Genomic DNA, 72,089 nt, shown 5'->3' on the forward strand with positions numbered 1-72,089 from the left:
AATTTCGTTCTTATAAGTTTCTAGCCAAATGGACTTACCTTGAATTAATTCCTTTGATAGCCCATTTGAGCCTATTTTCCCCTTTCTTTGTTTTGAAGGGTAATTGTTCTGAAAATAAAAGTCTCTTGACATTTTGTGACTTGAAATCCTTGTTTTTCCTTTACATGTCATGATAGTTTTGAAAGCTCAATTTGAAAGTGATAAGTTTACCTTTGTGAGAATTTGAGCCATCCATCATCATAATCTTTTGGTGTGTTTTGCCCCATTGATTGCTTGCACAATAGCCTTGGCTTGATTCTTGTTGATGTTTCCTAATTCACATGCATATTTGGAAATGATTTAGGCAATTTCGTTCTTATAAGCTTCTAGCCAAATGGACTTACCTTGAATTAATTCCTTTGATAGCCCCTTTGAGCCTATTTTCCCCTTTCTTTGTTTTGAAGCTCATTACAAGCCTTAAGTGAAAAACCATGATATCACCTTACCCTTAAGGAATTTTGGAGCTTTGGAATTGTTTTAGGAATAAGTTGGGAATAAGTGTGGAGGGGTATGTTTCATTGGAAGATATGATTTTTGGCCATGCTTGATGTATATATATATTGCCTAGTTCTTTCTTTAATCTTCAATTTTATACTGTTCAATCAAAAAATAAAAAATAAATCAAAATAAAAAAAATCAGTTGCTGCAAATTCTGCAATTTCGTACCCTTCAAAAAAAAAGAAGAAGAAAAGAAGTGAAGTTGAATAAATAAGGTCTTGATATGAGAACTTGATTTGAGAGCCTTGGTTGATTTTGTTGATATTAGAGGGTTTGGGTTTAGTACTTGTGCTTAATTTCCACTTATTTCCCATTGCTCCTCTATTCCTTTGGGATTTAGCTACTTATTCCATATTTTTCTTCCCTACCTTGTCCTTGGCCCCATTACAACCTTTAAAGACCTTTTGATCCTCATATGCATGTGTTGTCAAGTTGTTTGTCAATTTTAGAATTTTGCCAAGTCTATGTGGTGTTTGTTTTCATGGGTGCTTCGAGAGTAAACAGTAGCCTAGACACTTGAGAGATAGAGTGTATATCTTGTGAGGCTTAATCATTTTTCATTATTGAGTTGATTAACTATTTTGCCATGATTTGGTTGCTTGGATGATTTTCACGAATGTCTTAACTCTTTGGATCTCTTAATGTTAGATGTTACCCATTCCTTTCATTCCTTGATGTTCATTGAGAAATATGTAAATGTTTTTGTTTGTCTCTCTTTGATATCCTTGGATTTTGTTCTTTATTTCATTTTGCCCAAGAGTGCAAAAGGCTAAGTATGGGGGGTTTTGATGTGCCATTTTTTTCTCCTATTTCTTAACCCTTTTTGCACCATTTTAAATACTGATTAGTCTTAATTGTCAAATTTATGACGCAGTTTTATTATTTGGGCCCATTCAGCTAATTTGATGTTTTTAATCTAATTTCAGGAATTAATGAAACATTGGGCTTGAATCTAGAATTGGGCTTGGGCTTGAATCCAGAATTGGGCTTGGACTTGAAGAGGGCAGACTAATTTATTCTACAAAATTAGATCTTATCTTATCTTATCTAGATATTATTTAGACTTGATCTCATCTAGATATTATTTCATCTAGATCTTCTCTTATCTTATCTAGATTTGATTTGATTTTACTTATGGGCTTGGATTTAAAACAGATTTGTAAGCTTTGGGGCTGAAAAACTATATAACAGCACCAAGGTTCTAGTTTAGCTCTCTCTCTCTCTCTCCTTTCTCTCTTCTATTTTTTGTTTTTAGTTTTAGTCTCTCTTCTCTTTCTCTTTTATTTTTGTTTTTTATAATTCCAGTTCAGACTTTTAGTTTTATCAATAAAATTTCATTCTCTATTTGATTAATGTAAGGCTAAGTCCGCAGCGTTGTTTTCTCTTGAGGATCAAGCACAGTTCTCTTTGAGCTTCTATTATTACTGTTAAATTCTGTTCAATTTTTCCTCTTCACTAATTACTCTGAATTTGTTGCTAATAATTCATGCATGCTTAGTGCTTGATTAATTGTCTTTGCGCTTAATTTATGTTCATGCTTAATGATCGTTTATGAGTAATTGGTGTGTGTGATGCTTAATCACATAATGAATGCTTTATGTTAAATTTCGCTTAGTAATTTAATTTAGGGTTGGATTAAGTGGTTGAACTGATAAAGGATAAATTCTCGCAACCTAGGATAAGAGACTTGCTTGTGAATCAAGGGGAAGCAACGTATTTTAATTCTGATAATTTCTAATTCAATTTTACTCGCTGTTTAATTTACAAAAGCAAACAACCCCCCCCCCCCCCCCAATTTGTTACTATTTCCTACTATCTGTTATGAACATTTGATGTATCATTGCTCGTTGGGAAACGACCTAGGATCACTTCCTAGTTACTACATTTTAATATTTATTTGATTCAGGTACGGCCTCGATCACGTTTCCCTTGAATGTTCATTTAAAAGCTAAACATTGACATCCTACCCTTCATTTCGGTTACAAGGAAAACTATTTTGGCATAAGCATATTGTTTCTCTAAAATATGGTGCTCTCGTGAATGATTTATTTTTTTCCTTGCTAAAGCATGTTCGCCTTTTAGGTGAAAGAACCCGGTGGACCATTCGGTCCTAAATTCAGATCTTATTCGGAGTCCCATGAATTGATTGCCTAGCGCTGTTCGTGCATCCTCCATCATTGAGTCCGGAGCCCCATGAATTGATTGCCTAGCATTGTTCATGCATCCTCCACCATCAAGTTTGGAGCCTCATGAATTGATTTCCTAGCGTTGTTCATGCATCCTCCACCATCAAGTCTGGAGCCTCATGAATTGATTGCATAGCGTTGTTCATGCATCTTCCACCATCAAGTTCGGAGCCCTACGAATTGATTGTTCGTGCATCCTCCATCATTGAGTCCGGAGTCCCATGAATTGATTGCCTAGCGCTGTTCATGCATCCTCCATTATCAAGTACGGAGCCCCCGGTGAGGGGAAAATACAATTTTTGTTATTTTCCCAATCGGTTCCTTCACCAAAAAAATGTGTATATGTGTATATTATGTTATTTTTTGTTTTGTGTTGTTCAGAGAAAAAGAAGGAGAAACGGGAGTCAATTATTTCAAATCGTTTTGGTTGGAACTATTGTAATTAAGATCAATTAAATCCCCATGATGGGAAAAGGATGGCCTTTGGGAATCATCATAGATTAATTACGGAAGAGGCTAAGACGGACGAAATCAGTGTCTTATCTTTACTTTTCTCCTATCTCCGATAAAAGGTAAGTAAAGAGGGGCAATTGTCATACCCTAATTTCGTTCGGGGACCATCTATTTGGTGGGATGCGACCTTCGCATGACCGCTTCGAGGAACTTGACACCCATCATTAGACAATTCGTGAAGTTCCGCGACATGTCAAGAGTCGAAAGGAAGCATTATTGCGCAATCCATAAAGTTCTGTAACATTCCAGAAGTCAAAGAGGGGATGGTTGCGTAATCTGTAAAGTTGTGACATTACGGAAAGAAAACAAGTATCGTTACGTAATCCGTAAAGTTTCATAACGTTACGGAAAAAGAATCAGCAAAAAAGGCAAAGGGGGTGTATTTAGTAAAATGGGGGATGCAAATAGCAATTTTCAAATCTGGGCCCTTCTAGAGGATTCTGGGCATTTTCTTGCTTAAGGTGAAAGAAACCTAGCTCGCCTGGGCGAGCTGGGCGGCAACCACCTCCCCCGTTTTGTTAAAAAATGGCTTCCGGGACTTCCGTAATGCTTCCGTAAAATTCCCATAACCCTAAATAAGCATATTTAACTTAATATGGGTGAGAAGGAAGAGAAAAAAGAAGAAAGTCAAGTCCTATATGCTTCCGTAAGGCTTCCTTAACTTTTCCATAAATTACAAAAGAAGGGGGTGAACTTATCAAAATGGGGGGTGCAAATAACAATTTTCAAAATTTTGAATTTGAACCTTCCATAGTATTTTCGAAGCAGGTTTGCTTCTGGAGGAAGCAACCCAGCTCGCCTGGGCGAGCTGGGCGGCAACCTCCTCCCCCTTTTTCCTATAAATAGGCGAAAGGGGGATGTTCTAAGGATCCCGGATCCCCCTAGCTATGCATTTCAACTGTTTTGGGTGAAAAAAATTGTTTCCGTGAAGAAAATCCAAGCCGAGGTGCTTCCGTAACGCTTCCGAGATGTTTTCATGAGTGAATCCGTGAAGGTTTTCCATCGTTCTTCACCGTTCTTCATTCGTTCTTCGTTCGTTCTTCGTTCTTCAATGGGTAAGTTTTCGAATCCGAGACTTTCAATTCATTTCTTATTTTTTAGCTTTCATCTTCATTTCGTTCATTTTCGGTTTTATTTTCTTCCATTTTTAACGAGCTTTAACCGATCGTTTAAGCCGTTATCTCACCTAATAAATGATAAAATGAATTTCAACCGATCATTTGCGTTGTAATCTCGTTTAATCACTGTTAAAACAAAATCTAACCGATCGTTTACGTTGTAACCTCGGTTAAACATAAAAAAATAATAATAATAATAAAATAATTAAAATATCTTAAAAAAAATAATAATCAAAATATCTTTGAATAAAATAATCAAAAAAAATCAATCGGACGTTTTTCTTTGGAAGTTTCCTTGAATGAATTGACTAATAACCAAAGTGAAACTAAGGTTAAAATCAACTCACAAATCAAGCTTTGTCCATAAAAATCACTTAAAAACCGTTTTAAGGTCCAACGCCTTAAACGGTCCTCTTTGCTTTTATCGATTAACATGGACCGTTCAAAAGCATAAAATCAACATGTAACTTTACCGCTTTTGCGAGAACTACGTAGGTCTGATTTCCTCTTCGATGGAGGATACGTAGGAGCAAAAGCCCCGCTTTTGTCGACCTCGTGAGATGGTTAGAGGTCCAACGCCTTAGCTTTTCTCACCAAGTAAAATATATCATTTTAAGGTCCAACGCCTTAAATGACCACCTTCCAAGTAAAAAGAATCACTTGATTCGCCCCTTTTGAAAGAACTACGTAGGTTTGATTTTCTCTTCGATAGAGGATACGTAGGAGCAAAAACCCTACTTTTGTCGACCTCAAAAATAAAAAGAGACAAAAAGTTTAGGATACATGATTTCACACAACTCTAAATCTAAGGTTGTTGTCTTTTGTGACAAACGTAAGAGGTGTTAATACCTTTCCTTTGATTTTTCTAACGTTTCCCTTTTAATAAACGTTGGTGACGACTCCGCGCATTTTTCTCCCAAGGAAGACGCACCCGTGAACCTTGCGTCACCCTCTCGCCAAAGGGTAGGTTGCGATACTTGGTTACTCATGTTAGAACCTAGAAGGCTGGAAGTTTTAAAAAAATAATATTAAAAAAAGACAAGTTAAAACTACGTTGGGTTTCATTTAGAATTAAGATTTACATATATTACCTAAGAATTCCATTAACAACTTTTATTTCATTGCCTTGTTAACTTTTTTAAAGCAATATCTGAAAAACAAATGCCAAACCAAGTCAAAATAAACGAAAAATAGAATGTGTAGTTTTTTCCTGTGTTGCCAGCCAACCAAAAGTTCTTGGCCAATTGCTTACAATCAAAATCTCATCTCATCTAATAATAAACAAAGGGAGAGAGAATTTTGGAATCACATTGGCAAACGCCAGTTTCCTCACATAGGAAAAGCCACAATTTAAATGGTAGTCCTCACTTCTGCAGATGCGCTGACTATGTTCGCCACTTTGTGTAAGAGACATGAGATGCATGATGCTATTGAATGTGACTTGGAAACTGCATTCCAGGGGCTGTTTGCGGTGGCACCATAGCAGATGGCGTGTAAGGATTGTTATGCATCTGCAGCATAGACTGAGATGGAGCTGTCCCCCATCCAGCCTGAGATTGAGGCATCAGAGTCTGCTCAGTAACTGATGCGTATTGAGCTCCATTGTACTGTTGAGGAGGAGGACCCGTCATGGGAACTGGATGTTGCCCTAAAATTGAGGGCTGAGCATTCACTACAGGTGGTGGTACATTAGGAATAGTATAGTCTCTACTTCTATCATTATTCACCTGTAATCACACAAATCCCAAAACATTTGAACCTCCAAACACATAACAGAAGTGCATTTCTTTAAAAGTTAAATAACAATAAATGGACTCATACTAGCTGACAGCTTGGAAAAAGATTTCATAATATTCAATAACAATTGAATAGGGAATTCCCCTCGCCTGCCAAGCATAATGAACAGAAAATATGAATTTATTATTTGGGACAGGATACTTGACATTAATGCATTCAAGAAATTCCACAACAAATAATAATAAGGGAAATCGGGAAAGATCCAGTGGAAGTCTTTTCAGCATATATTGACACAGCTACATGCTTACTTCAACCTGAAAACCATAGGTCCAAAACTAGAATCTCATGGTCAGTAAACTGTATATCCCAAAACAAATAGGTCTAGATATGCTTGTATAACGGATGGACCATTATTTGATCATAGTTGCACAAGATTTGTTCACTTTACCTTTCTGGTTTTCATCATTACACTGAACTCTTACAAACATTACTCATGACATGAATCCTCATTTATACATTGTAGATCGGTTACCTTTATACTAAGATCAGAATGACGCGAATACGAGATGTGAAGCTTGCAAAAACCTCCATCATATATGCAGTGTCCTTCCAAGGCTTCCTTGGCCACAACAGCTGTTTGGATATCTGTAATCCAAAGAGTACATCAAGATCCCAAACATATATTATAAAATAAAACATAAGTTCAAACTATACCAAAGAAAACATAAATAATAAGTTCAAACTACACCAAACAAAACATAAATAATAAGTTTACACAATTACAAAACACAAGTTCTTAAAATGATAACATTTAAATAACTAAAAAAGGACTAATGACACTTAAATAATCCATAAAATAACTTAAATAAATAAAATGCAGTACATTACATGAATGTTTTGGGTTAAACTTTTTAACCAGCAAACTGAAACTTAAACTCATGAGTATACTGAGTCTACTCCGAGTCTACCAAAAAGCAAGTTTGTTAACAAGTTAACTCGGAATGTGCCTGTGAGTTTACAAGTTACTAACTCACTAGTTTGATAACCATGATTCCTTGTATAATTTTGTGTTTGAACTTTCCAACAAGAAATTTATAGCTCTACCCTGCTGAGGAGATTATGAGAAGTATCCATAACCTTTAGGATGTGTCTTTGGACAACTTTTTTGCAGAAGAGAAGATAGTGAGAAGAATAAGGTGAAGCTAGAGTCATCTTTCTTACAAATTTCAATCCAAAATAAATCATCTCAACAATGGACCGCTGCTGTTATCAAGTAACATTAGATTTTATTCATAATGGGCAGAAACTCTAAGGAAAAAAATGCAAATAACCAAACAAGGGAATTCATCAGAGTATATATACCAAAGCACACAGTAACATTTTGCCCCTCATCAATTTGTAGATCATAAAAACCAGATTTTCACAGAACCATGCAACACAGAAGCACATTTGATTCAAATACTTTCCCAAATATAATGTTCAAAGCGTAGAAATATAAAGAATATTGACAGCCACACCAGTTTGCACAACCCTAATAATTATCAACTGTAAAAACATAGTATAAACATATATATCAAAACAAAGATGGTAAAGCTTTTCAGAGAACCTAACCTGGATATTGAATCAGAGCCTGTAAACCACCATTCTTGTCAAACATTGCAATCTTTTGGACAGGTCCAAAGGCAGAGAAAACCTGCCACAGAAAGCAGAGTGAAGACAGTATATATTATCAGATAAACTGTACTGTTAGTCAGTAATGTCAGAAATAAGCAACTACCACTTAAAGTACCATGTGTAAGACATCCAAGGTTACAGCATACTGCATGTTCTCAATAGATGCAAGAAGAACATTACTCTCGGCCTCCAGCCTCTTTCCATCCAAACCCACCATGGGCTGCAAAAGTTATAAATAAGTTAACAACACATTCCTCATTGTTGGAATAACTAGGGATAACAAATAAAGAAAAGATTGCTCAATATTATTAGCCACTTGATCACAATGTACAGATAGGTATATATGGTGTCCTGCTGCTTCAATGACAGCTGCCACTAGCTTAACTACTTACTAACTAACCAAGGTTACAGTTGAGTAACTGCACCTTTTACAATATACTCTAATAACCACCCCCCCCCACCCCCACCCCCCTCCTCTCAAACTGTGGTTCAAGCACATTGAGTTTGCTCCTTAAGTCGAAAAACCGAGTGGGAGAGAGCGGTTTAGTCAAGCCATCCACCCATTGATCAAGGGCAGGAACATGTTGCACCAGCAGCTGTTTAGCTAGAACTTTTTCCTTTACAAAGAATATATCAATCTCCATATGATTGTTCTTGAATGAAGAACTGGGTTGTGGGCTAGAGCAACAGCACTTAGGTTGTCACAGAATACTATTGGAGTGGTAAAAGGAACAAAAAGCTCGGACAACAGCGTCTGAATCCACTGAATCTCAGCAGTTAGGCTTCATTCTGCTTCTGTACTTGATCAGGCCACAGCTTGCTGTTTGCGAGACCACCAAGATATCAAATTTGGACCAAATAGAAGGCTTCTCCAGACGTTGATCTGTGGTCATTGGGATCAGATGCCCAGTCAGCATCACAGAGATAGGAATACCTGAAACAGTAGGTTTTAGATGAAACCCATGATGTAAGGATCCCTTAAGATATCTGAGAATCCTCTTAACAGCCACCCAATGAGAGTCATGAGGATTTTCCATGAACTGACATACTTTGTTTACTGCAAAGCTAAGTTCAGGTCTTGTAATAGTAGTGAACTGCAGAACTCCTACTACTGATTGATACATAGTAGGGTCCGAAAACAGATCTGAACCAATCTTGGTTAACTTGCAACTAGATGTCATAGGAGAGGAAATGATCTGAGCTTCAGTCATTTTTGTTCTTTGCAGTAGGTCGCTAATATACTTGCTGAGTGAGTAGAACAGAATTATTTGGCATGTATTTGACTTCAACTCCTAAACAATAGTCCAGTTAGCCAAGATGTTAGAAAGAAAAGCTAAAACTAAGCTTTGAGGTAAGTTGCTGAACCCGTTGAGTAGAGCTGCCAGTTATTATGATATCATCTACATACACTAGATAAATGGTGTGAGAATGAGTTTTGTACACAGAGGGATGGATCACACTTGCATGCAGTGAACCAAGCTATAGAAGGGTAGTTTGCAGTCTGTCAAACCACTGTCTTGGAGTCTGTTTAAAGCCCATAAAGAGCCTTGTTGAGTTTGCAGACCAGAGAGGTATCTTTGTATTCAAAACCTGGAGGTTGTAGCATGTAGACTCTCTTCAAGATACCCATTCAGAAAGGCATTATTTACATCCAGTTGGGAAAGGTCCCACTGATTTGTTAATGCTAGAGTGATTGAGTCGGATTGTAACAGGTTTGACTACTGAAGAAAAGGTTTCATTAAAATCAAACCCTGCAACTTGATGAAATCCTTTAGCTACCAGCCTTGCTTTGTATCTGTTAAGAGTCCCATCAGCATTTTCTTTTACTCTGAAAACCCATTTGCAGCCAACAGCTTGCCTGTTTTGTAGTATGGGTACTAAATCCCATGTGTGATTCCTCATCAAGGCTGCATACTCTTGTTGCAAAGCTGAATGCCATTTAGGATCAAACAGTGCTTGGTTCACACTTTTTGGTTCACAATCAGTTACAGAGGGATGGATTCTGTTTTGAGGAATACCAGATTTAGATCTGGTTTGCATAAAATGAATGTTAGGGCAATCAGGAGGGGGGTCTGAGTTAGATTCGGGGGTAGGCTGAGGAATAGAACCAAAAGTTGTTGCAGGTTCAGGAAAAGTACCACACTCAGCAGGAACAGTAACAGAAGTATGCAGAGAAGCAGATGGCATGTGCCAAAATTGGAGACTGAGATGCCAAAGGGGAATGAGGAACAGCTGAGGTGAATCATTGGAAGTGTAAGAACTGGAGGTAGTGACCTGTGGAGATAAAGTTTGTGAAACCTGTATAGGTGACACAATGGGTATTGAGGCAAAATGGAGAGAGGAAATGGAGGGGAAGTGTTGAGTTTAGGTGAGAGCAAGAACAATTCAGTGTAGAGAAACTTAAATTCATTAAAGACCACATCGATAAAAAGTCTGCCAGTTGGCGAAAGACATTTGTAACCTTTATGTGAGGTTGAGTAGCCTAAGAATAGGCATTCATGAGACCTGAATTCTAGTTTATGTTTATTGTATGGTCGGAGAAAACAGTAGCAGGAACAACCAAAGGTTTTAAAAAAACTGTAATCTGGTGGTTGCTTGAACAAAACAGTATATAGGACACCAATAGTAAGAGAAGCAGTAGGTAATCTATTGATAAGAGATACTGCAGTGGTAAAGGAAAAATCCCAAAACTAAGAGGTAGAGATGCATGATTAAGTAGAGTGAGACCAAGCTCAACTACATGTTTATGCTTCCTTTCCACCACACCATTTTGGTGATGAGTGTGTGGGAAAATAAGTCTATGAGAAATTACATTATTGGCTAAAAATGAGGTTAATGACCTGAACTCACCCACCACCAAACAGTTTGCAAACTTTTGATTTTAGAGTATTAGTGTATAAGTTTTACTTCATGATTAGTTAGGACAGCTGTTAGTAAAGCTGTCAATTCTGTTATTCTGTTAGTGCAGTAACTAAGGTTAGTTAACTGCCTTAGTTAGGTTAATTGTAACCACAGCTGCTTTCTCTATAAATAGAGAAACAAAAAACCCTGGTCTGTAAGCTAAATAAAGCTTTGTATGGCTTTAAACAGGCCCCAAGACAGTGGTTTGATAGATTAAAAGGGACTCTTATACAACTTGGGTTTGCAGCCAGCAAGTGTGACCCTTCTTTGTTTGTTTACAAAGATATATCATCTACATTCTTGTTTATGAAGATAATATTATTATTACTGGTACTTCCAATGTTCTGGTTCAGCAACTCACCACCAAGCTTCATTCCAATTTTTCTCTTAAACAATTGGGGAAACTTGACTATTTTCTTGGTTTAGAAATCAAGTCTGTGGCTGACAGGTCTATTCTACTGACTCAAACCAAATATATCAGAGATTTGCTTCAGAAAACCAAAATGGCAGAAGCACGATCTATTTTTTCCCCTATGACTGCTAATTGCAAGTAACCAAAGTTGGCTCGGATTTCTTTAATGACCCAACTCTCTACAGATCAGTTGTTGGTGCTCTCCAATACACAACCATTACTAGGCCTGAGTTGAGCTATGCTGTGAACAAGGTCTGTCAGTTTATGGCTAATCCTATGGACTCTCACTGGACAGCTGTTAAATGCATTCTAAGGTACCTAAAAGGTTCATCATGGTCTGCATCTCAAGGCTGCTCCTTCCTCTCAGCCTTTCACTATTAAATCCTTGTGTGATGCTGATTGGGCCTCAGATCCAGATGATAGGAGATCTACCTCTGGTGCAGTGGTTTATTTTGGTCCCAATTTGGTCTCTTGGTGGTCCAAGAAACAACAAATTGTGGCTAGGTCTTCTACTGAAGCTGAATACAGGAGCTTGGCTCAAGCTACTGCTGAAGTTACATGGATTCAAACTCTTTTAACAGAATTGTCTGTTCCTTTTCACACGCCAGAGATTTACTGTGACAACCAAAGTGCAGTGGCTATCACTCATAATCCAGTTCTTCATTCCTGGACTAAGCACATGGAGATTGACATCTCTTTGTCAGGGAGAAAGTCTTAGCTAAGGAGCTCAAAGTGTATCATATTCCTGCTATAGATCAATGGGCTGGTGCCCTCACTAAGCCTCTCTCACCCACTCGAATGCAGTTGAATCTCTTTCTGATTCTCAACCCCATTGAGTTTGAGGGGGAGTATCAGTGTATAAGTAAGTTTTACTTCATGATTAGTTAGGACAGCTGTTAGTACAGTGGTCAATTCTGTTATTCTGTTAGTGCAGTAACTAAGGTTAGTTAACTGCCTTAGTTAGGTTAATTTTAACCACAGTTCGTAGTTGTTAAGCTTTCGCACAAGTCTGTTTGTGAAAGTATTCATGAATTTTCTCCCAAACATGATAGGAGTGGACGCTTCCAAGAATACGAGACAAGATCAATAAAGGAAGCGTTGATTGAAGCCACGTTAATAGGATTTGATCTTGTTGCTCCCAAACGGAATACTCAGGGTTTCATTTCCTGCTTCACAATCAGCCTTCCTGAGGAATTTTGCCAGAATTCAAGGATTCGCGACAAATCTCTGATGACGATGACATTTGATCACCTGTTCAACTTGTTGCCTCCATAACAGAATATTTGAATCATCAAGTTTTTTTCTGAAATCGGATGAAAAAAGGGAGGGAGAGGAAGAGGTGCGAACAGGCACAGAAGAAGAATTAGTTTCAGCCATCGTTGATTGCTACGAAGCTCTAAATTGTCATTGTGCTCTAGATACCATATTAGAATAACTAGGGATAAGAAATGAAGAAAAGATTGCTTAATATTATTAGCCACTTGATCAGAATGTACAGATAGGTATATATACATATAGTGTCCTGCTGTTTCAATGACAGTTGGCACTAGCTTAACTATTTACTAACTAAGCTAACTAACCAAGGTTGCAGTTGAGCAACTGCACCTTTTACAATATGCTCTAATACTCATTGAGGAAGTCAGCATGAATGGCAACCCCTTGGTAGTAGGCACATCTCACTGATGTGTATGAGGTGCATATCAAGTTACAATAAGCAATTAGGAGGGTTCCATTTGCACATTTAAATGGGTCATAACTCGCATGAGAGAAAACAGAGAAATGTTAACTGTCAAAACATTACCTGTCCACTTCCCTCCATGGCAGATTGAGCAACAGGGAGGTAAGGATTAGTGTAGTCTCTGGAAAAAGTTAAAAAAAAAAAAGAGTTACAATAATTGAAAACAATAAATAATGTGATGATAACCATAAAAATAAAGGCTAAGAAACTATATGAACACCAATACCCATGATAATGAATAAATTAAATACCACCAGGGAAAAGAGTGAACATAGGTAAGAGAAATACAGATTATATAAAAATATGGTTCCATGTATGCCTAAGAAACCAGAGTCCAGAGGAATCAGGAAACCTGCTTCTGTGACTTTGAAACTTGACACTTAAGTCTGAATGTCCAGAATATGTGATCTTAAGGCTACATGGTCCCATATGTTCAGGAAGCAGGTACCTAATACCAAGGGAGCAAAAGTCAAAGATCAATTATAATTAACAAACAACAGTTACGCAATAATAATGCATAATGTATATAACTATATCAGCAGAGCCAATGAATGTGCTAATAACTACTCATTAGTAGAAAAAACTTGAACTTAACACATTTATTCTTATGATTGGTCCAGTTGGAATGTTATATAACTAACCGTATTTTACACATTCAATGATGCATACAGTTACAAGTTCAAAAACAGCATATAAACTACATAATAAATAAACCAAAGTGAGAGTGTGAATATACAAGTTACAACAGTCTATAGTTGACCAATCTGAGGATATGCACCACATCTACAGCCATATGTCCATCACAGTTGAACTAAATATCATGTCAGACAAATAATACAACTGTCACCTAGGTATGCTTCTTCCATCCAAAGCATCCTTTGCAGAAGTAGCAGTTTCTGCATCTGAGAATTGCACCAATGCCTGCAATATATAGTATAAGCTTGTGTCCATTGGATGAAAAGAAAAAGTCAAAATAGATAAGGGTGACCAATCACCAAACCTGGAATCCTGCTGTCTTCTCAAAAGTAGTAATCTTATGCACAAACCCAAAGGCTGAAAAGACCTACATAAGTGTACAATAACTTTCAGAATGATATTTAACAACATGAATCTTACTAATTGAACAGGAAATGAACAATGTCTGGTGTCATCTATGGTATAATGTAGAGAACAGGGAGCATTAACAAATATACAATTTCAAAGATAATTCAGTATACAAAAAATTGGAAGCAGGCTTAAAGGGGGGTAAAAGGAGATAGTTTAACTGAGTGAATTCAATTAGATAATTTTCCTTAACTGAATAACTGCTAAAATATATAACTGAAATAAATAACATTAATATTTAAGATTTTGAAGGTAATGGTTTTATTTTCTTTCCCACTTGTATTCAAACATAAGCTCTGAAAACTCAGCATATGATTGCCATGTTCAGAAGGGGATTAACCTACTTCAAATAAGACCCCAAAAGGTATACAACACAACCAAACAATAGTGATACACTAAATAAAAAAACTTTAAAAAGCAGAGACAAAATCTAAATCCAAACACAGTACAAGCAAAATGCCAACACAGATATGAAACATAGATGCACAAATGAAAAAAGAATTGCAACATCCTAAACTACAACCATGGTAAGAGTCAAGGGCAGAATAGGAAGAAAGAGGCAGCGTTAAGGGAAGGAGAAAGGAGACAAACACAATGTGCTCTTTCTCCCATAGCACTAAGCTAGATTGCTGCCATCAAAGATATTGCCTTGACATTGGCCTGCTGATTCATTTACATACATGTCAACAATTTTTCCATAGCCTGACAAAGAAAAACCTAATAACAAAACTAAACAACCAGCATCCACACATGATGACAATTTCAGCATATATAGCTAAGGCACACATGCAATCACTTACCAAGTGTAAGACATCAATGCTGACAAGGCGTGCATCTTCACCCTCAATTGTAACTAACAGTACATTTCCAGCAACATCTGCTGCAGTTTTGTTATTCACTATTTCTTGCCTATTGGAATATTGTAGATACACAGTTTTCCCTCGTACTTGAGCAGGCTCCGACGATGAGGCATAATACGATATCATTGCAATCGCCTGATTTAAATCTGCCTGCAGGTTACAGTATATGATTTATAATGAATAATTAATAGTTCAATACCCCTATACCAGTAGCTTCATATGAAAGGAAAAACTCGGAATAAAAAGAACCCATTAACTCACAAATTCAATAAAAGCTTGATTACGATTAGCTCCAACGTTGCACTTTGTGTTCACAACTTTCCCAAATGGCTTCCCAAGCTCAATTAGTTCCTCCTCTGTACACTCCCACGGCAAATTTCTCAAATGAAGAACCTTTGACGGTGGCTGCGTGTAACGGAACTGTTGCTGACTAGACACCGATGCCATTTCAGATAATAATGCTAAACCTGTTGAACGGAATCACCAAATACGCAGTCCCTTGGACTTCAATATGACAATCAGGTGTTCCATCATATAAGCATAAGTATTCTGCATAATTTATCTTTTTATCTAAAATGTTTTCAACTGGAGACACTCAGTTCCTACTAATTCAGACACCATGCTTTATATAAACTTTCAATTCCACCAGCATCCCATCAAGAAATTAATAGTATCAGCATTCAAGAACATAATTGAGTGCATATTTATCTCAAAAATCAAGTCCCCTAACCAAATTTTTATTTTAGTAAAATTCGTTCCTATATAGACTAATTTATACTCCATTTTGTCACAATAGAAAAGGGATAATAATGTAAAGATAGTAATATAAATTTTTCGCAGGCCTAATCGAAATATTTGACGGAGATCCGATAAGTGAAATCTGAATGCTGTTTCAAGTTCAATTTATCAAAATATGAGCCATTTAAATTCCATTCAACGAAGACTTAGAAGAACGCGTGAAAAAGGGGAAAAAAAGAGAACGACAATTAGGGAAATGGTGTAAATTACCTGAGAGTGGTAAAAGACTCTGATTCTTGAAATGTTTGCCAAACTAGGGTTCCCAAACAAGCGCTGTTATGTTTCCTCCGCAGGAGCTTCAGATAACCCAACCCAAAGATGTACGACGAGGCTCAGTCTCAACATTTATGTTTATTTTTGTTTAAATATTATTTGTTTATTAAAAAAAGCTTAAAAATTAATTTTGATTCTATTTTTAATTAACAATTTTAGTTCTCTGTTAACGAAAAAAAATAGAGATTTTCAGTGACGTGACTTATGAGGGGATTTGACCGATAAATTTTTTAACATTAATTAATTTTGAGTTGATACATATTATTTTAGGTCCCATTTAGAGTGATTGTGAGTTTGTGGTTTATGATTTTAAAATGTTATTTTAAAACTAGAACGTTATAGGTAAAAGTTGTTGTGAGTTTTGATTTTTAGTACATTTTAAAACTGTTTTTTATCATAAGCACAAAAAAAATTAGGTTTTAGATTTTTGGAGTTGGTTTTATCTTTTCTCTCTCATTGGTGTTTTTATTACTCTTTCTCTTATATGTTGTTGCTCTTTATCCTCATCGATTCAATGAGCCTTCGTCACCTGTGTCATTGTCATCGTGTGTCGACGATCAGTCTCAAAGCTCTGCTGCCACTCTAGCGATTCCTTCATCGGCATCGACGTCCATAGTGGTGGTCTCCCAGAGGTGGCAGTGTCGCTAGTTCGATGGTGAATCGGCAGGACTTTTTCTCGTCGGAAGAGGAGTTTCAGGTGCAGCTAGCCCTAGCTATCAACGCTTCCAATTCGGAGTTCCACGAGGATCCTGAGAAGGATCGGATCCACGCGGTGACGCTGCTCAGCTTGGGAGGCCATCGAATCGATTCAACGAGGAACAGGGATGATGTGGGGGAGGTTCCATCGAGGCAGTATTGGGTAAGGTCTTGCACTCTTACTCAATTGTCAATATTCACTTCTTGCAATGTTGATCTTTGAGGCGATACTATGAATTGCTATTGATTTGTACTTGTAGCGAATTCAATTGTGTTTGGAACTTTAATTTGTTCTTTTAGTGAATGCATTTGTGTATTGAAACTTAGATTTGGGAAGTTGAGGATGATTCATCACAAAAAATAGAATTTTTTGATAAGAATCTAAAGTTTCTCACAAGAACTAAGACACTCTCTTAACAAAGTGTGTAAGAAGTCTATTTATAACTCATAATAACCTTAAATTAAGCCTAAGGCCCAATAACTAATCTAATAATTAAAAGACTTAAAAATAACAATAAAACGGTAGCAGTCCAATACAAGTCCAAAAATAGGCCCAAAATACAAGGTTTAGTTTTTAATAATTTCAAAACTAGAAACAGAAAACCACCCCGAACGGGGCCTTAGGGTCTATTCAAGGTGGTTGAGAGTTTCTAATTCTCGATTTTCCCGAACAGAGCCTTAGGGACTATCCATAATTTTTAGGGACTATCCATAATTTTAAAAATTGAATCGATGATTGACCTCTAGTCAAAGAATTGAGTCATTGGATAAATGGTCAAATCAATGAGTCACTAATTGACCTACATGACCCAATCTTTATTTAAAAAAATAAAACTTTATACCCAACCTTAATTAATTTGCATAGCCCAACATGTTTCCTCCCTTAGGCATGACTCAACCCGGGTTAGGGGGTCAACAATTTAACCACAAACTTGGTCGAGTTGTACCAAGTTTAATGCATGGTCAATCTGATAGTCAACTCGACCTAACCAGACCTCTGGGTCATGGTCGAACCAGTCTGACCGATGGGGTCAATCCGAGTTTTAAAACACAATCATCACCATTTCACTACTATTATCATCACTATTCCACCACCATTGTCACTATCATCGTTACCATCATTCTACCCCCACCATCATCATCATCGTCATCGACACCACCACAATCACAGTTGTCACTCCCACCCATTTACCTCTACCATCGTCATTATTTCATACTAGAGATAAGATAAAATGTTTGACTTATTTTATACAATTTGTAACATCTTTTTAAGAACTAAAAACAAAGAATAAATCAAAACTCAAAATTGATTTTGATTTTTAAAAATTTCAAAACTAAAAACGAGAAACCACTTCAAATAGGGCCTTAGATTTTAAAACTGTGAAATTAACATGTTCCTTTAAATTATATAATTTTTTATATTTTCATTTATTATTTATTATATATAAATAAATAAAATGAATCTTTAATGATTTAGTAACATATTATATGAATTATATTAGAATTGAGTAAAATGATTAATTATATTTTTAATTGAATAGATGTTGTATTAAAAATATTATGTCTGTTAAAATTTATTTTAAACTTATATGTATATAAATAAAATTATTAGCTTTCAAAATATTTAATAGTATATTAAATATAATTACATTAAAACTGAGAAAGATGATTAATTACACCTTTCATTGATAAGCCTAAAAATCTGTTAAGCCGATTGAAATTTACTATGATTTGTTATTTTTCTAAGTAATAATAGTGATCTAATACTTATATTAAATGAATAAATGAAAAAAAATATAACAAACATAAACTAGTGTGATTTTTATTTATTAAATATAGTTGTTAATTAGTTTGGAATGATAGTTTTAAACATTTTAAACAAATGATTAATATTTATAATTTTAAAATTATATCTGTTAAAAAATCATTTTAAAATTATTAGTATTATAAGGATTATTAGATGTTTTAAATTTTATATTTTAAGCATTATAAGAATTATTTATTATTAAAAATTGTCTTTTGTGTGTTAATAATTTTTTTGTATGTAACTAATTATTACATGCTATTTTTCATAAGTTCGTAAATATTCTTCTCATTCTAAGTAAAAAAAAAAAAAAGATGACGCTATTTTTATAATTAATCTCACTTATTTTTTACAGAAATAATTAATCTCATTGTTATTACTATTTCTGTAAAATATGATTTTTGTTTTTATCTTTATAATTTCATATCATAAAAATAATAAATATCCATTAGGCATAAAAAATAATAAATATTCGTTAAGTATTATATTTATAATCGTGAATATTATTATTTTTATGCCTAATGGATATATATTATTTTTATGATTTGAAATTATATAGATAAAAAATTATGTCTTATAATGAAGTGTTGTAAAAGATTTATTATTACTATTAAGTTTCAAACGCATAAAATAAGAAATTATAATGTTAAACTTTGAAAGAAGAACATAATCTCACTAAATGAAAAAGTTACACGTGGCTTATATATTCTTAGTCTAGGCTAAAAATATGTTTCTCTTTTCTATATATAAATATAAAATATATTATTATTTATTTCAAATTTATTTTAATTTTTTAATTGATTGTGTAAAAAAATATAATAACAATAAAAATTAAAAAAATTAATAACTTTGTTCCTCTACAAGTTCTTAAGTATAACCTCCAAAATCAAAATCAAGAAAATATTTAATGTGAAAATGTAATGAATTTTAAATTCAACTCAAGAGTTCAAAGAAAGAGAAAACTCAAAGAGAAAACTAAAAAAATTTAAAAGAAACAATAAAAACTAAAAGAAATAAAAATGACAACTCAAAATATAAGGCCAAAGAATGAGAAGACACAAGAGTAAGAAATGACACAAAATAAGAATACAAAATGTTAAAAAATAATGTATTCAAGAGAGATAAAATGGAATAAAGGTATATGAAAAGTAAAAAAATTTGGTAATGGTGTAGAATGACTTAATATAGGCATGTTTTTTTTTAACTTTTTTTTTCACTTTTGCTATTTTTTTTCTTTCTTTACTATTTTTTTCAGTCCTTCTAATTGCTAATAAATCCTCAACTTTAAAATATTTGTAAAAACACTCAAACTTACTCAAATCAATTTTTTATGGATCAAACAAAAGGATTTTTCCAAAGCTCTCAAGAATGCATAGCGCAGAATTCCAACACCAGATGACTCAAACTAGACACACGAATAAAAGTAATTGTCGCACAAAATGAATAAAAACACAAACAAAGCTAACAAATGAAGTTAAAAAGGATTTCACAAATCAATAATAAAGGAGATGTAGCATCAAATTAGTGGCAATAGCAATTAAAGGAACAAAGTGACACACCAAACAATTAATCAAGTGGCAGACATGGATTGGCACACAAACTCAAGAAGTTTTGTCTTTTTACATGCCCAACTCTTTGAGTGACATTTGTATTGATTGTTGCATCTTAGTCTCTATCTTTCCATATGTACATCATGCATAATCATGTAGAGGTAGGAAGATTGTTTATAGAGTTAGTAACTTCTTCAGTGCATAGAACTCTCTATTTTAATCGATTACCAAGCTATTCATAATTGATTACACAAGTCGTTTGGAGCTTGCAGAGTGATCTTTGTGAATGTATGAATCCAGGTTTTTGATGATGCCAAAGTATAATCAAACAAGATTGCTTCAAGAAACATTCAAGGTTAAGCAAACAGAGATTGCTTCAAGATTCAATCAAGACCAAGAAAACAAAGATAAAAAAGAAAGCTAAGTCTTAGTCTATCTTAGTTAAAAGAGTCTCTTAGTGATTTCTAAGGTTTGGCCTCACAACATAATTTTTAAATAGATTATAAAAAGGTTTTAGAATATTTTTAACATTTTCTAAAAAAGACATTTTTTCACTGGTAATCGATTACCAAAAGTAAAATTATTTTAAAAAGCTTTTTCAGAAAGTTTAAAATTTGAAATTTGAAAATTGAAAATTGAAAATTGAAATTTAAAATTTAAAATTTGAAAATTTGAAAATTTCAGAAAAGCTTTTTGAAAAGACATATCTCTTCAAACCATTTTGAAAAGGCACAATGGGCCTATATATATGAGTGTCTGACTTTGAAAAGTAAGAGAAATATTTTTCTAAGAGAACTTAATTGTCAAATGCTCTCTAAATAACTCTTGGCCAAACACTTGCAAATCTATTGAGAATTCTTCTAGGAATTTCATTTTGTATCATCTACTCTAAATGAAAGAAATCTTTCTATTCATCTCATAAACTCAATTATAATCAAGAGACTGTTTGTCTCTTGGATTGTGAGAATCTTGAACACAAGGGTGAGGGATCCCAAGGTGTGTTCAATGTTTGTAAAGGATTTACAAAGATAGTGGAAAATCTCAAGTGGGTTGCTTGAGGACTGGACGTAGGCACGGGAAGCGGCCGAACCAGTATAAATTGAGTTTGCATTTCCTTCTTCCTTTATCTTAGTCATTTTACTGTAGTTTACTTTGTCTTGCGCATTTAAAAGAACATTGTTAAATTGATTGCTTCTTCTTCTTTTGCATTTTGAGCCTATCATATATCATTTAAAAGGAGGTTAAAATTTGTTAGTGGGGAATTTTGTAAGACTTAATTCACCCCCCAACTGAAGTTATTAAAACCACTTGTCCAACAATCTTCATTTTGGTTTAATCGATTACCAGTTATCCATAATCGATTACACAGTTCAGTTGAGACCATGTCTAGTTTTTCATGAGTCTCTACTTTAATTGATTACCAGGTGATCGTAATCGATTACTTTGTTCTTGAAAGTGTTACCAGAAGTGATCAAGAACACTTTAATCAATTAAATCAAGAATCTAATTGATTACATTGTTCTTGAAAGCTTTCTAAGTTTGGGAAGAATACTTCAATCGATTAAAATAATAATCCAATCGATTACTTATTCGAAATAATCAATTACATTGGCTATTTAATCGATTGCAGATGGTTATAACTATTTTCTCTATAAATAATCACCTTGTGTTCTAACTTTTAAGAGATCATAATAAGTGCTTAGAATAAGTTTGTGCAACCCACACTTTCTAGTCTTCGTTTTCTGAAGCATTCATGGTAAAAGTGAGTTGTTAACATCTTGTAAGATCAAGAAGATATATATTCAATCAAGCATAGGTTCTTGCATATGAATGACCAGGTTGTGTCTCTCCTTGACTCAGTCTTTCATGTGTTTTACATGTTGTTAGCATATGCATGAAGTTTTGAAGGCATGCTAGAATATGGTTTTCTAGTTGGGGCTCAAGGTAAGTGTCTTTTAGGCTTTTATTCACAAAGGACCCTAGGGTTGGGTACCTTAGTCTCTTTTTCTAGGTAGGAATTGAGATTGATTGTGATTGCTTGTAAGAATTCAAAGTGCATAGTGGAAATATAATTCAAATTGAATTAGATAGCTGGAGTAGTTTCTCTAGAGATAAAGAGTGAAGCAGTATAAAAATGGATGTACTTTTTCTCTTGATCTTATCTCTCTCTCATTGTATTCTTAATCAATTTGCTGAGTTTAAAGAAAATTTCTTTTTGAAAAAAACTTTAACAAAAAGATTTGGTGTACGGGTGATTGATTAGATATTGGCTTTAACAAAAGTTTGAGATAAGATCCTCGAAAGCGAAAGTTTTTCAAAACTTTATTTTTAAGTTTGATTTGATTTCAAAACCAATTCACCCCCCTCTTGGTCAACCACTTAGTCCATCATCTTTATTCCTCAAGTTGAATTAAGTGGTTGACCAATTTGGGCTTTGATTCTTCTATATGTGAATTTGCTTCAATCAAAGTTGTCATCATTTGGTTTAAGGCTTCTTTTGCTGTCCTGGCACGTGCCTTGTCATGGGTCCACCAAGTCCTTGTACTACTTCAGTGTCAATGTTCCTTGTTTGATCCTCATCAGGATATCTACTTTGATCCGTAAAACACAATTGCCTTTCCAGCTTTTGAACAACTCTTCTTTTGGCAATCTTGCTTCTGATTGCAGAATCTATGTCATGGAGAAGCTTCCACTATCGGCACACATGTTCTATGCTTTTGAATATGTTTTTTCTTAATAAGAACACTCAAAACAACAAATAGTATCTTAGTTCAATCACTTTGATTTTGCTTCATAATGGTTTGTCATCATTAAAACATTCAGTTCCTGGAGGGACTTTGTTTCAACAAGTGCACATCCACATTTTATCCTCAATGGGTTGAAATTTCAATTTTATAATAGTTGTTGATTTGATGTAATTAGATTTAGTAAACTTAAATGATTTAATGAATAATTAAATAACTCATAGTAATGTTATTGATTACTACATAATTTTGATATTAAGTAATTAAATGCTTTTTATCATTTCATTTTGATAATCAAATATTAATTTTGATAATTTTTTTTATTAAGTAGTAACATGCCAACCATGTTTTAGTATACAATTTTGATTGTTTATTTTTCATTCATACCAGTAAGGGTAGACATATCAAATATTCTTACTCATGCCTTCTCTTTAGGCTATGTATGTGTCTCATATTCTTCATCATTTGCTTCATATGGTTCAAACCAAACAAAAAATGTTAGTTGTTTTTTTATTATATAATTTTGAAGGTTCATTTTTCATTCATGCAAATCATCGACAATCCACATGTACAACCTATACAGGTAGGCATGCCTATTAGCCTTACTCATGCCATCGCTCCAAGTTATGTATGTGTCCCAAATTCTCCATCTTTTGCTTCATCTGGTTCGACCCTCCTTGATGTTGACTTTGACCTAGTGATCAAGTCTTATGATTCACCTTCTCTGAGGAATGTGTCATACCCTAATTTCATATGGGGACAATTGTTTGTCAACATGCGAATTTTTGCCAGTAACGTTGAGCTGCTTAAAGCCAATTGTCGCACGATCCGTAAGATTTCATGACATTTCGGAAGGAAATGAGCAAAAAAACTCAAAATGGGGGTGAAAAGATCAATTTATGGGGTGTTCTTCAGCACTGGGCCCATCTAGGCCCATCAGGAAGCTTCAACATGAAGCAACCAGCTCGCCTGGGCGAGCATTTTGTTTATGCACTAAGCCACCAGCTCGCCTGGGCGAGCTTGGTGGCAAGCTCCTCCTCCATTTTTCCTATAAAATGGCATTAGAGGCTGAGGGGAAGGGGTTCAACACCTTTGGCAATCAGATTTCACTTAAAATTAGTGAGGAGAAGAAGAAAGAAGGTGAAAATCAAGGCCGAGGTGCTTCCGTAATGCTTCTATGACGTTTCCGTGATAAATTCCATGAACGTTCTTTGCCGTTCTTTGTCGTTTGTCGATCTTCAACTGGTTAGTTTTTGATTTTCGAAGCTTTGAATTCATTCTTGCTTTGTATGTTTTCATCTTCATCTCGTCTACTTTCGGTATTCTTTTTCTTTGTTTGAAGTAAGTTTTGACCGATCGTTCATGCCATAATCTCGTTTAATCACCGATAAAATAAAATTCAACCAATCGTTTGTGTTGTAATCTCACTTAATCACCGTTTAAATGAATTTCAACCGATCGTTTGTGTTGTAATCTCACTTAACCACTATTTAAATAAGTTTTGACCGATCATTTGTGTCGTAAACTCTTTTCATCAATGCAAAATAAGTTTTAACTGGTCATTAACGCCGCAAGTTATTTTAGGGATTGAAGATTAATGAGCCAAAACCAAATAAAACCAACTCATAAACTTCTTCATTTCATCAAAAAAATCAAGAGATCTTTTAAAGGTCCAACGCCTTAACGATTTTTGCCTTTCAAACTTAAGAAGATCGTTTCAAGGTCCAACGCCTAAACGACTCTTTCTCCTCTTTTCAAAAATCAAGAGATCGTTTCAAGGTCCAACGCCTTAACGATTCTCTCCTTTCAAAAATCAAAAGATCGTTTAGAGGTCCAACTCCTTAAACGACATTTACTCGGTTAAAATCAATCTTTCAAAAAAGATAAAAAAAAAAAATTTAACCAACATTCAGTTCTTAAAGAACTACGTAGGTCAGATTTCCTCATCGCAATTGAGGAATATGTAGGAGCGAGGGAAATACCCTTGTCGACCCCAAAAAAGTAAAAAGACATAAAAATCATAAAAAGGGAAAATAAAGATAAAAGGGAAAATAAATAAAATTGAAGTCATGATTCGCACACTCGATTAGAGGCTGTTGTCCTTTGTGACGGACGCATGGGGTGATAATACCTTTCCCGTGCTTAAACAACTCTCGAACCCTCATTTTCAAAATACGCAGACCTTCAACCTTTTCCATTTTGGTTTTTTTGACGTTTTCCTTGAATAAACGTTGGCGGCGACTCTGCGCATTTTCCTTCAATGGAAGATGCACCCTTGGCCCATCCAAGAGGCCCTTTTCGCGCCCCCGCCGGAAGGTAGGTTGCGACAGTTGATGACTTCACTGGGGACTATTAGAGAGTTAGCCCGTTCAATTAGTGTGCAATGCTTTCATCATGACTTCTTCTTTATTTATTTTCCCTTACACCTTTTATCGTTTGTTTGTCCATATGTGTATATAATCTTTGCTATGTTGTTGTGTTTGGTTTGTGTTTGTATATGGATTACATTCATAGTTAGAAATACTTTTTCTACACACACATGACACCTAAACCTCACACACACATTGAGATATTAGGCCCTATACCCGGGTCTATGTAAGCCATAAGGAGTGGAGGTCGATCTGTGGTCATGCTGAGTCTCCGACTCGCTTGATGATAGTGAAGCCTTATCTAGAGTTTTCCTCTTTTAGTGATGCATTGTCGCTGATAGTCCTTATCGCCATAATGTATTACTTAAGAGGATGATATCTCTAGAAGCCAGTAAGGTTACATGAAACCACCCTTTGGAATTATCACTAGAAGTGGACTTTTGGATCATTTCCATTAGGTTCCTCAATTAGGGGGCACATAGAAAACTTACTCTGGCATATTCCTTGATTATGTCATGCATCTCTTCATGGCGTTGTAATGGGCATATCACTCCTACATCATATTCACACATTGCATTTGCATAAATCACCGCATTATCATGCATATTCATTTAACATGCTTTTTGTTCTATGAACTGCATGCCTTTTATTTTCATGTTCACTCATGCATGGTCCTTGCATTTTCCTCTGCAAAAAAAAGGGGAAAAAAACAAAAAAGAACAAAAGAAAGTCACAATTGTCATACCCTAATTTCGTCCGGGGATCTTTGCTTGATGACATGCGACCTTTCTTTGGTCCTTGTGAGGTGCTTGGCACCCATCATTAGGCAATTTGTGAAATTCCAGGACATGCCGAAAAACCAAAAAAAATATATTGATGCACAATCCGTAAGTTTCCGTGACACACCGGAAATCAAATGGAAGCATCGTTGCATAATTAGTGAGGTTCCGTAACATTCCGTAAGTCAAAAAGGGGATGATTATGTAATCCGCAAGGTTCCGTAACATTACGGAAAGAAAACAAGTATCGTTACGAAATTCGTAAGTTTCCGTAACTTTACGAAAAAAGAATCACCAAAAAAAGCAGAGGGGGTGTGCTTAGTAAAAATAGGGGTGCAAATAGCACCCAGGCCCACTTGGGCCCTCCAGAATATTCCTCCAGAAGGCTGTTGCTTCTGGAGGAAGCAACCTGGCTCGCCTGGGCGAGCTGGGCGGCAAGCATCTCCCCTATTTTGCTATAAATAGGGGAGGAAGTGAAGAAGAAAAGCGTTCAGCCCCTTAGGCACTTCTCTCTCTTTCGAATTTGCTTGGAAAAATTGTTTCCGTGAAGAAAATCTAAGCCGAGGCGCTTCCGAAACGTTTCCGTAACATTTTCCGTGAAGAATTTCGCAAAGGTTTCAACCGTTCTTCGACGTTCTTCATTCGTTCTTCATCGTTCTTCGATCTTCAACGGGTAAGTATCTCGAACCAAGCTTTTCGATTCATTCTATGTACCCATGGTGGTCCACATTGTGTTTTGTGTATTTTTATTCTCATTTCATTTACTTTTTATACCCCCTTTTGACGTGCTTAAGCCATTTTACTTAAGTCATTTCTCGCTTAACTTAAAAATAAAATAAATTTCCACCGAACGTTTGAATTGTATGATCCGTAAACTTTGGTTAAGATAAATTCCGACCGTTCGGTCGTGCCGTAACCACGTTGGAAATCAAAAAAAGGGATAAAATAGTAATATAATAACAAAAATATACCTTTTAGTAAAATAAAGCGGAAAATCAACCGGACATTTTCTCTTTGAGATTTCTCATTCTTAATCGAATTGACTAATAACTAAGGTGAAACTAAGGCTAAAATCAACTCGCCTAGTCAAGCTCGTCCACAAAAATAGGTTTTTGAAGTTTGTCATTTCAATTTCTTACTAAGTAAAATGGATCGTTTTTAAGGTCCAACGCCTTAAAATGATCACCTCTTAAGTAAAAAAGGAATCACTTGATAAAAAAAGAACTACGTAGGTCTGATTTCCTCATCACAAATTGAGGAATACGTAGGAGCAAAGGGAAACACCCTTGTCGACCACAAAAAAGGAAAAATATAAAAAGGGTATAAAGGATATAAGGACATAAAAGGGAACATAAAAACCAAAGTCACGTTTGCACATTCGATTAAAGGCTGCCGTCCCTTGGGATGGACGTATGGGGTGCTAATACCTTCCCCGTGCGTAAATACAACTCCCGAACCTTTCACTTAAAAGTTCGTAGATCGCGTCTTTTCCGGTTTTTCCGACGTTTTCCTCAAATAAACGTTGGTGGCGACTCCGCGCGTATTCCTTTCGTGGAACACGCATCCCGCGAGTCACGCGTCGACCTCCCGCCGAAGGGTAGGTTGCAACAGTTGGCGACTCCACTGGGGACTGTTTTTAGAGAGTTAGGCCATTTAAATCTTGTGCAATGTTTTACCGTGACTTATCCCTTTGTTGGTTTCCCTTCATTATGTTCTTGTGTATATAAACTCTTTGTTGCTTTTAGTGCGTTATAAAATGTATGCATGAGGTAAATATTTATTCATTTGATGCACACAAACACCAAACTATTTGCACACACTGTGAGTGAAAAAGGGCCCTATACCCGGGTTCATGGGAACATAAGGAGTGGAGGTGAATCTGTGATCATGCTAGGTCTCCGACTTGCTTGATTATAGTGAACCCTCATCTAGAGCTTTTCTCTTTGAAAACTTATTGTTGCTAGTAGTCCCTACTGCTGCAATATGTTCTTCGAAGAGAATGATACCTCTAGAAACCATCAAAAGAGATATGACTACCTTGGGGGTTATCACTAAATGCCTAGTTAGTTCTCTCCCTTATAGGTCCCTTAAATAGGGGCACGGAGCAAACACGCTGCGTGCCGTTTTTCACACTGCCATGCATAAGTATCATATACCCTTTTGCTTATGTTCAGTGAATATTGTCATACTATGTACATTCCCGTATTGCGTCTTTTGCATATGCATCGCATATGGGTTCTGTCTTGATCCCCTCTGTAAACAAACCAACGGAGGGTCCGTATCGCCTTCTTAAAAACGTATGTAGGGGCACTTTGCTACCCCTAGACGTTGTATCTAAGAAGGAGACAATTCCTCGGGCCCCCGCATTCCTAGATTGCATCTGTGTCATATGCATTCCATCATGCATTCATCCATCCCACCCATGAGATATCGGAGTTTTGATTTGCACCAGCTTTTGTCTCACTTTAGTAAGCATGGGAACAAATCAAATCGGCAAGAGGTTCTACCAAGTCAAGGTTAAAAGCCTAGATACCACCAGCATCAAGGAATTAGGGCGGTTGATGGAACCTCTCCAAATGCAAGCCTTCCGCAAGATTTACGGAAAGATCTTAGAGTTGACCATAGCAGAGGTGTCCATAGAAGCCATTGCATCACTCACCCAATACTACGACCAGCCTTTGAGGTGCTTCACATTCGGAGACTTCCAATTAGTACCAACCAGTGAAGAATTTGAGGAAATTCTAGGATGTCCTCTCGGGGGAAGAAAACCATATCTTTCCTCCGGGTGTCTCCCCTCTTTGAGCAGAATTGCAACTGTGGTCAAGGATTCAGCAAGAGGTTTGGACCGCATAAAACAGACTCGGAACGGCATAGCGGGCCTACCACGGGGGTACCTAGAAGACAAGGCGAGGGGTATGGCCAATCAAGGAGATTGGGTCCCATTTATGGATGTGTTAGCTTTGCTAATTTTTGGGGTCGTCCTCTTTCCAAACGTGGATGGTTTGGTGGACCTAGCAGCGATCGACGCTTTCCTTGCATACCACCATAGCAAGGAAAGTCCGGTGGTAGCTGTCTTGGCAGATCTATTTGACACGTTTGACCGAAGGTGCGAAAAGAGTAGCGCACGGATCATCTGTTGCTTGCCCGCCCTTTGTGTTTGGTTGGTTTCGCAGTTGTTCCAACAAGACACAAGACATCCATGTCCGCTCCTAAGCCATCGCTCGTGTACTGAAAAGAGGAGAATAGATTGGGACCAGCTCTTGGCTGGGATAAGAGGTAGAAAAATCAATTGGTTCCCCCGATGGAAGGAAGGAAAAGAAGGAGTCCTTTTCTCATGTGGAGGATACCCAAACATTCCGCTGATAGGAACGAGGGGTTGTATTAACTACAATCCCGCGCTCGCTATAAGACAACTAGGGTACCCCACGAGGGCATTCATAATGGCATCATTGGTGGCTACCATGAATGGCTGAAAGTTCATATACGAGGTTTAGATTGGCTCGCCAAGTTAAAAGTCGTCAGCGAAGAGAGTTTTGAGGCACCGGAAGAGGACGAAGAAGTCCAAGCTCTCAAAAGCGAGTTAGGAAAGGCGAAACTTGCCAAGGAGAAGTTCAAGTTGGCCGCTACACACATTCGGAAGGAGTGTGCCGGGTTACGGGAAGAGAATAGAACTACCACAAGGGCCCTTGAACAAGAGACCAAGAGGGCTCGCAAGGAAGAGTATGGCCGGAATAAATTTCGCGGAGCTCTATGGGGTAGCAATAGTGAACTCAAGCTGCGAAGGGAAGAGAGGGACCAGTCGCGAGCACATAGCATGGTTCTGAAAGAGGAGTTAGTTGCTTGTTCAAGGTCCAAAAGAAGCTTGTCTCAGCGTTTATGCGAGACGGAGACCAACATGCTAGCTATCATCGCCAAGTACCAAGAAGAGTTAGGTCTAGCCACGGCCCACGAGCATAGGGTCGCGGACGAGTATGCTCAAGTATACGCAGAAAAAGAGGCTAGAGGAAGGGTGATCGACTCTTTACACCAAGAGGCAACCATGTGGATGGATCGGTTTGCTCTTACCTTGAACGGGAGTCAAGAACTTCCCCGCTTGTTAGCCAAGGCCAAGGTGATGGCGGACACCTACTCCGCCCCCGAAGAGATTCATGGGCTTCTCGGCTATTGTCAGCATATGATAGACTTAATGGCCCACATAATTAGAAATCGTTAGGAAACTTGTATGGTCTCTCAGACCTTGACTAGATACGACTTTCTTTTTGAAATAAAATGAGTTGGTCCCATGTTTCTACTCCAAAAAGCTTGTGCAAATCAAATCACTCCTACATTTCATCTCTAGCATGCATTTTCTTTCTTTCTTTACCCACTCCTCACGTTTGGTTTTTTAGGGAAAAACATCATAACTAAACGCGCCACAAGGCATCCCTATCGCACCAGATCCAAATCTAGAACGATGGGTGATCAAGAGGAGACACAGGAACAGATGAAAGCCGACATGTCGGCTCTGAAAGAACAAATGGCCTCCATGATGGAGGCCATGTTAGGTATGAGGCAGCTCATGGAGAAGAACGTGGCCACCGCTGCCGCTGTCAGTTCGGCTGCCGAAGCAGACCCAACTCTCTTGGCAACCGCGCACCATCCTCCCTCAAACATAGTAGGACGGGGAAAGGACACACTGGGGCACGATGGCAGCCCTCACCTGGGATACAACCGAGCGGCTTACCCTTATGGATTGCCGCCCAACTACTAACCACCCGTCTTGCAAGACGATGCGGGCCACATTGCTTCTCCCGTCCTTGAAAGAGAGCCTCCTCAACAGTCCGACGAGGTCCACAAAGACCCTCAAGACTATGCTCGAAGGGATATCGAGTTCTATCCCCCGATCCCCGAAGGACCGGCACCCAGCACGTTGCCTCAGCCCAACATCGCAACACAACCAATAGTTTTGTCCACGGAAGGACCATCCCCGGCAACTGAAGAAAGGAGGAAGCTCAATCTCCTTGAGGAAAGATTGAGGGCTGTGGAAGGATTTGGGGACTATCCGTTCACAGACATGACGGATCTTTGCTTAGTACCCGATGTTGTTATCCCCCCGAAGTTCAAAGTGCCGGACTTCGACAAGTATAAAGGGGCGGCTTGTCCCAAAAACCATCTCAAGATGTACTGCCGCAAGATGGGCGCACACTCTAAGGATGAGAAGCTATTAATACACTTCTTTCAAGATAGCTTGGCCGAAGCCGCGGTAGTGTGGTACACTAATTTGGAAGCTTCCCGTATCCGTACTTGGAAGGATCTGATTACTGCCTTCCTAAGGCAATATCAGTACAATTCTGATATGGCTCCCGACCGCACTCAACTGCAGAATATGTTCAAGAAAGAGGGTGAAACCTTTAAAGAATATGCGCAGCGGTGGAGAGATTTGGCGGCACAAGTAGCTCCTCCCATGGTTGAGAGAGAGATGATCACCATGATGGTAGACACTCTACCAGTGTTCTACTATGAGAAGCTAGTAGGTTACATGCCGTCCAGCTTTGCGGACCTAGTATTCGCCGGGGAAAGAATCGAGGTAGGATTGAAAAGAGGAAAGTTTGATTACGTTTCCTCCACGAGTGCGAATGCCAAAAGAATCGGGGCAACAGGGGCAAAAAGGAAGGAAGGAGATGCCCATGCCGTCTCTTCAACACCCGCGTGGGTCAAACCCCAGCAAACGCCTCATGGTACCCATCAGTACGCGCAACATCACCCGAGCTTCTCGGCTCATACCGGGAATGCCTCTAGCTCAACACCCGTGCAGCCTAAGGCACCCACCCAGAGGGAAGCTCCCCAAGTTCCAACTCCGAACACGACTCGCCCGGCCGGTAATTGCAACACGACAAGGAACTTCCCTCCGAGGCCATTTCAAGAATTCACCCCACTCCCAATGACGTACGAAGATCTCTTGCCATCCCTCATCGCCAATCATTTGGCCGTGGTAACTCCCGGAAGGGTCCTCCAACCCCCTTTCCCAAAGTGGTATGACCCTAATGCAACTTGCAAGTACCATGGGGGTGTCCCGGGACATTCCGTTGAAAAATGCTTGGCCCTTAAATACAAGGTCCAACATTTGATGGATGCTGGATGGCTGACCTTCCAAGAGGATCGGCCCAATGTGAGAACCAACCCGCTCGCCAATCATGGAGGGGGAGCAATTAACGCCGTTGAGTCCGATAGACCGCGCAAGTCTAAACCTTTAAGGGATGTGGCAACCCCTAGGAGGTTTATCTTCGAGGCCTTACAAAAGGGAGGTGTGATTCCCCATAGTGGGTGTAAGGAGGATTCCTGTTTGCTACATTCCGGCGAGCTGCATGACATGGAGACGTGTTTGGGAGTAGAGGAGTTGTTACAGCGGATGATAGATCAAGGTCGACTGGAAGTCGGCAGTGAAGGAAAAGAAGAGCAGCATATATGCATGTAGTCCACGGATGGGAGCAGTGTTGCGAAGCCCAAACCCTTGGTGATATACTTCACTAAAAGCGCAGCTTCGCAAAAGCCCGGACACCCCTTAGCAGCTAAACCTGTTCCTTTCCCATACCAAAGTAGCCACGCAGTACCATGGAGATATACACCTCCGAGGGAGAAGGAAGAAGAAGCCATCGACGTCAGCTCGTTGTCGGCTAAAGTAACAAATATCACGGGACTGAGTGGTGTGACCCGTAGTGGTCATGTGTTCGCGCCTCCGGACTTACCAGTCCAACCCGCGGACGTCAAAGGAAAAGGAAAAGTGGTGGAGGAACAAGATGGCGAAGCACCCCACGCTTCGAATAAAGATATTCCGGCAAAAGGCCTTCCGGAGAAAAAGGATGGTAAAAAGGAGGTGTTGCTAGAGGAAGCCAGCGAGTTCCTCCGTATAATTCAGCAGAGCGAATTCAAGGTTATCGAACAGCTCAACAAAACTCCGGCTAGGGTCTCGCTATTGGAGCTACTTATGAGCTCCGAGCCTCATCGGGCTCTACTAGTAAAGGTTCTGAACGAGGCCCATGTGGCCCAAGATATCTCGGTAGAAGGTTTCGGAGGGCTAGTCAACAATATCACTGCCAACAACTATCTTGCCTTCGCCGAAGAAGAAATCCCCGCCGAGGGGAGAGGGCATAATAAGGCTTTACATGTATCAGTCAAGTGTATGGACCATATCGTAGCCAAGGTGCTCATCGATAATGGTTCCAGTTTAAACGTGATGCCTAAGAGCACTTTGGAGAAATTACCATTCAATGCTTCCCACTTAAAGCCGAGTTCAATGGTGGTTCGTGCCTTCGACGACACTCGCCGAGAGGTTAGGGGAGAGATCGATCTCCCAGTACAAATAGGCCCTCACACCTGTCAAGTCACCTTCCAAATAATGGATATTAACCCCCCCCTACAGCTGTCTGTTGGGGCGCCCGTGGATCCACTCAGTGGGAGTTGTGCCCTCTACACTCCACCAAAAGTTGAAATTCGTAGTGGAGGGGCATTTGGTCATCGTGTCAGGCGAGGAAGACATCTTGGTGAGCTGCCCATCCTTTATGCCTTATGTGGAAGCCGCAGAAGAATCGTTAGAAACCGCTTTCCAGTCTTTTGAGGTGGTCAGCATTTCCTCCGTGGACTCCTTCTCTGGGCAGCCTTGCCTGTCCGATGCAGCAGTAATGATGGCCCGAGTTATGTTAGGGAACGGTTACGAACCCGGAATGGGTTTAGGCAAGGACAACGGCGGCATAACTAGCCTGATAAATGCCAAAGGAAATCGTGGGAAGTATGGTTTAGGCTATAAGCCCACTCAGGCGGATGTGAAGAGAAGCATCACGGGAAGGAAGAGCGGTGGTCAAAGCTCGCGTTGGAGACAAGAAAGTGAAGGAAGCCCGCCCTGCCACATAAGTAGAAGCTTTATAAGCGCGGGTCTGGGAGACAAAGGTCAAGTGGTCGCGATATGCGAAGATGATGTTCCGAGTACATTGGATTTGGTACGACCATGCCCTCCTGATTTCCAGCTGGGAAATTGGCGAGTGGAGGAACGCCCCGGCATTTACGCAACGAGCATAATGTAAACCTTTACGGTTTTAAAAGCTCTATAGTTGGGCCTAGGCTTTAGAGTTTTTCCTTTTGTTAAGGCTTTGTGTCTTTTGTTTTTGAATTTATAATACAAGGATCTTTCTTCATCTGTTCCTACGTCTCTACCCGTTCTCATTCATTTGCATGTTCACTTCTTTTTCTGAAACAGCAGATCCAATGACGAGTCCCCCGAAGGTACTAATACCTGGGACCCGCTTATCAACTTCGAGCAAGAAAAGAATCAAACGGAAGATGAAGGAAACGAGGATGTGAGACTTCCCCCAGAATTAGAAAGAATGGTCGCCCATGAGGACCAAGAAATGGGGCCTCATCAAGAAGAAACAGAGCTGGTAGACTTAGGAATTGGCAGTGGAAAAAGGGAAGTAAAGATAGGCACAGGTATTACCGCACCTATCCGTGAAGAATTAATAATCCTGCTAAAAGACTACCAAGGCATCTTTGCTTGGTCATACCAAGATATGCCTGGTTTGAGTTCTAACATTGTACAGCACCGATTACCTCTAAATCCCGAGTGTTCCCCGGTAAAACAGAAACTGAGAAGGATGAAGCCCGAAACATCCTTGAAGATAAAAGAAGAAGTGAAGAAGCAATTTGACGCTGGTTTTCTGGCCGTCGCTCGGTACCCAGAATGGGTTGCCAACATCGTACCGGTCCCTAAGAAAGACAGGAAAGTACGAATGTGTGTGGATTATCGGGACCTGAATCGGGCCAGTCCCAAGGACAATTTTCCTTTACCACACATCGATATCCTCGTAGATAACACGGCCAATTTCGCTTTATTTTCCTTCATGGACGGTTTCTCTGGTTACAATCAGATAAAGATGGCGCCCGAGGATATGGAAAAGACTACTTTCGTCACCCTGTGGGGGACGTTCTGTTACAAGGTGATGTCCTTTGGACTCAAGAATGCTGGGGCAACTTATCAACGGGCCATGGTAGCTTTGTTCCATGAGATGATGCATCAAGAGATCGAGGTCTACGTGGACGACATAATTGCTAAATCTAAATCCGAGGAAGAACACCTTGTCAACCTGCGGAAGTTGTTCGAAAGGCTTAAGAAATATCAATTAAGGTTGAACCCCGCTAAGTGTACCTTTGGGGTCAAATCAGGGAAATTGCTTGGTTTCATTGTAAGCCAGAAAGGGATAGAGGTAGACCCCGAAAAGGTGAAGGCTATCCTTGAGATGCCAGAACCCCGTATAGAGAGGCAAGTCCGAGGTTTCCTGGGACGCTTGAATTATATTGCCAGATTCATATCGCAGCTCACCGCCATTTGTGAGTCGTTGTTCAAGCTCTTACGCAAAAACCAAACTGATCGCTGGAATGAGGATTGCCAAGAAGCTTTTGGAAGGATCAAGAAGTGTCTTATGAATCCTCCCGTGCTTATGCCACCAGTACCTGGAAGGCCTCTCATTTTGTACATGACAATCTTGGACGAGTCAATGGGGTGTATGCTGGGGCAACATGACGAATCCGGGAAGAAAGAGCGTGCTGTTTACTACCTAAGTAAGAAGTTCACGACCTGTGAGATGAATTACTCCTTGCTCGAAAGAACGTGTTGTGCTTTAGTATGGGCATCCCATCGCCTAAGGCAGTACATGCTGAGCCATACTACCTGGTTGATATCCAAGATGGACCCGGTTAAGTACATCTTTGAAAAGCCAGCTCTCACGGGACGAATCGCCCGGTGGCAAGTCCTGCTATCCGAATTTGATATAGTCTACGTCACCCAAAAGGCGATAAAAGGAAGCGCCTTAGCAGATTATTTGGCTCAACAGCCTCTTAACGACTATCAGCCCATGCATCCTGAATTCCCGGATGAGGACATCATGGCCTTGTTTGAGGAAAAATTGGACGAAGATCGGGACAAATGGACCGTATGGTTTGACGGAGCGTCAAACATTCTAGGTCATGGCGTTGGGGCAGTATTGGTTTCTCCGGACAATCAATGTGTACCCTTCGCAGCCAGGCTAGGATTCGACTGCACCAACAACATGGCCGAATATGAAGCATGTGCCCTAGCCGTCCAGGCAGCGATTGACTCCAATGTCAAACTACTCAAGGTGTACGGTGACTCGGCATTGGTAATCCATCAGCTGAGAGGGGAATGGGAAACTAGAGATCCCAAGCTGATACCCTACAAAGCCTATATCAAGGAATTGGCTAAGACCTTTGATGAGATCTCCTTCCATCATGTTCCCCGCGAGGAAAATCAAATGGCGGATGCACTTGCTACTTTGGCTTCTATGTTCCAGCTAACACCGCACGGGGATCTACCCTACATCGAATTTTGGTGTCGTGGCAAACCTGCGCATTGTTGCCAAGTAGAAGAGGAACGGGACGGAAAGCCTTGGTATTTCGACATCAAGCGATATGTCGTAAGCAAAGAATACCCGCCAGAGATTGCTGACAATGATAAGAGGACATTGAGAAGGTTGGCAGCCGGTTTCTTCATGAGCGGAAGCATACTGTATAAGAGAAATCACGACATGACACTCCTGCAGTGTGTGGATGCCAGGGAGGCAAATCACATGATCGAGGAAGTCCATGAGGGCTCGTTTGGAACGCATGCCAACGGGCATGCTATGGCCAGGAAGATCCTAGGAGCAGGTTATTACTGGCTTACCATGGAAAGTGATTGTTGTGTCCATGTGAGGAAATGCCACAAATGTCAAGTGTTCGCAGATAATGTCAATGCCCCACCACATCCTCTGAATGTCATGTCCGCCCCTTGGCCTTTCTCCATGTGGGGAATAGATGTCATCGGGGCCATTGAGCCCAAGGCCTCGAATGGTCATCGCTTCATCCTCGTAGCGATAGATTATTTCACCAAGTGGGTCGAGGCGGCTTCCTATACCAGTGTCACGAGGGGTGTAGTGGTTAGGTTCATTAAGAAAGAGATCATCTGCCGATATGGTTTGCCAAGGAAGATTATCACGGACAACGGCACCAACCCGAATAACAAGATGATGGGGGAAATGTGCGAGGAGTTTAAAATCCAACATCACAATTCCACACCCTACCGGCCAAAGATGAATGGAGCCGTGGAAGCGGCCAATAAGAATATCAAAAAGATTATCCAAAAGATGACCGTGTCATACAAGGATTGGCACGAAATGCTCCCATTCGCGTTACACGGTTACCGAACTTCAGTGCGAATGTCAACTGGGGCAACGCCGTTCTCATTGGTATATGGGATGGAGGCTGTGTTACCGTTTGAGGTGGAAGTCCCGTCATTAAGGATCTTGGCAGAATCCGGATTAAAGGAATCAGAGTGGGCTCAAATGCGCTATGACCAGCTCAACCTCATTGAGGGTAAGTGCTTAACGGCCATGAGTCATGGGCGCTTATATCAGCAAAGAATGAAGAATGCATTCGACAAGAAAGTACGTCTGCGCAAGTTCCATGAGGGAGACCTTGTGCTAAAGAAAATGTCCCATGCTGTCAAGGACAATCGAGGGAAATGGGCCCCGAACTACGAAGGGCCTTTTGTTGTGAAGAGGGCTTTCTCCGGAGGAGCCCTGGTGCTTACCAACATGGATGGTGAAGAGTTACCTTCACCCGTGAATTCTGATGTCGTCAAGCGATATTATGCTTAGAAGCTGGGGCAATTAAGGATGTCGCAGCATGTTCTTTATCTTTATGCGTTTTCTGGATTTCCCCCAGGGATTTCCAGTCTGCTGTATCTCTCGTTACAATCTTTCAAAGAAATGAACATGGATTTGAGACTTTAGTCCTCACGTTGGTTTCAAACCTTGCATTTGATTTGTGATCACCTGAGCCTTTCCGCTCAGTTCGTGGGATGCCCCAAGCGCTTAATTAAAATTGAACCTAAACCAACTTTTGCTAAGATTCGCTGCGTTTGAAAACATTCATGCATACGCATACGCATGCATATTGTTGTGGTAAGACAGGGGCAGGATCATCTTGAGCTACCTTCTGGGGTGAGGACCAAATGTGGACAGCAGAAACCAATCAAGGTAAGACAATGACGCGGTCAAGATTGGCCGAACCTGGTTGTTTATTACTTGCAGGTACTTAGGAACGGATGCAAGTGGGGATGAGGTCACGACCGACTGATCGTTGCCCTTTCTCTGTGCTAGACAAGCAGAGAACGTCGCTGAAAGGCAGCCCCGTATCCTTTGTATTCGCAGTTGTCTTACTATTTGTTTGTTTTAAAAATAAGTAATCAACGCCTAACTCTAACTTAAGTAAGTTCAAGTTAAGCAAGACGCTAAACCATAAGGAAGGAGGGGACATGGTTAATGTTCCTCTCAAAAAAAAAAAAAAATGCAGGTTAGCTCGCCTGGGTGAGCCACCCCTGCACCAAATGATAAGAATGACGAAAGGGGGGACGTTTTTGCATTCAAAAACTTCTTTTCCCCCCCTTTCAAAAGCCATACCCACGGGATTGACGAGTTTGCAGCCCTAGGGTCATCATTTTTCGCATTTTTTGATTCCGTTTCGCGCTTTTGTTCATCATCAACAAGTAAGTATTCTATCCCTAAGCTTTCTAGCTTTTCATTGGTGTATTTTGATCTCCTTTTGGTACTCTAAAATGTGGGAATGTGCTCAATATGTGGGGCAATTTTGGTTTGTTTTCTTGCTTGATTGGGTTGGATTGGGGGTTTGTATGGGATGGCCCTAGGCCTATAATGCATTTTGAAACAATGGGACATGCCACATTGTCCCCATTCTCTTGCTATTGATACCTAAACGCGTGCCCACCAAGTGTTCGGTGAAATGCCTCAATGGCATTAGCGCGTGACTTTTGTAAGGAAACAACCCATGGGGCATTTTGGTTTGCACATATTTTCTATTTTTTGGGACATGCATTCATTCCCGAAAAAGGCTAGAGTAATTGCCCCACATATATCCTAGGCCTAGGAATCAAAGTTTTTATGCAAAAGAACACAAGAGGTGGTACATGTTGGGTAAAGTTTCTCTTTTTGGCCAGCAATCAGCTATGAGCCACGCTACAATAATTTCCCTACGCCTAGATGTTTAGGAATTTTACTCATCATAAATGTGTAAGTTTAAAATAGGTAGCAAAATACCTTTGGCAATTTACACTTTGGGTGTGGTAGCAAAATACTAGGGTGTATGTACATGAAATTTTGGGTAGTCAAAATGTCTCACAAAAAATATATACATATTGCATGTTATGTAAAGAAAATACATTACAAAAAAATACCTTTTAATTTTAGTCAGCAAAAGGAAATATACTTGAATTCGCATGCGGCTTTAGGTAGCAAAAACACTTGAATAAAGCATGAAATGTATCACCTTATTGTGTAGATAGCCAAGATTCATCACAAAGTTTGTATATGCGTAAATATTAGAAATACCGGAATGTGCACATGTGCAATATTTGGTACCCCAAATGCTTTGAGTATGCATGTATGTAAATTTAGCCAAGGAAGTGCATGTGATGTAGGTAACAAATACACCTTGGAAGTACATGTAAATAATCTTGGTAACGAAGGTGCCTTGATTGTATATGGGTGCATTTTTCTTAGTTATAAGAATGTCTTGTGCAAGTGAACGTTCGTAAAGAAGTATGCGCATAAGCTTGCTCTAAATTTCCATTGATGTTTGTATTTATTGGAGGAGGTTGTATGCCATTTTTGTTTTAAGGGTAGCATTTCTTGGTAAAACTAACTTTCCAAATGTTTGCCTTCGCAGGAATGGCCCCGAGGAAGCTTGCCTCAAAGAGGTCCAGGAAGGACAAGGCGGCCGAAGGAACTAGTTCCGCTCCGGAGTATGACAGTCACCGCTTTAGGAGCGCTGTACACCAGCAGAGCTTCGAGGCCATCAAGGGATGGTCGTTTCTCCGGGAGCGACGCGTCCAGCTCAGGGACGACGAGTATACTGATTTCCAGGAGGAAATAGGGCGCCGGCGATGGACATCACTGGTTACTCCCATGGCCAAGTTCGATCCAGAAATAGTCCTTGAGTTTTATGCCAATGCTTGGCCAACAGAGGAGGGCGTGCGTGACATGAGATCCTGGGTAAGGGGTCAGTGGATCCCGTTTGATGCCGACGCTATCGGCCAGCTCCTGGGATATCCGTTGGTGTTGGAAGAGGGCCAGGAATGTGAGTATGGCCAGAGGAGGAACCGGTCTGATGGGTTCGATGAGGAGGCCATCGCCCAGCTGCTATGTATACCGGGGCAGGATTTTGCCCGGACTGCTGCAGGGAGGCGAGTGCGAATCATGCGCACCAACATGACCACCCTGACCCAGATATGGATGACGATGCTCCTCAGCAACATCCTGCCCAGCGATCATAATTCCGACCTCCTCCTGCCGAAGTGTCAGCTGGTGTACGCCATCCTGACGTGGATGAGCGTCCATGTGGCTCAATTAATCGCTGATGCCATTTATATTTTTGCAGGTATGGCGCCTACCAGGCACCCTTTGGATCCAGATAAGTCCAACAGGGCCCTGGGATTTCCCGCACTGATCACAGGACTCTGCCAGTCGTTCGGAGTCCCCGTTGCACCTACCAAGGTGATTCGGCCGCCCATCACCCGAGCTTTTATTGAGAAGTACTGTACCCAGAGACAGGCTCAGGGTGATGCTCCACAGGCCGCAGGCGCGCCACCACCACCTCATCAGGCTGGCCAGGCTGGGGCATTTGACATGGAGCAGTATTTACGGCATTTGGTTCGCCAGCAGGCGGCCAACCACCGAGCACATGTACAGACCCATGATTGTCTGTACCAGATGAGCCTCAGCATGTAGAGCCAGGGCTTCGCTTCTTTTTCATGCCCTACTCCAGACCAGTTCAGGGCAGAGGTCGCATGGCCCAGAGATTGGCCCGAGGCCCAAGCAGGAGAGGCACCCCCAGAAGCTCCCAGCGATGGAGAAGAGGCCCACTAGGATGAGGAGATGGCCGATTTGCTTGACTTCTTGGGAGGGAGTGGAGATACATGACCGGGAGATCCCCAGATTCATGTTTTTCTTTCATATTTCTTTTATCATTTTTATGTTATGTTATTGTTTTGACTTGAGAGACTAATGTTTGTTTTTGTTGTTTCGATTGTCATTTGTACAGCGCATACATTTTTGTTTGGATTGTTGCGTTAGTGTTTATATCATTACTATCAATGATGTTTGAAATTATGGAACCGTGTAGAGTTCTTCATTTAGGAACATCGTCCAATAAAATATATGTAAAACAAACAAAAAAAATCATGATAAAAATAAAAATAGAAAAGAAAAAAATGAAATGGAAAAGAGAGCAAGTAAAGAAAAAGAGAGCAAATAAGGAAAAAGAAAGCAAGTAAGAAAAAAGGTGGAAAGAGAAAAAATAAGTTGTCTAGCTGAAAAACCGACATGCTTTTGAAAAGAGATGATTTCCAACTTTTCTTTGAAAAAAAATTCATTGATCATAACCAATTTTTGAAAAATGTGTCTACACCTGAAGGGTGAATGCTGTGAAATTTCCCCGGACGCCCGAAATGGACTCGGATGAATGCACAAATTGATAAATGAACATATTTTGGAAACATTGGGTTAATTTAAAATAGAGGAAATGAATCCTGAGCCCTAGCATCACATGACCATAAAAATTTGACACTTGAGTGTCCACATAGGTGCATGCATGACCAGTTTTGCATGAAGTTTCCAAATCATCATTTTTGCATTTGTGTCATGGAAATAATGTGGGGCATCCCTTTTATCCTTGAACCAAACCAAACCCTGACATGTATCATGTCTAGCCATTCTACAAGCTTTGAACCAAACCAAACCCTGACATGTATCATGTCTAGCCATTCTACAAGCTTTGAGCCAAAATCCTGACTCACCACAAACCTTGACCCAGGGTGAGAATGCCAATCCTTACCCTCGGAAGCAAAAAAAAGAAGAGAAGGAAAATTTCCAATCAAAGGAAAAAGGAGAAGGAAAATTTCCAATCAAAGAGGAAGCAAAAAAGGAGAGAAGGAAAATTTCCAATCAAAGGAAAAAAGAGAGGAAAGGAAATTCCCAATCAAAGAGTGGGAGAAAGCAAAAAGAAAAGAAAGAAAATTCCCAATCAAAGAATGGGAGAAAGAAAAAAGAGAAGTAAAAAAGAAGAAAGTTCATGATCAAAGAAACTAGAAGAAATGTGCAGAAAGGTCTTTTGACCAGATGATATCTGAACAATACAGAATTGTCACCAAATGAACAAAAGAAAGAAAAGGAAACCATGACCTAAAAGTGGTCTTCTCCCTTTGATTACCAACCAAAATCCTGTGCGCTAGCGACTTTTTCGCCCCGCACTAAACAAAAACAGAAAAGGAAAAAGCCAACAAAAAAATCAAAAGCCAAAAACACACAAAAGCCGAAAAACCCATCAAAAGAACCCATTCCCAAGGGAAGTCCTATTGATCCATGATCACGCATGTAATTTTTGATTTGATAGGAAATAAATTGCAAAATCAAGTCATGACATATCTATGGTTCAGAATTAGGATGAAACACTTACCTGTGCGAGATTGATACACTTTGAGTGATTTTCTTCTATTTTGTCGAACCCAGTGTTTCCTCTAAATGGTCATTTAGAAATGAAATGCTAAACATCCAAAATCTCATTTATGGTTATGGGGGATTTCATCAACATACTCTCCTTCCCCGGTGGACGCATTGTTTTTCACTCAAAAAAAGCATATACTGCTCTAATCAGTTGGAATATTTGTCTCTTTGCTAAAGCATGTTTGCATTTTAGTGGAGAAAACACCGAGACTTTTTCAAGTCTCACAAGTTATCCAGAACTACGTAGGTCTGAGTTCCTCATTGGAGGATACGTAGGAACAACAACCTTGCTTTTGTCGACCACACCACCTTTTGCTGTCATGACCCAAGAGCTGGTAACCCGCGGAGACACCTTACGGTTATCCGCACCTCGTCGTTCAGTGACCCCAAGTGTGATTGATGAGCAGAGGCCAATGTGGTCATCTGCGCCCTTTCCGGAGATGTCAGCATCTTCCGGTGGAGACTTTTTCAAGTCTCACAAGTTATCTAGAACTACGTAGGTCTGAGTTCCTCATTGGAGGATACGTAGGAGCAAGAGCCTTGCTTTTGTCGGCCACCCCACAAGATCTGTCATACTGACCCTGAGGTCATGTGACATGCGGAGACAAAATTTGGTCATTCCGCACCCCTTTGCCATTCAGACACAGTCGTGTCAGATGGCGCGCAGAGACAAAATTTGGTCATTCTGCACCCTTTTTCATCCAGAGGCGGCGGGCCCGATGACACGCGGAGACAAAATTTGGTCATTCCGCACCCCTTTGCCATTCAGACACAGTCGTGTCCGATGGCACGCAGAGACAAAATTTGGTCATTCTGCACCCTTTGTCATCCAGAGGCGGCAGGCCCGATGGCATGCGGAGACAAAATTTGGTCATTCCGCACCCCTTTGCCATTCAGACACAGTCGTGTCCGATGGCACGCAGAGACAAAATTTGGTCATTCTGCACCCTTTGTCATCCAAAGGCGGCGGGCCCGATGGCACGCGGAGACAAAATTTGGTCATTCCGCACCCTTTGCCATTCAGACACAGTCGTGTCCGATGGCACGCAGAGACAAAATTTGGTCATTCTGCACCCTTTGTCATCCAGAGGCGGCGGGCCCGATGACACGCGGAGACAAAATTTGGTCATTCCGCACCCCTTTGCCATTCAGACACAGTCGTGTCCGATGGCACGCAGAGACAAAATTTGGTCATTCTGCACGCTTTGTCATCCAGAGGCGGCGGGCCCGATGACACGCGGAGATTTACATCATCTTCCGCACTCACAAGATCTGTCATACTAACTTTTGAGTCACGCTGACGGGCGGAAATACCCGAGTGGTTATCCGTATAAACATTCTTTTGCTATCTGTAAGACAGAACGCTTGATAGCATGCAGAGACTGACATCGTCTTCTGCACCTTTTGTTCCCTCGGGAACAACAAGTCATTTGCATGCAGAGATTTTATGGTCACCCGCGACTCTCGTCAATCGAGAGGAACGAAATTAGTGTCTTATCTTTACTTTCCTTTTATCTCCAATAAAAGACAAGTAAAGAGGGGCAACTGTCATACCCTAATTTCGTCCGGGGATCTTTGCTTGATGACATGCGACCTTTCTTTGGTCCTTGTGAGGTGTTTGGCACCCATCATTAGGCAATTTGTGAAATTCCAGGACATGCCGGAAAACCAAAAAAAATATATTGATGCACAATCCGTAAGTTTCCGTGACACACCGGAAATCAAATGGAAGCATCGTTGCATAATTAGTGAGGTTCCGTAACATTCCGTAAGTCAAAAAGGGGATGATTATGTAATCCGCAAGGTTCCGTAACATTACGGAAAGAAAACAAGTATCGTTACGAAATTCGTAAGTTTCCATAACTTTACGAAAAAAGAATCACCAAAAAAAGCAGAGGGGGGTGTGCTTAGTAAAAATGGGGGTGCAAATAGCACCCAGGCCTACTTGGGCCCTCCAGAATATTCCTCCAGAAGGCTGTTGCTTCTGGAGGCGAGCTGGGCGGCAAGCATCTCCCCTATTTTGCTATAAATAGGGGAGGAAGTGAAGAAGAAAAGGGTTCAGTCCCTTAGGCACTTCTCTCTTTCGAATTTGCTTGGAAAAATTGTTTCCGTGAAGAAAATCTAAGCCGAGGCGCTTCCGAAATGTTTCCGTAACGTTTTCCGTGAAGAATTTCGCAAAGGTTTCAACCGTTCTTCGACGTTCTTCATTCGTTCTTCATCGTTCTTCGATCTTCAACGGGTAAGTATCTCGAACCAAGCTTTTCGATTCATTCTATGTACCCATGGTGGTCCACATTGTGTTTCGTGTATTTTTATTCTCATTTCATTTACTTTTTATACCCCCTTTTGACGTGCTTAAGCCATTTTACTTAAGTCATTTCTCGCTTAACTTAAAAATAAAATAAATTTCCACCGAACGTTTGAATTGTATGATCCGTAAACTTTGGTTAAGATAAATTCCGACCGTTCGGTCGTGCCGTAACCACGTTGGAAATCAAAAAAAGGGATAAAATAGTAATATAATAACAAAAATATACCTTTTAGTAAAATAAAGCGGAAAATCAACCAGACATTTTCTCTTTGAGATTTCTCATTCTTAATCGAATTGACTAATAACTAAGGTGAAACTAAGGCTAAAATCAACTCGCCTAGTCAAGCTCGTCCACAAAAATAGGTTTTTGAAGTTTGTCATTTCAATTTCTTACTAAGTAAAATGGATCGTTTTTAAGGTCCAACGCCTTAAAATGATCACCTCTTAAGTAAAAAAGGAATCACTTGATAAAAAAAGAACTACGTAGGTCTGATTTCCTCATCACAAATTGAGGAATACGTAGGAGCAAAGGGAAACACCCTTGTCGACCACAAAAAAGGAAAAATATAAAAAGGGTATAAAGGATATAAGGACATAAAAGGGAACATAAAAACCAAAGTCACGTTTGCACATTCGATTAAAGGCTGCCGTCCCTTGGGATGGACGTATGGGGTGCTAATACCTTCCCCGTGCGTAAATACAACTCCCGAACCTTTCACTTAAAAGTTCGTAGATCGCGTCTTTTCCAGTTTTTCCGACGTTTTCCTCAAATAAACGTTGGTGGCGACTCCGCGCGTATTCCTTTCGTGGAACACGCATCCCGCGAGTCACGCGTCGCCCTCCCGCCGAAGGGTAGGTTGCGACAACAATGAAGAATGAAGGTTTATGCCACATTCTTAGTTACATGTGTTGGGTACCGTGATAATGGCTATAGACCAACCTTGTTGGGATTATACACCCATCTCTCCTAAAAAAAAGGGGAGAAGAAAGAAAAAATGATTGAAAATCATGTGAACATGGTACCTAATGCATGGTTAACTAGGAAAATGGTGGTTCCTAAGGCATCTCATGTCAATCTCATAATTGCATTTGCCATGCATAGCATAAGTATGCCCGAGTCATTCATCTCTATGATAGGTTGCTGAAAGCATTGCCAATCAAAATTTATTTTCCTTGGATTATGGGGTTGAACCAAGCACATGTTTTTAAGGAAAGGTTCATCAAGTCAAGGTCAAGTATGGAGTAACCAGCTTGTGAAAGTTGGGGCAAAAGATGGATCGAGTTACATTGTTTCTTTGTCTACTACCAACACATAATTGTGCCAATTTACAAAAAAAAAAGGATTTGAGGACTATTGACGTCCATGTGTTCTTTCCAGTTTCACTTTGAAAAGATATGATGGACCATGTTGTTTTAATGAAAATCTAAATTGATTCAAGCCCATGTCCTGTGTAAAATTTGCAATACTTCAAGAATGCATCATTCACATGCATCCATGCTTATTTTTCTTTTCACATTCGTGGCATTGGTCATTGCATTCTTTCCTTGAAATCAGAACTATAATCATTGTTATCAAAAGGAAAGAATGTGCTTTACGACGCCCTTATCAAATGCATGCTAGAGAGCCAGAGTAATGAGTGAAATAAAGGAGGTACAAGAGCGAATGAAGGCCGACATAGAGGCCCTGAAAGAGCAAATGACCACAATGATGGAGGCCGTGATGAGCATGAAGAAGATAATGGAGATCAATGCGGCTGTAGTTGCTACTACCAGCGTTGTTGCTGAGGTGGACTCGACTCCCCCATCTGGCCTCAACCAAATAAATCATCCCATCTTGGGTATGGTAGGCAAAGAATTGGGAAGTACGGGTGGCCCCCATTTTGTGCAAGTTCAGAACAAGCATGCCTTCCCACCATATGGCTTGCCTCCCAACTATACACCACCCAATGTGGTGCACACTCCTGATGAGAATATCAATAACTCCAATCCTATACTCATTGAGAGCCAACAACCTCAATCTGATCATGCACATGTCTCTCAACCCATGAGGGAGGCACATGAAATACCCTACCACAATCTAGCTGACTTCGAGCCTTACCTCGGATACGCCATTGAGGGGCAAGCAATTAATGGTGTACCCTAGCAAAACACTTTGGAGGAACCTCAGTTTCGCTCACAACCACAACCCTTGCATTTTGTGGCGGGGAGAGTCCCTCATGCTATGGCGGAAAAAGGGAAATTGGATCATATTGAGGAAAGGCTCAGGGCCATTGAAAGAGGTGAAGATCATGCTTTTGCTAACATGGCAGAGTTGTACCTAGTGCTGGATTTCAATAAATACAAGGGGACCTTTTGCCCCAAGAATCACCGAAAACTGTATTGTCAGAAGATGGGAGCATACGCGAAAGAGGAAAAACTTCTGATGCATTTCTTTCAAGAGAGCCTTACAGGGGCAGCTATCACATGGTACACTAATCTTGAACCTTCCCAAGTCCATTCTTGGAAGGACCTTGAAGCAATCCTACCCCGCAAGGGCATTGGATAGAAGACTCCAATTAGATTGGGTCAGAGATGCAAGCGAAGGCCCTAGGGTTCTCATGAGCCTTAGGGTAGATTTCGGGCCCATAGGCTAAGTACAAGTCCACTTATCTTTGTACATATTAGATTAAGGTTTCATTACTTTTGGGCCTTGTATTTAGGGCTCCATAATGTAGGTAGGGTACCCTTGAAATGTAGGATTTTTCAGCCCTTGTATTTTAAGGCACCAAGACTAGTTTTTGTATTAGAGGTTGTTTTGTAATTTCACATGCATTGAGTGAATATTTGATGTGTGTGTTGGTAAATAAATTTAATTGAATTGGGAGAAGCCCAATCTAATTAAATTTTAAAGGGGGAGGTGAGCGTTTGCTTGCTACACCCCATTGCCACATCATATAGTCACACTTGATGCATGTCCTTCATGCTTTACATGCCTCATGACACCTAAGCACAATTAGTGGAGAATCTTGGACTTGATCTTGGATTAGTGGGCTGAACCATAGCTAAAATTCACTAATCATAATTAGTGAAATTTTGGCTCCACAAATTTAATTTCAAATTCAAGTAAAATTTGAATAGAAATTCAAATTTCCCTCCAATTTTGTGTGACACTTAGGCTATAAATAGAGGCCATGTGTGTGCATTTTTTCAACTTTGATCATTTTGAGAATTATACTTCAAAGTTCAGACCTCATTTGAGGCACTAAATTTCGTGCTCCTTCTCTCCCTCTCCCTCAACTCATCTTCTCCTTCCTTCAAGCTCTTATCCATGGCTTCCTGTAGTGGTGAGCTTCTTCTTGACTCATCTTCTCCTTGAAGTGGTGATGCAAGCTCCATTGGAGCTTGTAGGCCTAGGATCTTCTTCATCAATGGATTCCTTTGCTTCTTGGAAGATAAATGGCAGCGGAATGTAGAAGGAAGAGAGAGAGGAGACGCCACTTCAAGGAGAAGATGAGTCTAGAAGAAGCTCACCACCATAGGAGGCCATGGATAAGAGCTTGGAGGAAGAAGGAGATGAATGAAGGGAGAGGGAGAGAAGAGCACGAAATTTTGTGCTCAAAAGGAGCTCTGAAATCTGAAGTTAATATTCAAATGATCAAAGTTGAAAAAAATACACACACATGACCTCTATTTATAGCCTAAGTGTCACACAAAATTGGAGGGAAATTCAAATTTCACTTGAATTTGAAATTGAATTTGTGGAGCCAAACTTTGGAGCCAAAATTTCACTAATTATGATTAGTGAATTTTAGTTATGGTTCAGCCCACTAATCCAAGATCAATTCCAAGATTCTCCACTAAGTGTGCTTAGGTGTCATGAGGCATGAAAAGCATGAAGGACATGCACAAAGTGTGACTATATGATGTGGCAATGGGGTGTAGTAAGCAAATGCTCACCTCCCCCTCTAAAATTTAATTGGATTGGGCTTCTACCAATTCAATTAAATTTATTTCCAGCCACACACATCAAATATCCACTTAGTGCATGTGAAATTACAAAACTACCCCTAATACAAAAACTAGTCTAGGTGCCCAAAAATACAAGGGCTGAAAAATCCTATATTTCTAGGGTACCCTACCTACAATATGGAGCCCTATATACAAGGACCAAATATAATGACATCCTAGTCTAATATGTACAAAGATAATTGGACCCAACCTTGGCCCATGGGCTCAGAAATCTACCCTAAGGTTCATGAGAACCCTAGGGCCTTCTTCAGCAGCTCTAGCCCAATCTTCTTGGAGCCTCTTGCTCATGGTTCTTGTGATTGGTCCCTTCCTAGGGAGGATTGCATCATCCCCTTCCCCTTGAAGAGGATTTGACCTCAAATCTGTTAGTTCCTCCTCCTCAATATCAGCTCCACCTGCAAAAGGAGTTAAATCAGAAATGTTAAAAGTGGTGCTGACTACATACTCTTCTGGGAGGTCCAACCTATAGGCATTGTTATTGATCCTCTCCAAAACCTGAAAAGGTCCATCCCCTCTAGGGCTAAGCTTGGATTTCCTTTTAGTAGGGAATCTATCCTTCCTAAGATGGAGCCAAACCCAGTCACCCTCATTAAGAACTATCTCTTTTCTTCCTCTATTGCCTTTAGTTGACTACACCTTTGTTTGGTTCTCTATTTGGTTCTTAACCCTCTCATGCATCTTCTTTACAAATTCTGACCTAGATTCCCCTTCTTTATGTATAAAAGAAGTGTCCAGTGGGAGGGGAATGAGGTCTAACGGTGTTAGGGGATTGAACCCATAGACAACCTCAAAAGGGGACTGCTTGGTGGTTCTATGAACCCCCCTGTTGTAGGCAAATTCTACATGAGGAAGATACTCATCCCAAGACTTATGGTTGCCTTTCAGAAGAGCCCTTAAAAGGGTGGATAAAGACCTATTCACTACCTCTGTTTGCCCATCAGTTTGTGGATGACAAGTGGTAGAGAAAAGAAGTTTAGTTCCTAACTTAGCCCATAAGGTTTTCCAGAAGTGGCTAAGGAACTTAGCATCTCTATCTGACACAATGGTCCTAGGCAAACCATGGAGTCTCACAACTTCCTTGAAAAAGAGTTTTGAGATGTGGGAAGCATCATCCACCTTGTGGCATGGTATAAAGTGTGCCATCTTGCTAAACCTATCCACCACCACAAAGATAGAGTCTACACCTCTTTGGGTTCTAGGAAGCCCAAGGACAAAGTCCATACTAATGTCTACCCAAGGTGCAGATGGGATGGGTAAGGGTGTGTATAGCCCATGAGGCATCACCCTAGACTTGGCTTGTAAACAAGCCACACACCTAGTGCAATGCTTATGGACATCTTTCTTCATATGGGGCCAATAAAACTTTTCTTTGAGGAAGACAAGGGTCTTGTCTATCCCAAAGTGGCCCATGAGCCCACCCTCATGGCTCTCTTTCACAAGTAATTTCCTAATGGATCCTTGGGGTATGCAAAGCTTTCCCTCTTTGAACAAATACCCCTCAGCCAAATAGAATCCATCTTGGGCCTTTTTCCCACAACTCTCATAAATGGGAGAGAAATGTTCATCTAAAGCATACAAGTCCCTAATATTATCAAATCCTAAAATTTGAGCTCCTAGGGAGCAAAACAATGTGTGTCTCCTAGAGAGGGCATCAGCTACCACATTTGTTTTTCCCTTTTTGTATTTGATAACATATGGAAATTGCTCTAGGTACTCTACCCATTTTGCATGCCTCTTGTTTAACTTGCTTTGCCCTCTAATGTACTTAAGTGATTGATGATCACTATGAATGACAAATTCCTTGGAAACAAGGTAATGTTCCCAAGTTTGGAGGGCTCTTATTAAGGCATAAAGCTCTTTATCATAGGTGGGGTAGTTGAGGGTGGCACTATGAAGTTTTTCACTAAAATAAGCAATAGGGTGCCAACCTTGTAACAATACAGCTCCAACTCCCACTCCAGAGGCATCACATTCTAGCTCAAAAGTTTTAGAAAAGTCAGGAAGAGCTAGAACAGGTGCCTTAGTAAGCTTTTCTTTGAGCAAAGCAAAGGCTTGCTCTTGTTTTTCACCCCAGGTAAATGCCACATTCTTCTTCACCAGCTCATTGAGAGGTGATGCAATTGTAGAGAAATTAGGAACGAACCTTCTATAGAAGCTTGCTAACCCATGGAAGCTCCTAATATCTCCCACACTTTTTGGGGTGGGCCATTCTTGGATGGCCTTGATTTTCTCAGGGTCCACTTGGACCCCATTTCTACCAACTACAAAACCTAAGAAAACTATATTATCTACACAAAAGGTACACTTCTCTATATTTGCATAGAGGGTGTTTTTCCTAAGGACTGAAAGAACTTGTCTGAGATGTCCTAAGTGATCATCTAGCCTCCTACTATACACTAAAATATCATCAAAATAAACAACTACAAATCTACCTATGAAATCCCTTAAGACATGATGCATAAGCCTCATAAAGGTGCTTGGTGCATTAGTGAGCCCAAAAGGCATCACTAGCCATTCATACAAACCAAACTTGGTCTTGAAAGCAGTTTTCCACTCATCACCCTTTTTCATCCTGATTTGGTGATAACCACTTTTAAGATCAATTTTTGAAAAGATATTGGCACCATGCAACTCATCAAGCAAATCATCAAGTCTAGGAATGGGGTGCCTATACTTTACAGTGATGTTGTTGATGGCCCTGCAATCTGTACACATTCTCCACGTACCATCCTTTTTGGGCACCAACAACACTGGCACAGCACATGGGCTTAGGCTCTCTTGGACCCAGCCCTTCTCCAACAATTCTTTAACCTGAGACTCTATCTCCTTAGTCTCCTGAGGGTTAGTCCTATAGGCTGGCCTATTAGGAAGGCTTGCTCCTGGGACTAAATCTATTTGGTGTTCTATTCCCCTTAAAGGAGGTAGCCCAGGGGGTATCTCTTTGGGAAATATATCACCAAATTCATGTAAGAGTTCTTGGACCTTTGGGGGTAAGGTCTCAAATGTAGGAATTGTGGCAGTGCTAAGGGATGTTTCCCTTGATAGGAGAAGGTAGAAAGATTGTTTAAGAAGGAGTGCTCTTTTAATATCACCTTTTGTTGCAAAATGATTTTCCTTCTTAACAATCTTCTTGGAGGAATCCTTTCCCTCTTTTTCCTTCCCCCTGGCCTTTGAAGACAAGGCCTTACTATCCTTCTTTTTCTTTTGTTTTTCTAATTTTTCTTCCTCATCCCTCTTATCTTTCATAGTTAGTTGATCTTTGGCCACCTGTGAAGGTGTTTGAGGATGCAACACAAATTTAGTGCCAAGATGGGTGAGGGTAATCTCATTAGTTAGGCCATTATAAATGATCTTCCTATCAAATTGCCACGGCCTTCCTAAAAGAATATGTCCTGCCTCCATGGGAACTATATCACAATTAACTTCATCCTTATATGTCCCAATGGAGAAAGGTACCTTCACTTGTTGGTTAACTATCATTTCCCCTTGCTCATTGAGCCATTGAAGTTTATAAGGTTTTGGGTGGGGAATGATAGTGAGGTTCAACTTGGAAACTAATCTTGTGCTACAACAATTGCAACAAGATCCACTATCCACAATGAGAGAACAAGTTTTATCTAAAATTTTGCATCTTGTATGAAAGATGTTCTCTCTTTGGGATTGAGATAGATCACAAGATTGATCTCCAAGGAGCCTTCTAACCATTAAGAGGTCACCTTCTTCATGGGGGTAGACTTCCTCACTAGACTCTTCACCCCTTACTTCATCTTCACTTCCACTAGAGGAAGAGCAAGAAGTAGTCTCCTCTTGACTACTATAAATGTCTTGACCCCTCATGATCATGGTTTTCTTTGTGGGGCATTGAGAGGCAATGTGACCTCTCCCAAGACATTTGAAACATTTAATGTTGCTAGTCCTTTCTTGGGAACTAGTCTTAGGGGTGTATTTCTCTATGGTCTTACCCTTATCTTCCTTGGGTTTTGAAGGTGCAGCCCCTAAAATTCCATGGGCTTGGTCCTTCCTTGGATAAGAGTGAGAGCCATAAGATTTTGAAGAAGGCTTTCTTTTAAGTTGTTGCTCCACTCTTATACAAAGTTGGACTAGCTCATCTAGGTCCCTATATGGAAGGAGTTCAACCTTGTCCCTCACTTCCATATTGAGCCCACTAAGGAACCTAGCTATGCTTGTTCTTTCCTCCTCCCTAAGTCCAGCTCTTAAAAGGAGTAGTTCCATTTGTTGTCTATATTCTTCAACGCTCATACTCCCTTGTCTAAGCCTTTGGAGCTTGTCCATAAGCTCCCTTTCATAGTAGGAGGGAATGTGCCTCTTCCTAAGGGAACTCTTAAGATCATTCCAATACTCTACTGGAGGATCCCCATGAATCCTTCGTTCTTTAACAAGGGAAGTCCACCAATAGAGGGCATACCCTTGAAAGCTAAGGGTAGCCAATGGAACTTTTCTCTCTTCGCTAATATGATGGCAAGCAAAGAGTTGTTCAACCTTCATTTCCCAATCTAAGTAGGCCTCAACATTATCTTTTCCATGGAAATATGGGAGGCTAATGTTAACCTCTTGAGGCCTTCTATCCTTTTCTCTTCTTTGGGAGTGATGTTTAGTATGTGAACTATGACGCCCTCTATAATAGTCGCTAAGTTCTTCACTTAAACTCTTGCAAGAGTCATGACTACTATAGGAGGCATGTTTTTCTCTTTTCATTTCTTTCATTATTTTTCTTCTTTAATCCAAATCGCTTGGTTCTTTTTCTATAATTTTTTTCCAGATGTCTAGAAAATTCAGTAAAACTTTCAGCTCAAAAATCGTTGTGACCAATTCCCAGTAATTTATACAATTTTGTATGTTCAAGCTGCCAGCACCAGCGATTTCAACCTAGAAATCAAGAGTAGTGTTTATGTTGCTTAAGGCTTGGATAGTTACAATTTGTGTTTGCTTATGCTCAATTATCTTGAATAACACAATTCAAGAGAGCTTAAGACTTATTTGATTCACAAATCCAGCCACAACTCAGCACCACAACTCAACTTCATCATAGGCATCATGTAGGAATCTTAGAAAACAAAAAAGAGTTCAAGAACAAGACTACTTCTAGGAATTGATTTAGAACATGTTATGAACTAAATAACATGCATGAATTAGACTCAAAATTCAAAAGATAGGCTAATAATGACAAGAATACATGAACAAATGTATCTAGAATTCAATCAACAAAATAAAATTCAACACAAACTTAGAACATAATGTGACAATTACTATGACTAAACATGACTCTAAGACAACATGGATTAAGTGATTTACACTTAGATTTTTGTGTTTTTTTTTAATCAATATTTTGGAAGAAAATTTAGATCTAAGGTTCAGCACAAGAATATTATGAATGAAAAATGATAGAACCTAAAATCAACACAAAAACAAGATTCAAGAGTAGATCTACAAAATTTGAACCATAGAAATGCAAGAACAAGTGTAGATCTAAGATTTAATCGGTTTATTTTTTTTTGAATCTACTCTAAACAGCACCAAACCACAAGACAATGGAGGATATACATGGAGAATAAGATGAAGAACAAGGAATTAAAGAGAATTCACCGAACAAAAAGATAGAGGAAGCAAAAGAACATCACCTAGATGAAGATGCTCTTGATACCACATGATGCAAGCTCCATTGGAGCTTGTAGGCCTAGGATCTTCTTCATCAATGGATTCCTTTGCTTCTTGGAAGATAAATGGCAGCGGAATGTAGAAGGAAGAGAGAGAGGAGACGCCACTTCAAGGAGAAGATGAGTCTAGAAGAAGCTCACCACCATAGGAGGCCATGGATAAGAGCTTGGAGGAAGAAGGAGATGAATGAAGGGAGAGGGAGAGAAGAGCACGAAATTTTGTGCTCAAAAGGAGCTCTGAAATCTGAAGTTAATATTCAAATGATCAAAGTTGAAAAAAATACACACACATGACCTCTATTTATAGCCTAAGTGTCACACAAAATTGGAGGGAAATTCAAATTTCACTTGAATTTGAAATTGAATTTGTGGAGCCAAACTTTGGAGCCAAAATTTCACTAATTATGATTAGTGAATTTTAGTTATGGTTCAGCCCACTAATCCAAGATCAATTCCAAGATTCTCCACTAAGTGTGCTTAGGTGTCATGAGGCATGAAAAGCATGAAGGACATGCACAAAGTGTGACTATATGATGTGGCAATGGGGTGTAGTAAGCAAATGCTCACCTCCCCCTCTAAAATTTAATTGGATTGGGCTTCTACCAATTCAATTAAATTTATTTCCAGCCACACACATCAAATATCCACTTAGTGCATGTGAAATTACAAAACTACCCCTAATACAAAAACTAGTCCAGGTGCCCAAAAATACAAGGGCTGAAAAATCCTATATTTCTAGGGTACCCTACCTACAATATGGAGCCCTATATACAAGGACCAAATATAATGACATCCTAGTCTAATATGTACAAAGATAATTGGACCCAACCTTGGCCCATGGGCTCAGAAATCTACCCTAAGGTTCATGAGAACCCTAGGGCCTTCTTCAGCAGCTCTAGCCCAATCTTCTTGGAGCCTCTTGCTCATGGTTCTTGTGATTGGTCCCTTCCTAGGGAGGATTGCATCAAGTGGCATCTCCAATCATCATCTTTCTCCATTCTACTGCCATCAAACTTCAAGAAGCAAAGGAATCCATTGATGAAGAAGATCCAAGGCCTACAAGCTCCACATGGAGGTACATCATGTGGTATCAAGAGCATCTTCATCTAGGTGATGTTCTTTTGCTTCCTCTATCTTTTTGTTCGGTCAATTCACTTTAATTACTTGTTATTCATCTTATTCTCCATGTATATCCTTTATTGTCTTGTGGTTTGGTGCTGTTTAAAGTAGATTAAAAAAAATAAACCAATTAAATCTTAGATCTACACTTGTTCTTGCATTTTTATGGTCAAATTTTATAGATCTACTCTTGAATCATGTTTTTGTGTTGATTTTAGGTTCTACTATTTTTCAGTCATAATCTTCTTGTGCTGAGCCTTTAGATCTAAATTTTCTTCCAAAATATTGATTAGAAAAAAACCACAAAAATCTAAGTGTAAATCACTTAATCCATGTTGTCTTAGAGTCATGTTTAGTCATAATAATTGTCACATTATGTTCTAAGTTTGTGTTGAATTTTTATTTTGTTGATTGAATTCTAGATACATTTGTTCATGTATTCTTGTCATTCTTAGCCTATCTTTTGAATTTTGAGTCTAATTCATGCATGTTATTTAGTTCATGACATGTTCTAAATGATTTCCTAAAAGTAGTCTTGTTGAACTTTTTTTTTGTTTTCTAAGTTTCCTACATGATGCCTGTGATGAAGTTGAGTTGTGATGTTGAGTTGTGGCTGGATTTGTGAATCAAAATAAGTCTTAAGCTCTCTTGAATTGTGTTATTCAATATAATTGAGCATAAGCAAACACAAATTGTAACTATCCAAGCCTTAAGCAACATAAACACCACTTTTGATTTCTAGGTTGAAATCGCTGGTGTTGGCAGCTTGAACATACAAACTTGTATAAATTACTGGGAATTGGTCACTACGAATTTTGAGTTGAAATGTTTACTGAATTTTCTAGACATCTGGACCAAAGTTATATAAAAAGAACCAAGTGATTTGGATTAAAGGAAAAAATAATAAAAATCACACAAGTTGGCAGAAAAATCAGTGTCCAAGAAAAAAAAGTGAAAGGGAAGTGTGCTTGTTGTTTTGGCTCAAAATTTGTTCTATAATTGGTGCCTATTTTATACCAATCTTAGTTCTGAATTTAAATTGAAAATTAGTGTGAAAACAACTTGTTTTTTATAGTTTTTTTACTCTACTCTAGAGCCATTCTAAGTTTCTCTTTGAGTCCTAGCTTGCTTTAATATGCTTTTCATCGCTTTAATTGTTGAATAATCCTTGAAAATTTGTCTTGTTAAAACTCTATTGGTTTAGCTTTCATTTCATTTTTTTGGTCTATGGTTATTGCTTGTCTCTTTGTTTCCTTATTTGTGAGTTGCCATATAGGGAATTGAAAAGGAGGATTGGTGCCATCCCTTGAAGAATTTGAGTCAAGAAGTAAGGGGAAAACCACCTTAAGAGCTATAGACTAAGAAGCACTCCAAATTGAGTGAATCACCAAAGAGAGAACAACCACCAAAATTGAGGACCTTTTTGTAATTTTGTAATTGACAATTTACTTACTTTCATTGCTTTCAAATTTTGTAACAAAAAGGCCTTTCATTGGAAGTAAGTTGGAAGCCTCCAATAGGTCACCCTACTTCAATTTGTGTGTAATAATTTTAGGCAATTTTCCCTTAGGATTGTGAGTTTTTTTTTTGGGAACCTTAAATGTGGTCATCCAAACACTCTTAGGATTCGCCTAGTTTCCATTTCTTGCTTACTTTCATTTCATAGCTTATTTCCTTTACCTTCCATTGTTAAACCGCCTAGATAGCTTGCCTTTTACTAATTAGTTTTTACCTTATCTTTCACACCTCTTTTAGCGTTTATTTTGGCTATTTCAACCATAGTTTCTTTTACCTTTTGTTTTCAAACCCCCAACAAGAAAGAACCACAACTTAGGAACCAACATGAGTCTTCATTCTTCATCTAGTGTTAATGGTGAGGGTTCTACTCCTAAGGACCCCTTGTATAAGATATTAGATGAGTTGAGATCCCTTAAGTTGTGGAAAGAAAAACAAGAGAGAAAAGAAAAAGGAAAAAATGAGTGGAAGAAATAAGTCAAGATGAAAGAGAGAAAATAATAGAGGAAGAAAGAAGGAAAATACTAAAAGAGTTAAGAAAATAAAAACAGGCCTCCTATAGTAGTCATAACTCTTACAAGAGCCTAAGTGAAGAACTTCGTGACTATTATGAAGAAAGGAATAGGTCACATCTTAGACCTCACTCCCATAGGAGAGAAAAGGAAAGAAAGCCTCAAGAGGCTAACATTAACCTCCCATACTTCCATGGGAAGGACAATGTAGAGGCTAACTTAGATAGGGAAATAAGGGTAGAGCAACAACTTAAAAGGAAGTCTACTTTAAAATCTTATGGCTCTCACTCTTATCCAAAGAAAGACCAAGGCCAAGGCATCTTAGGGGTGACACCTTCTAAGCCCAAAGATGAAAAGGGGAAGACAATAGAAAAGCAACCCCTTAAGGCTAGTATGCAAGAGAAGACTAGCTCCATGAAGTGCTTTAAATGTCTTGGAAGATGACACATTACTTCTCAATGCCCCACCAAGATGATTATGAGGGGCCAAGATGAGGCTACTACTTCACCTTCCTCTAGTGAAAGTGAAGAAGCAAAAGGGGAAGAATCTAGTGAAGAAATCTACCCCAAGAAGAAGGACAACCTTTAATGGTTAAGGAGGAGTGTAAGGAGGTAAGTGTCTCCTCCAAGAGGTTAGCCAAGAAGGAAAGAAATTTTGAAATAAAGACAAATATTAAAGAAATTTCCCCTTTTAGACAACCTCTACATTTTCTCCTTTGTAAAAAGACACTTGTTACCATTGCCACACCTCTTGGGCTTGAGTTTATTCCTCAAGTAAAGGAGTTGTTTGACAAGGGTTTGGTTCGCAAGAGCTTAAATCCTTGTGATTTGTTGGTGCCCAAAATAGGTATTATTAGGCACCAAATCCCTAAAATAGGTGGTATGATGAATGTTTTGAGTGGTGTAACCCTCTTTTGTAAAATCACTCGTGCACCCAACATTTTCATGATTTGTGTACATAGGGACTCATTTGGTAGGTTTGTTCTTATTTTTAGTTTCAATACAAACTTAGGTACTGATATGGGACACCTTAGGTTTGTCATACGTTTTGGTAGGAATAATCAACATGAAAATACAAAAAAAGGTATATTTTATTACATTACTTTTCTTAATTTTTTAAATAATGATCAAGGGGTTCCCATGAACCCTAAGAGAATAACGGTCATTCCTGAGTGGCCCACTCCACCAAGTATAAGGAAAATTTGGAGCTTCCATGACTTAACAAACTTTTACAAAAGGTTTGTCCCATATTTTTCTATACTTGTAGCACCACTCATTGAGTTGGTGAGGAACCATGTTCGTTCATGGGAAGATGCCCAGGAAATGGGTTTTCAGACCTTACCTTACTTCAACTTCCCAAACACCACTAATATATATGTTTTTTTTCTTTTTATAGGTGTTGAGGAAAAAAACCCAGAGTTTCAAGAACCTCAGGATTTGAGGTCAAATCCTTTTCAAGGGGGAGAGAATGATGCAATCTTACCTTGCAAGGGCATTGGATAGAAGACTCCAAATAGATTGGGCTAGAGATGCAAGAAAAGGCCCTAGGGTTCTCATGAGCCTTAGGGTAGATTTCGGGCCCATGGGCTAAGTATGAGCCCACTTATCTTTGTACATATTGGATTAAGGTTTCATTATTTTTGGGCCTTGTATTTAGGGTTCCATAATGTAGGTAGGGTACCCTTGAAATGTAGGATTTTTCAGCCCTTGTATTTTACCCCACGTAGGATTTTTCAAAGAATCAAGATTTAAGAATCTAGTTTCAAGAATCAAGATTCAAGATTCAAGAATGAAGTTTCAAGAATCAAGATCCAAGAATAATCAAGATCAAGATTCAAGACTCAAGATTCAAGAATCAAGAGAAGACTCAATCAAGATAAGTACTAAAAAAGTTTTCCAAAACATTGAGTAGCATAAGAAGTTTTCACAAAATAATTACCAAAGAGTTTTACACTTTGGTAATCGATTACCAGAAGGTAGTAATCGATTACTAGTGTTTTAAAACGTTAGATTTCAAATTTCAAGAGTCACAACTTGTGTTTAAACAGTTTTAAATCATTTCAAACTTGTGTAATCGATTACACAATACTTGTAATCGATTACCAGAATTCTAAACGTTTTGATTTTCAAAATTTAAACATGAAGAGTCACATCTGTTGATGTGTAATCGATTACACCTTAATGGTAATCGATTACCAGTGACTGATTTCGAAAAGTAAATTTCTAAAAGTCACAATTCTTCAAGTGACTTGTTTCTGAAGATTTTTTCAAAAGTCACAACTTTTTAAGTGACTAGTTTTCAATAGAGTCACAATTTTTAAGGAGACTAGTTTTAAAGAAATTGCCAACAGTTACAAACTTTAACTTGAGTCATCAAGAGATTATAAATATGTGACCATGACATCAATCTTTCAATGAATATTTCAATCAATCCTTAAACAATCTTTCAATATCTTTCAACTCTTTCTAAAGAATTTTCTGATTCATTTCTCTTCATCTTTCTAAAAGTTTTTGTTCAATACTTTCTCTTTCAAGAAAATTTCTTTGATCAAAAACTTGTGCTATTCATCTTCTTCATTCTCTTCTCCCTTTGCCAAAAGAACAGAAGGACTAACCGCCTGAATTCTGTTGTGTCTCTCTTCTCCCTTACAAAAGATTCAAAGGACTAACCGCCTGAGAATTCTTTTGATTCTTCCCTTCCCCTTAAGCAAAAGATTTCAAAGGACTAACAGCATGAGATATCTTTTGTTTCCCCTTACAAAGATTCAAAGGACTAACCGCCTGAGAATTCTTTGTCCCAACACATTGGAGGGTACATCCTTTGTGGTACAAGTAGAGGGTACATCTGCTTGGAGATTGATATACTGAGAACAAGAGAGGGTACATCTCTTGTGGATCATTTCAAGTGGAGGGTACATCCACTTGGTTATTCAAAGAGAACGAGGAAGGGTACATCCCTTGTGGATCTTTGGCTTGTAAAGGATTTTACAAGGTTGAAAAGGAATCTCAAGAACCACAGGTTGCTTAGGGACTGGATGTAGGCACGGTTTGTGGCTAAACCAGTATAAATCTTGTGTTTGTCTTCTTCTTCCCTACACTCTTTAATTTCCGCTGTGTACTTTTAATTATTGCTTTTACTTTTGGTTAAGTTTCTATTTCTGTTCTTTACTTTCTAACTTAGTAGTAAAAGCCTAATTGAATCTAGTAACATTAAGAAGGATAGATTTTTAATTAGTCAAGACACGTTCATAATTAATTCAACTCCCCCTTCTTAATTATTCCGAGGCCACTTGATCCAACAACGCTCCCAATGACGGAGAAAGAGATGATCACAATAATAGTAGACACGTTACCGATATTCTACTATGAGAAAATGGTGGGTTACACGCCTTCAAACTTCACCAATTTGGTTTTCACCAGCGAAAGGATTGAAGTGGGTCTAAGAAGTGGCAAGTTTGATTATCCTGCTTTGATGAATGAGAAAGCTGGGGCATATAGAGAGGATGAGAAGGAGGAAGGAACCCATGCTATGACTGCCGTTCCTACATGGAAAAATTTCCCACCAGCTCAACAATGTCATTACTTAGCCAATATCAGCCCTTCTCATTACCCACCACCCAATCAACCACAAAGGCCATCCCCAAATCAGCCACAAAGCCAGTCTGCCGCACATCCAATGCCAAACACCGCCCTTAACACAAACCAAAGCACCAACCAGGGAGGGAATTTTCCAGCGAAACAACATGTAGAATTCACCCCAATTCCAGTGTCCTATGCTAACTTGCTCCCATATCTACTTGATAATTCAATGGTTGCGATAACCCCAACCAAGGTTCCTCAACCTCCATTTTTTCGAGGATACGACTCGAATGCGACATTTGCTTATCATGGAGGAGTTTCGGGGCATTCCATTGAGCATTGTAGGACCCTGAAACATAAGGTGCAAGGTCTAATTGATGCGGGTTGGCTAAAGTTTGAAGAAAATCACTTGTGAATTCTGACGTTGGCAAGCGACACTATACATGGGGCAATTTTGAAGGTTGTTGTTAGATGTCTCCAATGGCTCATTAGGATTTTCAAGTTTATGCCATTACTGTAAACAATAGTTGCAATGCTAATAATATGGATAAATTTGACATCCTTGTCTCTCATCCTCTCACAATTATATCTTTGCTTATTTAACTTCCACTGGAATGTGAATGTAAGCCGATGGTTTGTTTGCTCAAGCGACCTGCACTCCTAAGTTTGACTTCCAAGTCTGTTCAATCAGAAATTGCTCGTTCGGTGAGGGTGCCGTAAACTAAGAGTAAAAAAAAATTCAAAACAAAAAAATGTTTGACTGATTGTGTTTCATATTAAGAAGTACAAACATTCATGTGACCTCATTTTATCATTCCTAAAAGTTATCTTTTGAGAGAAAAGTGAGTTATCAAGAACAAGAGTCATTTGACTTAATCTGTCAATTAAAAGTCCTTTAAATGTTTCTCATCCTTGAAATTTTTTTTCGAGAATCTGCACAGTTTCTTTTATCTTTCCTTGCTACATGGTCATAGCAAAAGACAACAATGGATGCCTCAGAGCCCTACACTGAGGCAATGAGAGGCACCATCCTTAAGCAAACCTAGGGGGTAGATAAGAAGTTCTCACCCAGTAGATTCCCTACTACAAGGTCATCACAAAAGGCATGAATAGATACCTCAAAGCCCTACATTGGGGCAATGAGAGGCATAGTACGTGAGCCTCAAGCAAACCTAGGAGCAGATCAAAATTTCTCACCCGAAAGGGCGGCCTAAGTAAAAATTAGGGTTGAAAAAAAGAAGAAAGAAAAAAAACAATTAAAGGCGTGTTATTAAGGTTTGGTCCCAAAATCTAAACTACAAAAAGGATCTAGTCAAGATTTGAAATGACACATGGCCATGTTTCAATATCCCAAACACTACTCTATCCTTTGCTACCCCCTCCGAGCCAAAGCATGTTGTTTTCTAAAAACAACAACAAAGAAAAAATAGCAAAAGCAAAATAGAAACCCTGAGTGGGAACCACTGCTAAACCAGCAGGAAGAGCAATGCAAACTACACATGCATGAAGTTGGGCAATAATGAAAAAAGAAAATAAATCCGCCAGAGGCGAGTGAAAAAAAAAGTGAGACAAAGATCTCCAAAATTCTACAAGAAAGGCACAAAAATGCAATGAAAGGTTAATGTATGAGACAAAAGGAGTAGAGCCCAACCCAAAAGGTACAAACAACGTTCTTGAGGTTCTTACTCAATATAACCCTCAAACACTCTTTGAGCCTCTAATCCTTTCTTTCATAGCCCTCTTACCCCTGAACACGTTACAAGCCCAATAAAGCCCATGTAGATCAAAGAATGACTAATTTGCTTTTAAGTTGGGATTCCAGAATGAAACCCGCACACGCTTGTGATTGTTGAAAAAAAAGAGGATAGATATCTAAAACAAAAAAAAAACCCCTGAGGTTCGCACTTGCACATTTGAGAAGAAAACCCATTTGACCAAGAGCTCATGGAAAATGCCCAAAACCAATGGTGGCCTTTGCTTAGGATTCTTTTTGAATCCAATGGTGGCCTTTGCTTAGTGACCAACCCGTGTCATTGAGTATCAGTGGGATCAATAAACTCGTGGCATCACTCTATGACCTTAAACCAAAGAAGTTTCACTTGGTCACATACCAAAGGGTGATGATCCATTGCCATCCTTCAATGGTGCATGTCATTGGTCCTAAAGCCTTATATTTTTCTTGTTGTGCAGAATAATCGATGTTTTTAAAAAAAAGAGGGGGACGAACCCTGGGATTTTAGTTGATTGATTAAATGTCAAATGACTCCATTGTCATCACTCCAAAATTTTGAAGTGACTAAATCAAACAGAACATACACTCTGAGGGAGTCCCCAAAGAGATCTGCAAAAAGATAGGATGAGGTTGCATGAGTTATCATATCTTTTAAAAAAAAAGGGACAGTCAATCTGTGTTTTCCACAAAAAAGGAAGCGAAAAAAAAATTGAATCAAAATCAAAATCACAAAAATAGGGAAGAATGTCATTGTACAATTTTCCATTGCATTGCATTATTGCATACGGAACCTGCATTTACTGCATTTCAAGACAAAGGTTGCATGCACCTGCATCCCCAAAAATCATGTTTATATTAAGTGCATAGATTTCCTAAATCTAATGTTCAATATTTTGAGTTTGGGATGAAAGGCCCTCTCAAAAAGTCAATCTCTTGCTTTCTCATAAGGTTGAGCCTTTTGGTACTAGTGCCCATTGGCTTGTTTCATAGGACTCAATGTCCTTTGCTTCAAAGGACTCAAAGTCCTCACCTTTAGAGGGCTCAAAGTCCTCACCATCAAAGGACTCAAAGTTCTCACCTTTAGAGGACTCAAAGTCCTCGCCTTTAGAGGGTTCAAAGTCCTCGCCATCAGAGGACTCAAAGTTCTCGCCTTCAAAGGGCTCAAAGTCCTCACCTTTAGAGGGCTCAAAGTCATCGCCATTAGAGGACTCAAAGTTCTCACCTTTAGAGGGCTCAAAATCCTTGCCTTCAGAGGACTCAAAGTCCTCGCCTTTGGAGGGCTCAAAGTCCTCGCCTTAGAGGACTCAAGGTCCTCGCCTTCAGAGGGCTCAAAGTCCTCGCCTTCATAGGACTCAAACTCCTCATATGACTCAAAGTCCTCACCTTTATCTTGCATAGGACTCAAAATCATCGCTTTTATCTTTCACAGGACTCAAAGTCCACGCATAGGACTCGAAGTTCTCTGTCATTTACTTTTCAAGGACTATCATAGTCTTTTGCCTTCCAGAGACTACTTTTGATGAGCTTGTAGGCCTAGGATCTTCTTCATCAATGGATTCCTTTGCTTCTTGGAAGATGAATGGCAGCGGAATGGAGAAGGAAGAGAGAGAGGAGACGCCACTTCAACGAGAAGATGAGTCTAGAAGAAGCTCACCACCATAGGAGGCCATCGATAAGAGCTTGGAGGAAGAAGGAGATGAATGAAAGGAGAGGAAGAGAGGAGCACGAAATTTTGTGCTCTAAAAGAGCTATGAAATCTGAAGTTTAATATTCAAATGATCAAAGTTTAAAAAATGCACACACATGACCTCTATTTATAGCCTAAGTGTCACACAAAATTGGAGGGAAATTTGAATTTCAATTCAAATTTCATTTGAATTTGAAATTGAATTTGTGGAGCCAAAATTTCACTAATTATGATTAGTGAATTTTAGTTATGGTTCAGCCCACTAATCCAAGATCAATTCCAAGATTCTCCACTAAGTGTGCTTAGGTGTCATGAGGCATGTAAAGCATGAAGGACATGCACAAAGTGTGACTATATGATGTGGCAATGAGGTGTAGTAAGCAAATGCTTACCTCCCCCTCTAAAATTTAATTGGATTGGGCTTCTACCAATTCAATTAAATTTTATTTCCCAATACACACATCAAATATTCACTTAGTGCATGTGAAATTACAAAACTACCCCTAATACAAAAACTAGTTTAGGTGCCCTAAAATACAAGGGCTGAAAAATCCTATATTTCTAGGGTACCCTACCTACATTTTGGAGCCCTAAATACAAGGCCCAAAATTAATGAAGCCTTACTCTAATATGTACAAGGATAAGTGGGCTCATACTTAGCCCATGGGCCTGAAATCTAGCCTAAGGCTCATGAGAACCCTAAGGCCTTCTCTTGCATCTTTGGCCCAATCTTCTTGGAGTCTTCTATCCAATGTCCTTGGGAGGTAGGATTGCATCATTCCCTCCCCCTTGAAAAGGATTTGACCTCAAATCCAGAGGTTCTTTAAACTCATGGATTCTTTCCTCCACACCTGTAAAAAGAATAAAAACATATGTATTAGTGATGTTGGGTATGTTAGAGTATGGTAAGGACTGAAAACCCCTTTCTTGGCCATCTTCCCATGAGAGAATATAGTTCCTCACCCACTCAATGAGTGGTGTTACAAGTATAGAAAAATATGGGACAAACCTTTTGTAAAATTTTGCTAAGATATTGAAGCCCCAAATTTCCTTTATACTTGGTGGAGTAGGCCACTCAAGAATGACCTTTATTCTCTTAGGGTCCATGTGAAGCCCTTGATCACTATTTAAAAAGTTAAGGAAAGTAATGGAATAAAATATAACTTTTTCTTTATTTTCATGTTGATTATTCCTACAAAAAATTACGACAAACCTAAGATATCCCACATGAGCACCTAGGTTTTCATTGAAACAAAAAAATAAGAACAAACCTACCTAATTAGTCCCTATGTACACAAACCATGAAGATGTTGGATGCATGAGTGATTTTATAAAAGAGTGTTGCACCACTCAACATATTCATCATACCACCTATCATAGGGTTTTGGTGCCTAATAATACCTATTTTAGGCACCAACAAAGCACAAGGATTTAAGCTCTTGTGAACCAAACCCTCATCCAACAACTCCTTTACTTGAGGAATAACCTCCAGCTCAAGAGGTATGGCGGTGCTAAGGGATGTTTCCCTCGATAGGAGAAGGTAGAAAGATTGTTTAAAAAGGAGTGCTCTTTTAATATCACCTTTTGTTGCAAAATGATTTTCCTTCTTAACAATCTGCTTGGAAGAATCCTTTTCCTCTTTTTCCTTCCTCTTGGCCTTTGAAGACAAGGCCTTACTATCCTTCTTTTTCTTTTGTTTTTCTAGTTTTTCTTCCTCATCCCTCTTATCTTTCATAGTTAGTTGATCTTTGGCCACTTGTGAAGGTGTTTGAGGATGCAACGCAAATTTAGTGCCAAGATGGGTGAGGGTAATCTCATTAGTTAGGCCATTGTAAATGATCTTTCTATCAAATTGCCACGGTCTTCCTAAAAGAATATGTCCTACCTCCATGTGAACTATATCACAATTAACTTCATCCTTATATGTCCCAATGGAGAAAGGTACCTTCACTTGTTGGTTAACTATCATTTCCCCTTGCTCATTGAACCATTGAAGTTTATAAGGTTTTTGGTGGGGAATGATAGTGAGGTTCAACTTGGAAACTAATCTTGTGCTACAACAATTGCAACAAGATCCACTATCCACAATGAGAGAACAAGTTTTATCTAAAATTTTGCATCTTGTATGAAAGATGTTCTCTCTTTGGGATTGAGATAGATCACAAGATTGACCTCCAAGGAGCCTTCTAACCATTAAGAGGTCACCTTCTTCATGGGGGTAGACTTCCTCACTAGACTCTTCACCCCTTACTTCATCTTCACTTCCACTAGAGGAAGGGCAAGAAGTAGTCTCCTCTTGACTACTATAAATGTCTTGACCCATCATGATCATGGTTTTCTTTGTGGGGCATTGAGAGACAATGTGACCTCTCCCAAGACATTTGAAGCATTTAATGTTGCTAGTCCTTTCTTGGGAACTAGTCTTAGGGGTGTATTTCTCTATGGTCTTACCCTTATCTTCCTTGGGTTTTGAAGGTGCAGCCCCTAAAATTCCATGGGCTTGGTCCTTCCTTGGATAAGAGTGAGAGCCATAAGATTTTGAAGAAGGCTTTCTTTTAAGTTGTTGCTCAACTCTTATACAAAGTTGGACTAGCTCATCTAGGTCCCTATATGGAAGGAGTTCAACCTTGTCCCTCACTTCCATATTAAGCCCACTAAGGAACCTAGCTATGCTTGTTCTTTCCTCCTCCCTAAGTCCAGCTCTTAAAAGGAGTAGTTCCATTTTTTGTCTATATTCTTCAACACTCATATTCCTTTGTCTAAGCCTTTGGAGCTTGTCCATAAGCTCCCTTTCATAGTAGGAGGGAATGTGCCTCTTCCTAAGGGCACTCTTAAGATCATTCCAATACTCTACTAGAGGATCCCCATGAATCCTTCGTTCCCTAACAAGGGAAGTCCACCAATAGAGGGCATACCCTTGAAAGCTAAGGGTAGCCAATGGAACTTTTCTCTCTTCGCTAATATGATGGCAAGCAAAGAGTTGTTCAACCTTCATTTCCCAATCTAAGTAAGCCTAAACATTATCTTTTCCATGGAAATATGGGAGGCTAATGTTAACCTCTTGAGGCCTTCTATCCTTTTCTCTTCTTTGGGAGTGATGTTTAGTATGTGAACTACGACGCCCTCTATAATAGTCGCTAAGTTCTTCATTTAAACTCTTGCAAGAGTCATGACTACTATAGGAGACATGTTTTTCTCTTTTCATTTCTTTCATTATTTTTCTTCTTTCTTCCTCTCTTATTTTCTCTTTTTCATCTTGACTTATTTCTTCCACTCTTTTTTTACCTTTTTTCTTTTCTCTCTTGTTTTTGTTTCCACAACTTAAGGGATCTGAACTCATCTAATATCTTATACAAGGGGTCATTAGGAGTAGAACCCTCGCCATTAACACTAGATGAAGAATGAAGACTCATGTTGGTTCCTAAGTTATGGTTCTTTCTTGTTGGGGGTTTGAAAAAAAGGTAAAAGAAACTATGGTTGAAACTAGCCAAAATAAACACTAAAAGAGGTGTGAAAGATAAGGTAAAAACTAATTGGTAAAAGGCAAGCTATATAGGCGGTTTGACAATGGAGGGTAAAGGAAATAAGCTATGAAAGTAAGCAAGAAATTAAAGTGCAAGAAATGCAAACTAGGCGGATCCTAAGAGTGTTTGGATGACCTCATTTAAGGTTCCCAACAAAACACTCACTATCCTAAGGGAAAATTGCCTAAAATTATTACACACAAATGGAAGTAGGGTGACCTATTGGAGGCTCCCAACTTACTTCCAATGAAAGGCCTTTTTGTTACAAAATTTGAAAGCAAAACCAATTGCCAATTACAAAATTACAAAAAAAAGTCCTCAATTGTGGTGGCTATTCTCTCTTTAGTATTTCACTCAATTTGGAGTGCTTCTTAGTCCAATAGCTCTTAAGGTGGTTGGCCCCTTGCTTCTTGACTCAAATTCTTCAAGATATGGCACCAATCCTCCTTTCCAATTCCTTATATGGCAACTCATAAGCAAGGAAACAAAGAGACAAGCAATAACCAAAGAACAAAAAAAATGAAATGAAAGCTAAACCAATAGAGTTTTAACAAGACAAATTTTCAAGGATTATTAAACAATTAAAGCAATGAAAAGCACAAAAAAAACAAGCTAGGACTCAGAGAAACCTAGAATGGCTCTAGAGTAGAGTAGAAAAACTCTAAAAAAAAAGACTCAAGAAACCTCTAGTTTTGGTACTTGTTTTCATAATAATTTTCAATTGAAATTTCAGAACTAGGATTGGTATAAAATAGGCACCAATTATAGAACAAATTTTGAGCCAAAACAACAAGCACACTTTCCTTTCACTTTTTTTTTCCTGGACACCGATTTTTCTGCCAACTTGTGCGATTTTTCTTATTTTTTCCTTTAATCCAAATCGCTTGGTTCTTTTTTATAATTTTGGTCCAGATGTCTAGAAAATTCAGTAAAACTCTCAGCTCAAAAAACATAGTGACCAATTCCCAGTAATTTATACAAGTTCGTATGTTCAAGCTGCCAGCACCAGCGATTTCAACCTAGAAATCAAGAGTAGTGTTTATGTTGCTTAAGGCTTGGATAGTTACAATTTTTGTTTGCTTATGCTCAATTATCTTGAATAACACAATTCAAGAGAGCTTAAGACTTATTTTGATTCACAAATCCAGCCACAACTCAGCACCACAACTCAACTTCATCATAGGCATCATGTAGGAAACTTAGAAAACAAAAAAAAGTTCAAGAACAAGACTACTTCTAGGAATTGATTTAGAACATGTTATGAACTAAATAACATGCATGAATTAGACTCAAAATTAAAAAGATAGGCTAAGAATGACAAGAATAAATGAACAAATGTATCTAGAATTCAATCAACAAAATAAAAATTCAACACAAACTTAGAACATAATGTGACAATTACTATGACTAAACATGACTCTAAGACAACATGGATTAAGTGATTTACACTTAGATTTTTTTTTTCTAATCAATATTTTGGAAGAAAATTTAGATCTAAAGGTTCAGCACAAGAATATTATGAATGAAAAATGATAGAACCGAAAATCAACACAAAAAACATGATTCAAGAGTAAATCTACAAAATTTGAACCATAGAAATGCAAGAACAAGTGTAGATCTAAGATTTAATCGGTTTATTTTTTTTTAATCTACTCTAAACAGCACCAAACCACAAGACAATGGAGGATATACATGGAGAATAAGATGAAGAACAAGGAATTAAAGAGAATTCACCAAACAGAAAGATAGAGGAAGCAAAAGAACATCACCTAGATGAAGATGCTCTTGATACCACATGATGCAAGCTCCATTTGAGCTTGTAGGCCTAGGATCTTCTTCATCAATAGATTCCTTTTCTTCTTGGAAGATGAATGGCAGCGGAATGGAGAAGGAAGAGAGAGAGGAGAGGCCACTTCAAGGAGAAGATGAGTCTAGAAGAAGCTCACCACCATAGGAGGCCATGAATAAGAGCTTGGAGGAAGAAGGAGATGAATGAAGGGAGAGGAAGAGGGGAGCACGAAATTTGGTGCTCTAAAAGAGCTATGAAATCTGAAGTTTAATATTCAAATGATCAAAGTTGATGTAAGCTCCATTGGAGCTTGTAGGCCTAGGATCTTCTTCATCAATGGATTCCTTTGCTTCTTGGAAGATAAATGGCAGCGGAATGGAGAAAGGAAGAGAGAGAGGAGACGCCACTTCAAGGAGAAGATGAGTCTAGAAGAAGCTCACCACCATAGGAGGCCATGGATAAGAGCTTGGAGGAAGAAGGAGATGAATGAGGGGAGAGGGAGAGAAGAGCACGAAATTTTGTGCTCTAAATGAGCTTTGAAATATGAACTTTCATATTCAAATGATCAAAGTTGAAAAAAATGCACACACATGACCTCTATTTATAGCCTAAGTGTCACACAAAATTGGAGGGAAATTCAAATTTCACTTGAATTTGAAATTGAATTTGTGGAGCCAAACATTGGAGCCAAAATTTCACTAATTATGATTAGTGAATTTTAGTTATGGTTCAGCTCACTAATCCAAGATCAATTCCAAGATTCTCCACTAAGTGTGCTTAGGTGTCATGAGGCATGAAAAGCATGAAGGACATGCACAAAGTGTTACTATATGATGTGGCAATGGAGTGTAGTAAGCAAATGCTCACCTCCCCCTCTAAAATTTAATTGGATTGGGCTTCTACCAATTCAATTAAATTTATTTCCAACCACACACATCAAATATGCACTTAGTGCATGTGAAATTACAAAACTACCCCTAATACAAAAACTAGTCTAGGTGCCCTAAAATACAAGGGCTGAAAAATCCTATATTTCTAGGGTACCCTACCTACATTATGGAGCCCTAAATACAAGATCCAAATTTAATGAAACCTTATTCTAATATGTACAAAGATAAGTGGGCTTGTACTTAGCCCATGGGCCCGAAATCTACCCTAAGGCTCATAAGAACCCTAGGGCCTTCTCTTGCATCTTTGGCCCAATCTACTTGGAGTCTTCTATCCAATGCCCTTGCGGGGTAGGATTGCATCAAAAGTTTAATAAATGCACACACATGACCTCTATTTATAGTCTAAGTGTCACACAAAATTGAAGGGAAATTTGAATTTCAATTCAAATTTCACTTGAATTTGTGGAGCCAAACTTTGGAGCCAAAATTTCACTAATTATGATTAGTGAATTTTAGTTATGGTTCAGCCCACTAATCCAAGATCAATTCCAAGATTCTCCACTAAGTGTGCTTAGGAGTCATGAGGCATGTAAAGCATGAAGGACATGCACAAAGTGTGACTATATGATGTGGCAATGAGGTGTAGTAAGCAAATGCTTACCTCCCCCTCTAAAATTTAATTGGATTGGGCTTCTACCAATTCAATTAAATTTTATTTCCCAACACACACATCAAATATTCACTTAGTGCATGTGAAATTACAAAACTACCCCTAATACAAAAACTAGTTTAGGTGCCCTAAAATACAAGGGCTGAAAAATCCTATATTTCTAGGGTACCCTACCTACATTTTGGAGCCCTAAATACAAGGCCCAAAATTAATGAAACCTTAATCTAATATGTACAAAGATAAGTGGGCTCATACTTAGCCCATGGGCCTGAAATCTACCCTAAGGCTCATGAGAACCCTAGGGCCTTCTCTTGCATCTTTGGCCCAATCTTCTTGGAGTCTTCTATCCAATTCCCTTGGGAGGTAGGATTGCATCAACTTTAGTCTCCCCTTCGTCATCCAGAGACAATCAAGTCTGATGACACGCAGAGACCAATATGGTCGTCTGCACCCTTTGTCGAAGACTCAATGTCTTTCGACCGAGACTCCTTTAGTCTCCCTTTGTCAACCAGAGGCAAGCGAGCCCATTGACACACAGAGACAAATATGGTCATTCTGCCCCCTATGTCGAAGACTCGATGTCTTTTGATCAAGACTATTGCAGTCTCCCCTGTCAATCAGAGGCAAGAGAGCCTGTTGACACACAGAGACAAATATGGTCATTCTGCTCCTTTTGTCGAAGACT

General features: G+C 39.2%; 1 protein-coding gene across 2 annotated transcripts; it reads right to left on the reverse strand.

Annotated features, from left to right (window-relative positions):
* Positions 1-5,452: 5,452 nt before the first annotated feature.
* Positions 5,453-15,920, reverse strand: LOC114384786 (polypyrimidine tract-binding protein homolog 2-like). 2 transcript variants are annotated; one of them, XM_028344574.1, is made up of 11 exons: positions 15,789-15,920; positions 15,042-15,247; positions 14,721-14,930; positions 13,817-13,879; positions 13,664-13,737; positions 13,169-13,264; positions 12,880-12,937; positions 7,881-7,985; positions 7,703-7,784; positions 6,624-6,736; positions 5,453-6,081 (listed from the first exon to the last, which is right to left on the reverse strand). In XM_028344574.1, exons 2-11 carry the CDS (start codon positions 15,225-15,227, stop codon positions 5,782-5,784), a joined length of 1,287 nt encoding a protein of 428 aa, XP_028200375.1. In that variant the 5' UTR covers positions 15,228-15,247; positions 15,789-15,920; the 3' UTR covers positions 5,453-5,781. The 2 variants fall into 2 exon arrangements, with proteins under 2 accessions (XP_028200375.1, XP_028200376.1); XM_028344575.1 differs by having other exon boundaries at positions 15,042-15,284; positions 15,789-15,917.
* Positions 15,921-72,089: the final 56,169 nt, after the last annotated feature.

The sequence above is a fragment of the Glycine soja genome, chromosome 14, assembly GCF_004193775.1.
Source record: "Glycine soja cultivar W05 chromosome 14, ASM419377v2, whole genome shotgun sequence".
Lineage (NCBI taxonomy): Eukaryota > Viridiplantae > Streptophyta > Magnoliopsida > Fabales > Fabaceae > Glycine > Glycine soja.

What these genes read in the sequence shown, in the direction of transcription:
- LOC114384786 (XM_028344574.1), bottom strand. Translation starts at nt 15,227, where the DNA reads ATGGCATCGGTGTCTAGTCAGCAACAGTTCCGTTACACGCAGCCACCG. An exon ending in CCATGGAGGGAAGTGGACAG is followed by an intron (nt 7,986 to 12,879) that starts GTAATGTTTTGA and finishes TAACTTTTGCAG; the next exon opens with CCCATGGTGGGTTTGGATGG. An exon ending in CCTTGGATGTCTTACACATG is followed by an intron (nt 7,785 to 7,880) that starts GTACTTTAAGTG and finishes TTTCTGTGGCAG; the next exon opens with GTTTTCTCTGCCTTTGGACC.